Raw genomic sequence first — 72,089 nt, 5'->3', positions numbered from 1 at the left:
AGCAGCAGGCCAGTCAGTAATGACTTTTTTGTTAGGGGAGTGCTAAGAACACTTCCAACAGAGCTCCATTACCTGGATTACAATCACAGTTTTAAATTAGGTACCAATGCAAGTAATTTATTTTTGTTTTTGTACTTAATTGGTCATTAACTTGTTCATGCCAATGATTTCTTTTCTATGCCAGTCACTCATTAAATATTTGCTGAAACACCCAGCCAGAAAAGTTCCCTATTGAAGAAGGAACATTTAAAAGCATTCCTTATAAAGCAGTTCTAGGGCTATGTGGCTCCTCCATTTCCCCACAAACAGTTTATCTCATTACCTAGCACATAGTTTCACCGTTTTACCTATCATAATTAATAAAAGACCACAGGAGCATAGGAATAGTGATATTGGATTGAACTAATGGTCTATTCAGTATGTTGGTTCTATCAGTGGCCAGCAGCAGATGCTTCAGAGGAAGATGAAATGAACAATTATGCAATAACCTTCTCACAGAGGAAGTTTCCTCTTAACCCCGGCAGTTAACAAGAGGGTTTATAGCTCTTTTCTTTTATCTCCTCTAATGTATATGTGGATGTTCTCATTAGCCATATAAATGTTTAATCCCTTTAAAAATTCTACTAATCTTTAAGGATTCTGTGATATTTTGTGGCAATGAGTTCTCCAGGTTAATTATGCATGCGTAAGAAACTATTTCCTTTTTATCAGTTTTAAATTTAAATCCAGCCCATTTATTTCTTTATAAAGTAATATGATGAATCTATATCGTGCAATTTTCTGCTTCAGCCATTTCACTTGAGAGACTGTATGCATGAATATAATGACAGGAGGATGACCTAATAGACTTTCCCATCTCTGGCTCTTTGGGTCTGTGTGTATTGTTACAGGTGGAGCTGGAAGCCCTCTGCTGGCAGCTCTCCATGCTGCAGGGAGGGGAATCCTGCTTCCAGATCCTCAGCTGTTTTAAGCTTCCCTGTTTCAGCAGGTTGCAGCACAGGTTCCTTTCTTAGTCTCGCTGACATATTTCTTAGGCACCAACAGTCTGTCTGCTACCCCTTCATGGAAATAGAGCCTCTAAGCCCACCTGCCTGAGGTCCCCAGGACCAGTGCTGACCCCAAGGTACCTCAATAACTTACCTACCTTCTCCTAGAACTCCACTCCAAGGTGTGAGCCTCCTGGGCTACCATTCAACTTTTTCAGGAGGCCAGAAGATGTGTGGCATGTAACACACAGAGACAGACTTTGCACAGGACTCTAACACCAGGGTCTCTTTTACTTAACAGATAAATCCAAGAGAATGCAGATCATATAGAACAACACAAACCAGAGGCACAGAACAGAGGTGGCAAGGTGACATGACCCCATCACTTTTTATCTGCTTTAAGGGCAAGCAATGGTGGAAGGGCAGAGAGGAATAAGAGGGCGGGACCTTGGGGGAAGAGGCAGGGTGGGGCCTCGGGGGAAGGAGAGGAGTGGGACAGGGCCATGGTTTGGGCACTGGTGTCCCTCCCCCCCACCTTTCTATGGAGCTTCCGGCGCTCCTGCCACAAACATTCTCAACTCAATGCCTCGCACTAGCTCATCCTTCCCTGAGCAGTCCTTGGGGGCCCATCTGTTTCTGCATGCTGCTCCTCTTAGCTTGAGCTTGTTTAAAACATTCAAAGAGAACACATAAAGAGCAGCATCTGCCCCTTTTAACCTCTGAAGCCTTTTATCAGGTGGTAGCCTATTCAGCCTCCTCAGGTGACCTGAGATGTGTACCGGCTGATATTTTTGCTAGGGAATCTCTCCTCTGATAAACCAGTTCCCCTGGTTGGGACCCAAGCTATCATTTGGATACATTTCATTTCAGTGGTAGAGCTTTTTAAGTCAATGACCTTCTTTTGTTAACCCTTTATCACACCAGACTTTGGAATTTCAGTCCAACATGGAGGCAAGAAGAGAATAGAGAAGGCTAAAGGGATTGTATATTCAAAATGTAGTTGCAGTTTGGTAACATTCATATAGAGAGGTCATAATCCTACACAGAATTCATCTACCGACAGATTCCCCAAATCCCATGTGTGTGTGTATGTCCATCTACCTATAGATCTGCTATAGAAGTGTGACTGAACTGGAACCCTGAGTACAGATACAACCAAATCTTGAAATTTTGAAATCCAAAATCATGCTTGATTCCAAATTTCACAGATTCTTGGCTCCACAGCTGAGATCTATTGGAAGAACTGGGTGAATACTGGAGAAAAAAATCTGCAAATTTTTGTAAAACCCATGCTTTGTCCCCCTCAAGTGACTGGATCACAAAGAAATTTATGAGTCTGATGTGGCCTTTGAGCTGAGAGAGATGTCTTTGTGCTCAGGCACTACAGTGCTGTGACTATTACATCCAGAGGTTCTAGATTCAGTCCCTGCTCCTGTCCACCTAGAGGCATCATGTTACATTTGTTTGAATTTAAATATAATTTCCCTTCAGTCATGTTTGAAGATGTGTCATGTCTGCACCACATGACAATTTGCGCAATCAAGTTTTAGTTGAGAGATGTGATTTTGAAGAATTATTAAGTACCTGGGGAAAAAAAACAATGTTAGCTCCTCCTGCTGGCTTTTCCACACTAGCTATATATCTCTTGATCTGATTCCTGTGGAATTCTCACCAACTTAAGTCTTTTCTGCATGGAGACCTTCCTAAATCATGCACACTTTCTCCACTAATGCTGGTACATAATGAAGGAAGCAAACAAAAAGGGTCATTATAAATCCAGCTCGGTCAGAAATGTAGGAGAAAATCAATATTGGCCAAATGGAATTGAGCAACATTGGTAGGAAAATATCATTGGTCATCTAAAAGACCATTCAAAGCAATGGAGAGTAAAGCTAAAAGATAAAGAAATAATTGTGCTTTTAAGCAGTCAATGTGCAAAATGGTTTAAAAAAGTAATTTAGATGATAATTTTATGAATGCAATTGACTCCAGTCAGTTATCAAAATCCACCAATCACACTCAGGGCTTATTTAATATCCAGTGGCTCTTCATAGAAGAGTCACTCACGATGAAGGAAAGGGGTGATATAAATGTAGGTGAGGATGAAGGAAATGTTAGAAACTAGGGGGAAGAGAAAAGATTTTAATCACTGGATAGAAGCATTATCAAATAATTCAACAATGCCTGAATCGAAAGAGGGCTTTAATTTCAACTGAGGCTTCAGATGAGTGCAGAGAATAATTCAAGATTCAGTATAATCACTTATGATGTCATAAGATCTTCTCAATGGAGTTTACAGCTGCCTATAACTTTTAATTCATGGTGCATAACATCCAAATATGGTGTACGGCTTTTTAAGCCTAGATGTTAATGTTGTGAGAACACTTTTCCTCCACTCTGAGATAGCCGAAAGCTCTGCGGCTGTATTCCTTTTCTACAGTCACTGCATATGTGTCTGACTCCATGTACTCTCACACCTACAGATATCTCTTGGACCAGATCCTTAAATTATTATATGAGGGGGATAGAGAAGGAGTCATCATTTTGAAAGAGTCACTATATTGTAACACATTCAGAAAGATCCAAATACCTGTCTGGTAAGTTTTCAACTTTCAGCTTTTGTTTGAAGCCAGAGAAGACACCTGTGTTGACTGGAATTTACATAGAGTAAGTATGCACTCCTGCAAACTATTCTCCACTTCCTGCATTAACTTGTCAAAAATATCCAGTCCTAATGCTGGGCAAAAAAATTTAACCAAAGCTCTTTTTCTTCGCTGAAACATTTCATGCCAAATTCACCAAATTGTTCACCAAATTGTTTCATTTGGAATAAACAAAATAACAACAACAAAAGAGTATGGGAAAAGAGCAGTTTTGTTTTGACATTTTCAAAATGAAACACTGCAATTTTTCAAAATCAAAGTGACTTTTTTTTTTCAGATTTTTCCTCAATTGTATTTTTAAAGGGTTAAAACCTTGAAAATGAAACAAAACATTTTGTTTCTGGTTAAAATCTTTCGTTCAACCTGAAACTAATTTTTTCAACACTTTCAGTTCAGCTACTGAGCCAAAAACAAATCAGTAATTTACATAAGTCCAACACCCTGTAACTGCTGCTACCCACAGTGTCTCCTGTCTGTATAAGACTCTAGTGACTACCTGAAAAAAATCACTGGACTAGAATAGCTATCCTCTAGCCAAAGCTATTTTTATCCCTCATAGCTTTTCAGATTCATTTACTCATTACAGACGTAAGTATACAATTCCTCTTTACTCCCTGGTTCCTTTGGCCTGAAATAGTAGCTGCTGTCCATTGACACCAGTTGTGGGGTATATTGGAGGACACAGGATCTGCCCAATGACAAAAAGCCTATTGAATTTAATACAATTGGATGGTCTCTATAGAAAAACTTGCAATGTTTCTTTCTAACCATACTATATACTATATAAAAGAGAATTCTATAGAATAGTCCAAACCAAAGTTCTATCATGTTTTTCCATAAGGGCACTATGAGCAAGTGACATTCACCCTGCTCCAAATAAAGTATAACAGGATTTATAATGTTGATTTACCCCTTTCCTGGGGTATGGCTCTAATAGAAACCTAAATAGCAACAATGGAATGTAAACTTCAATCTAACATTTCTCTACAAGCCTGACTGTTCTTTTGGTTTTCTGATGGTCTTCCCTATTTATTATGATCATTATCTATGATGAATTTGTATTGCTCTATCATGTGGGGGCAGTTATGCACAAGGGTATATACCAGGGATCGGCAACCTTTGGCCAGTTTGTTTACCTGCCGCATCTGCAGGTTCGGCCGATGGCGGATCCCACTGGCTGCGGTTCACCTCTCCAGGCCAATTGGGGAGGCGGGAAGCGGCGGTCAGCACATCCCTCAGCACTTCCTGCAGCCCCATTGGCCTGGGATGGCGAACCTCGGCCAGTGGGAGCCACGATTGGCCGAACCCGTGGACGTGGCAGGTAAACAAACCGGCCTGGCCCGCCAGGGGACTTACCCAAGGGTTGCCGATCCCTGGTATATACAAACACAGAACAAAAAGATGGTCCCTTTTCTGAAGAGCTTACTTCTAAATATAAGACAGCAGATTAAAACAACAGAGAGACAAAGGGAACAGAAAGAAACAATGAGACAATACCAGTTAGGAAAAAGTGGTCATATCGTCCCAAGTTTCCTCTGGAAGAAAGAGTCACTCCCCTTGGTCCTATGAGTCAGCAGACCTTATTCATCAGCTTTCTGCAAGGTTCTAAAATTCCTGTTATCATGTGGGTTAACAGAAAAGCCCTTCCACATTGTTACCAGAACATGAACATGGATCCCATGTGCCCCCACTCCTAGTCCTGCAGTCCCAATTGTAGTCAACCTCCACAGGGTAGCATGGACATTATCATATCCCTAAGGATTGCACTAGCATCATTGTGTGGCTGTTCTACCTACAATCATCGCATGCAGCCCCTCTGTGGAGCTCAGTTGATGAGGTGGGCCTAGTGCAGGGCATACAAGTCTGATTACCTTTGCTTTGAAGTGACCAAACACTAACCAATGGGTGCTCTTTGAGAAGCAGGATATGGGCATTTTTTGTTGTTGTAGTGGGAAATTGGGACTGAGGTACTGTTGGCCAAATAGGGCCCGTTTCCCCCCGGAGCTTACCTAATTACACCAAGGAGGCACGGAGAGACAAGAAGACGGGTACCAGGTCCTTTATTTGTCAGTCAGCTGAGAGGGTGCTCCTCGACTCATGCCAGAAGAGACACACCTTACATGGCCGAACAGGCCCTTTTTATAACCAGTAACAAACAACTCAGTTCTCATCCTTTTTACGTCATTATGCTGACCTATAGATAACAGGTTACACAGAATACATATATTATTTTGGGGAAGGGGATACAAGAGACATCTGTTGCGGATACATTTGTCATTTTGAAGGGAGAACAAGGTACATCCCTTGACCCTTTGCACTAAATACCTTGGGGATATATGGGAAAACGGCTACAAACTAACTATTTCTCTCTGTTCCCTCCTTATCTCTATTATTTCTACTAATATGAGTGAAACTACAGCCATCTGCCAGAAACGCTGACCAATACATTTCTGCTTCAGCCTACTTCAGAGCATGTAAGCAGTTAGCATAGAAGTAGGTGAGAGTTCCCAAGATGGAGTCACTGTGGTTCACAGATAGGCCCAGAGCAAAAGAGCTTCATCGGCACTTTTGGCCTTCCACTCTCCCGAGTTACCTGGTAGCTATGCCTAGTGGATCCCAACAGTACCACCACAGTAGGGAAAGACATTTTATATCTAAGAAGATGTTGGCAATAATGCAGAGTAAAGCAAATATAAATGGAAAAAGAATAGACAAAAATGATGCTGAGGTGGCAGTTGCAGGGAATCTGTTGATGTATCAAGAGGATACTGGCATGGTATGTGGAAGAAGGGAAAGCACATAGTCCTAGGCTGCTATAGCAATTGTCTGGAGAGACAAACCATCAGTGATACAATTCTGCTTAATCAATGATGTTTTAAAAAGAGGGAGTTGCTCCATGAGGTAGTCTTAGCTTTTCAATCAACCTCTTTTCATACCCCTCTTCCTTGCCCTCATCTGAAACTATCCAAATCCATTGATTTTCAGCACATGATGCTCATCTCTTTACTGGGACCAGAAAGAGAGCTGGTGTAAATCATTGTAGTTTTGTTACCCAGGTTTTCTGAACCCAAAGCTCTTGGTAACTTTTACTCTTGGTGAGGCAGTGGAAGGAAATAAATCAATGGAGACACAGCCTCCGACTGATAGGTGGCTGGCACAAACAGCAGAATACAAGAGTGCTTTCACTTAAAGCTTTACTTTAGTTAAAACAACAAGGAGTGCGGTGGCACCTTAAAAACTAACAGATTTATTTGGGCATAAGCTTTCATGGGTAAAAAACGCACTTTTTCAGATGCATAGAGTGAAAATTACAGATATGGTGATAAATATATATTGGCACATGGAGAGAAGGGAGTTACCTTACAAGTGGAGAACCAATGTTGAAGGCCAGTTTAGTTAGTGATTAAATTTACAAAATCTGACTAAATTGGCCTTCAACATTGGATCTCCACTTGTAAGGTAACTCTCTTCTCTTCATGTGCCAATATATATTTATGCCTGTATCTGCAATTTTCACTTCATGCATCTGAAGAAGTGGTTTTTTTATCCACAAAAGCTTATGCCAAAATAATCTGTTAGTCTTTAAATTGCCACTGGACTCCTCAATGTTTTTGTGGATACAGATTAACACGGCTACCCCTCTGTTACTTTAGTTAGTCTCCAGCATTTACAGACGTCCACAACAGGTTAGTAAAAAAACTCAGAAGTCCCAGGGTCTTGAGGAGGTCTCAAGTGGATAACTACAAACATCCAGTGGTCAGCTTTCCATCTGCAGGAGAACTTGAAAGGTGCCCAAGTGTCCAATGAGGTCAGATTTCTTCCTCTTTTTATACACAATTTGTTAGTAATACATAGCTTGTTCATTAAAAAAAAAATCTGCTGAGCAAGGTAAGTGTGGAGATTTCCAATCTGTAGTTCTCCATCAGTTCTCCATCAGTTAACCAGCTGTATTTCATATAGCAATAGTTAACTATTGCCAGATTTTCCATCTTGCAAAACCATATGCTTTGGAAAAACAACTCAAGTCAGGAGGGCAGAGGGTCATGTTTACTCGTCCTGGTGACTCACTTCGCCCTCCTGGTCTGCTAGTTGTGCTAAGGATTCCGAAAGGCCTCCATTTAGCTGCTTTCAGCAATAAGCATAACAATTGGTATTCCAGCTGCTGGCAGTGGTTTTAAGCATGTTACTGGGCTCTGGGGCTATCAAAACTCTGCTCCTAGTTTGATAGAATAATAATAAATCCCAAATGTTGATATCTGCATTATCTCTATGTACTTGCCAAATGTGGGTCAGTATCATTCTCCTCATTTTACAAATGGGGAAAATGAGGCACATGGGGGGAAGTGGCTTGCCCAAGTTTGCCCTACATGTCAGTGACAGATCTAATCAACAAGACACAGCCATAAGCAGTGAGTTATATGGGCCTATGGTGCCCGTGTTCCACCGATATTCAGGAACGTGGGCCTGGCTCCACCAATGTTTGTGCTTAAATTTTCAGAGCCATCCTGTCCATAGGATGGACTGGGGCAACCGCCCTGGGCCCCTTGCTTTGTGGGGCCCCATACTTTTATGGGGACACAGGGTCCAGGATGGACTGGGAGTTAGCGAGGGGCTGGAGCTGGCCGCAGCGAGTGACCCAGCCCCAGACCTCCCCATTCAGCCTCTTCCTGCCCCTGCTCCGCCCCCACCCCTCCCCCACTCCACCTCTTCCCCAAGTCCCCGCCCACCTCTTCCCGCCCCTGTTCCACCCCCTCCCTGCCCCCATTCCACCCTTTCCCCCAAGTCGCCTGCCCCTTCCATGCCTTTTTCTGGCTTCTGCCCCCTCCCCCGAGTGATGCCGGGAGCCAGTGGAGTGGAGCAGGCTGGGGCCGGGTCGCTTGCTGTTGCCGGTGCCAGGCCCCCTGCTAACCACCCAGGCTGCCCTGTACCCTGCATCCCCTTGAAGCATGGGGCCCCCCAAAGCACTGGGCCCAGGGTGGTTGACCTGGTCCCTGCTACAGATGGGACGGTTCTGCTTTGACCCATTTGGGGCACCACAAAAAATTATACAATCCTGGCACCCATGGCCACACCTCCTGATTCCTAGCCCAGTGCCCGATCTCCTGCATCCCCTGAGCATGATATCTGGAAAGTGGGTAATCCTGAATTATTTATTTTATTGCATGGGCATGGCTTGTGATTTCTCCCTTATGGTGGGATTTGTTGCTGAGTTTATTTACAAAGGAAAATGAGTTCTCTGGGTTCTGGGAGCCGTGCAAGGGGAATAAGGGGAGAGTAAATCTACCCTACCCCATGAGAGGCCAAGTGGGCTGTAGTCCGATTTCTCCTTAGGAGTTGGGAGAACAGGGGCTACACACCCAATATTCCTGTCAGAGAGCAAGTGGACAACAGCAAATTAGACCTGTGGCTCCATCCCCCCTACTCAACACTAGCTGGCTAAGAGCAAGAGTAGAACTAAGCTGCAGAGGGATATCACATCTTATTCCTCAACTGGAGCAAGAAGGGAGCAGGGAAGACCTGTAACTGCTTGAGTTACAGTTCCTTCTATGGGCACTTTCCTCTGAGGCATTGCAGTGTAGAGCCTCAATCTATCTCTAAACAATTAATGTTTTTACAGGACTGTCAAAAGTGTAGGACCTGGTATTGGCACTTTGCTATATTCTTATAAATTGAAAGAAATAAATTTTAAAAAAATGCCTTCATGTATTTGCATCATTTATGTCTTCAACAAAGAAAAATAGCTGGGGAACTCCTATTACAAATTAGAATACATGAATTTATTTTTTAATTGAAAAACTGAATGATAGAAACTTTTTGTGGGTCAATGTCTCATTTATAGAAGTGAACTGATAAAAAGGACACATTTCAAACAATCCTCAGAACAATGTTGAACCCCAGGGACATACTTGATATTCTAGCAGAGAAGAAGCTCCTCAGATGGTTTTGGAAACATTCTTAAGTTTTATGTGTTTCTGTAAAGAATAAACAAACAGACATTTTTGGCCTGAAGCAGCCAAAGAAACATCTAATAAAAGGAGATTTGAGATTAAAAATTCAAGACAAAGAACAGTGTATGACAGCTCAACAGATATACCTTACTATGCCCTTCAAGAACTATGTCTGAATCCTAGGCTAGGTTTTGCCTCTGATGTTCGGAGTCCTAATTCTGCTACAATGTAAAATTTCTCCATAATGATAGAAGAATTTGGACATAAAAGGAGAAACAATTGCAAGACCCACCTAGTTTATATGTATATACATGTCATCTAGAGCCTGGATATGTTATTTAATCTAGTCTATTCTCTTCATAACTTCTGCATAATTATTGTATTTATGTCAAGTATTAGGATAATTTTGAATTGGCCAATTTTGCTTTTGTCATCAGGTATCAAAGTATTATTTGTGTGGGAATATACAGAGTAACTGTAATAATGGGGGTAAACACCAATGGATGTGCACCAATAATGGGTGTAAACTAGCACAGTTCCATAAAAGTGAATGGAGCTATGGCAATGTACAATAGCTGAGGAGCTGACCCACAATATATAGCTTATTTTCACAGCAACTGGCACTGAGCTAAAAATCATACAGCCAAACAACAACAACAACAACAGGTTTGGATTTGGAGCTCACCAGCTACAGGAAGAGCAGGAAGGAAACACCAGGCCCCAGTATGCACAACAATTACACTTCTTTCAATATTACGAATAAAAAAGTAGAAAAGGAGCCCAAGGAAGATGGTAGGCCCAACTATTGACAATAAGCCAATCAGTTAAAGGGAGTCATCAAATAGGTAGAAGCAAGAGATCCTGATCCGTGAGTCCATAATGAGGCATCTGTGTTTAAGGCATCTAGCTGCTGTAAGGAAACATGGGGAAGTGTCCTTGGTGCCACAATCTTTCCATCTACCTTCAGCTTCCACAAATATCCTGTCTCTTGCTATGAATGTTTGTATCTCTCTTTTGGTGCATTCCAGTTGGGATAAATTTCTGTGAACAATATCCCATCCTCAATATTAAGTAAAGCATATACAAATTCTTTATCTGGAAATAGCTATCCTTAGGTTCTCTTGCTGCCAAAGTTGTACTTTAGAATTTTGGTATGTTTCATATCCATAATTAAAGTTTTGAAAAAACTAACCTATAATAACAAATACAGTATGTCAATGAAATGACATATGGTATAACTTAAAGATAATGAATAATTATGAATGATATTAATGGTCCCTTAATGTTAATGTCATTCTGCTAATTTAAGATAGCAATTAATTTTGTACATGAAACACATCCAGGTGCTTTGATTCATGTTTTAAAAATTCTTCAGCTGCCTAATTCTCATGATAGTTTTGCATATTACAATTAATATTGTATAACTTCCATATTTTACTTTTTATTTTTAATGTGTTCTTGCCAGGACAGCCAATTAACACTTGGAGAACATACTTCACATTAATACTATTTATGGTTATATGCAGTAATTATATTTAAGATGATTTCTGTGTGTTAGTTTATTCCACCGACAGCATTAAATTAATAAAAGCGTATCTCAGCTAATTCTCATACATAAATTATGTGCCATGGTCTCTAAAGTTTTTGGAAATATTGACTTTGAAGCCCTTTCATATGTCTCGAGGACCCATTATTAGAGATTTTTTTTTTTTCAAACTGAGGGGTAATTGGTAGATGCAAGTGTTTTAAGAGGAAATTTATCCCATGGTGCCATTTGATAAATCATGTTATGTACATATTTAAAATAAGTGCAAATAGAGGGATTCACAGTTGTTGCTTGTTCTCAAGAAGAGAGAGAATTAAAACCATCTAAAGAAAAATAGACATAAAATTTCATGACTAGAATATTGATATAGAAGGGTATAGCTTGTTCAGGAAAGATAGGCATGGGAAAATGGAAGAGGTACTTCATTATACATCAAAAATATATACTATACTTCGGATATCTCCGATGGTTGGTGTTTGTTGGAAGCATCACCTCGTAGTAAGGGGGTCAGGCTTTCTTAATGTTTGTGTGTGAGAGATTGGTAGGCAAGCCCAGGCCCACCTACTCCCCTGGACTCCAACCCAGGGCCCTGTAAGGGTCACCAGTGGTTGAGCACCCAGGAGCACCTTAAGGCTACCCTCCCTTGGCCACTTCCTACCACCTAGTCTATTGTCTAAGTTTTGCAGTCTGTTGTGAAAAGGTACTAATTGAAACTTCAGTCTGTCTGGGCCCAGTAGGTAGGCTCCCCTTCTCCAAGAGAAGGCTTCTGCAACACTTCTCCTCAGGAGTTCCCAGGGCAGATCCTTCTTCCTGCCTTGTTAGCCCTCTTCTGAACAGCCTGGCTTCCCTTTAGGTTCTGCCTCCAACTGGGCCATGCACTGCAGCTGCAGCTGGGTAAGGTCATCTGGATCCAGAGTTGCTCTTTAACCCTTTCAGCTCTCGTGTGGGGTTTATACACTGGGTCACAAGATCCAGAAAGGGGTGAGCAGTTAAAAGTCTCTGAGTGAAGATAAAAGAGGAAAAAGATGGGCAATATCATGCTAATGGTCTATTATAGACCCCCCCAAATTAGAATGATAGGATGGATGAAGCATTTTTAGAACAAATAACAGAAATATATAAAACACAAGACCTGGTACTAATGGGGGACTTACACTACCCAAACATCTATTAGAAAAGTAATATGGCAAAACACAAAGTGTCCAGCTAGTTTTTGGAATGTACTGGGACATTTTTTTTTTCTGTTTCCGAAGATGGAGGAAGTCATCCGGCACAGCTATTTTAGACTTAATTCTGACTAACAGGGAAGAACTGGTTACAGATCTGAAGGTAGATGGCAATATGAGTGAAAGTGATCATGAAATGATAGATTTAATGAGTCTTAGGAAAGGAAGGAGTTAGGGAAGCAGAATAATGACAATGGACTTAAAAAAAATCAGACTTTAACCAACACAGAGAACTGGTAGATATGGCCCCATGAGAAAAAAGAAAAAAAAAAACGAACTGAAAAAGCAGTTCAGAAAAGCTGGCAGTTTCTCAGAGAAGCATTATTAAAGACACGAGCAAACTATCCTGATGTGAAGGTAAGACAGAAAGAATAGTAAGAGGCCAATGAAACTCCATCAGGAGCACTTTAGTGACCTGAAAGTCAAAAAAAAAAAAAATAGTAATCCTACAGAAAGTGGAAATATGGACAAATTGCTAAGGAAGCGTACAGAAGAATAGCTTGTAGGGACAAAATCAAACAGACTAAGGCACAAAATGAATTACACCTAGTAAGGGACAATAAGAGAAGGTCCTATAAATATATTAGGTGCAAGAGATAGATGAAAGAAAAGGGTAGGGGTTCTACTTAGTGGGGGAAAAGAGCTAATAACAGACAACATCAAGAAGGCTGAGATATAGGTGTTTAAAGCCTACTTTGCTTCAGTCTTCACCAAAAAGGTTTAATCTGACCAAATATTTAACACAATACATTTTAATAACAAGAGGGAAGGAACATAAGCCAAAATAGAAAGAAAAGGTTAAAATATTTAAATACATTAGATGTATTCAAGTTGGCAGGGCCTAATGACATTCACCCTAGAATACTTAAGGAACTAGCTGAAGCAATCTCAGAACTCTTAGTGATTATCTTTGAGAACTCATGTAGAACTGGGGAAGGGCAAACATAGTGCCTATCTTTAAGAGGAGGAAAAAAGGAGATTGGGGGACTGGTCAGCCTGACCTTGATACTGGAACAAATTATTAAACAATCAGTTTGTAGGCACTTACAGAATTACCAGTTATTAGTAATATGCAAAATTTCTCAAGAAGAAATCATGCCAAACCAATCGGATTTCCTTCTTTGACAAGGTTACTGGCCTATTAGATACGGGGAATCTGTAAGACATGATATATCTTGATTATACTTTTAGAGTGGTAGCCATGTTAGTCTGTATCAGCAAAAACAACGAGGAGTCCTTGTGGCACCTTAGAGACTAACAAATTTATACAGAAAATACAGGAGCAGGTATAAATACATGAAAGGATGGGAGGTCAGTCTAACGAGACAATTCAATTGTCTCGTTAGACTGACCTCACACTTGGTAAGGCAACTCCCATCCTTTCATGTATTTATACCTGCCCCTGTATTTTCCACTTCATGCATCTGATGAAGTGGGTTATAGCCCACGAAAGCTTATGCCCAAATACATTTGTTAGTCTCTAAGGTGCCACAAGGACTCCTCATTGTTTTTTCTTGATTATAAGGCTTTTGAGTCTACTTCTATAACTTTTCTCTCTGTATAGCTAGGATAAAATCTCTCTTCCCTTGTAGCTGCTGTAAAATGTTTTTATCTGTTAAGCCAATAACCATCCTGTCTCTGATATTTTCATGGTTTGCATTCTCCAAATAAATTTTCAGCCAATGTTTAAACAGCTGTTATACAACATTCAACATTTCCCCTGGCCTTGAATTCGCTGGTGAAAGCATGCTCTTTCATAAACCACATTTCTCTGTGATATAAGATGTGCATCAAACATAGACAGAACCCTTTCATAGTGTGACTATCTTCAGTAAAGTAAAAACATGTAAAGATATGCTCTGCCTGCTTTCCCATAGCATAAATTAAAGAAGATACCTGTATATCACCAGTTACTTTGTGGAGTTTGTTTACAATTTGAAATCTTGCTAAATATTGCTTCCAGTCTGTCCATTGTGAAGGATTGTCACAGCTAAAGTTCTCTGGGGCATTGAAAAGTGGTGTGGTTGCTGTTTATTCTGTCTGCAAAGTTTACTGTTTTTCTTCTGTTTCTGTTCTTAATTTACTTCTGACACAATGTCATGTTCTTCTTTACCGATATGAAGTGCTACAGAGCTTGCATATACACTCCAGATATATTCATCATAAGATCCTTAAATGTTCTGCCAGATATGAGTTCAGTTCATTTAAATAAGGTATTTTATGCACAGTGCCTCCTAGTAGTTCAACAATATAATATAGTTTATGATTCCATTACATAGGAATACTTGGTCCTGCCTTTGTCTGGGGCCTTGTTTACACTACTGCAGTAAGTCGATCTAAGTTACGCTACTTCAGTTACATAACTGAAGTCAACGTAGGTTAGGTTGATTTACCACAGTGTCTACACCATGCTGCGTTGACAGGAGATGCTCTCTCTCTGACTTACCTTACTCTTCTCGGGGAGCTGGACTCCCAGAGTCAACGAGAGAATGTTCTGCAATTGACTTAGTGGGTCTACAGCAGACATGCTAAATCAACACTGCTGCATCGATCGCAGCAGCGCCAATCTACCCGTAAGTGTAGATATTGCCTGTGGCACTCCTGGTCCCTTCCAGCCCTACATTTCTGTAATTCTTTAAATCCAATTTTAATTGCAATGAGAAATAAATATTGCTTCATACCATAGCTGGATAGTATCTTCTGGGATTTTTTAAATCAACACTGTGATGATGCAACTCCTCCATCCATTTCCTCCCATGTACCTTCAATGAAATGAATAAATTTAAACTCCATTGACTAAAATATAATGCCCAATCCCAGATAGGGTGACCAGATGTCCCGATTTTATCAGGACTGTCCCAATATTTGCTTGTTTGTCCCGCGTCCCAACCGATGTGTGGTCGGAACATTGGACAAACAAGCAATTTTGCACTCCCGGAAGGGCTCTCGCCCCACTCCCATCGCGAGTCCGCTCTCTCCTTCCCCCATTGGCTCCCTCCCCAAATCTCTGCCCTGGCCCCGCCTCTGCCCCAAGCACGTGGCATTCCTCTTCCCTCCCAGGCTTGCCACTGTAATGGCGCCAAGCCTGGGAGGGAGGGAGTGATGGCCAGCTTCCAGTTCCTGGTGAGTACGGGCACTGGGCGGGCAAGGGGGCTGCTCCCCCAGAAGGGAGATGGGGGGGCTCCGGACCCCAGCAGCAACGGGGGAGAGCGGCTCGGGGCTGCACAAGTGGCCATGTAAAGTTTATTGGCTCAGGGTGGACCCCGGCCGGTCCTCGCCCCTGTAGGGGGGTGGTAAGGAGCCGAGTCCCCCCTCCCCTCATCCTGGCTCTTCAGCTGAGCCCCCCACATCTCCCTCCTGGGGGAACAGCCCCCTTGCCTGCCCGCTTGGTGCTTCCAGCTCCAGGAACTGGAAGCCGGCCACCACCCTCTCCCTCCAGTCTTGCGCTGGCATTACAACTGCAAGCCTGGGAGGGAGGAGGAATGCTGCTCATCTGAGGAGCCAGGATGAGGGGGGAGGGGGGACTTGGCTCCTTACCTGGCCTGCGGCAGCCGGCAAAACATGCTGGCGCGGGGTGGGGACACTACCCCCCTACAGGGCAGGGCAAGGAGCCGGCCGGGGTCCCTCCCCCAGCCAATAAACTTTACGTGGCCACTTGCACAGCTCTGAGCCGCTCTCCCCTGTCACTGCCAGGGTCCGTGGCCCCGTGCCTCTCCTGCTCGGCTGCGCTCCAGCGGCTCCTTCCCCGCGGGGCGGCGGGATGCGGGCGCTACCAGGGCCTGCTAAGTCCCCCGGCACCTGCTTTTTTTTTTTTTTGGTGTTTTTTTTTTTTGCTCCGCCCCTCTCCCCCTCCCGCATCCCGATATTTCATGTCAGTGATCTGGTCACCCTAATCCCAGAGTCCAGGTGAATTACACCCATTGTTGCATTACTAAATGGGTTGCATATACACCCCAGCTTCACACCTCCTTGATCTTTTAAGATGGCTAGGGAGGCAGTAACAGGGAACAGTCCAGTTCTAAAAAGAACACAGGGCCCATAATTATGGCTAGCTCTTGTGCAAAGGGGGCTGGACTAGACTAGATGACTTCTTGATGTACCTTCTAGCCCTACATTTCTATAATTCTATGACTGATTTCTCAGCCAAACAGAAACCACCCCAGAATTTTGAATTTTGGCTTTTGCAGACACAGCACTCTTTAGCAGCTTGGTAGTGGGATGTCTCAGGCAGGAACAGGTGAGGCTGCAACCTCTGTATTATCCTTTTCCCCTCTCTCCTTGTAGATTGTTGGAAGCTACTGTTTTCCCTTCCCCACTCTCCCCCCTTGTCCCCAACACTTCTCCTGTATGCCATGTGCAAGGGCATAGATATCAGATCAATGACTCATGGAACATCCTAGAGTTGGCCCTGAGCTTGGATTTCCCATTTTTGCTGCCATTGAGTGGTGCAGGGTCACCTGACTTACTCCCATTCAGTATGGGGGAATATTGTAGTGATGAGGATTGGACAGTGTCACTTAAATATCTTGTGAGCCCTTTTATCAGTCTTCCTTTACTTCTATGTTTCAGAAGCCACAAGAGCCCTGCAATTGTACATGCAGTATGTAACTAGGCATTGTATGTTGTATAAAGAACTCCTTTGTGCCCACGTGGTTCCTTCATGTTATATTAATTGTGTAAAGAGAAAAAAAGACACAAGTATATAGGCTGCTTTCTAGGATTGGGAAAACTGTTGCTCGCCATCCCTCTTTGGCACCACTTTTTGAACCCTGTATGATGGATTTGCTGTGATGATGGATTTGCTGTGATGCCACAGATTAACTAATTGCTAATTTGGGGGGTTGGAAGGCATTTTTTCTGCATGGCAAAACTATCAGACTGCTGGGAGGATTTTTTCACCTTCATCTTGGCATTCAGAAGGTTTGTTTTTGGTAGTTAAAATGAAACTGATGTGAGTTTGTCAGGTAGCAGTGTAGGTTTGTCTGTTAGGAAGAGTCCATTTGGGGGCTTTTAATCCCACTGAACTACTTGGACATTGAACCCAGCCACTCACATCGCATGGTGATAGAGTATGGCTCTATATCTGGACAGGTTTTGGTTCCCCTCATCTCATCTTTCCTTCTTCTGGCATGAAGATAGAGAGAATGTTAAGGATTTGGTATCCCGGGAGGGTCAATCCGGAAGCCTAAGAGCATGGTTTTCTCTGTCACCCTCAGGTTCACAGATCATAGGTAACTAATACCAGCTGAAATCAAGTAGCTCAGCGTGGATTATTCCAGGTAATTCTTGTTTGTTAAATAAAATTGCAGTCTCCACATTTAAGCAAAGTATGCTGTGTGTATCTCATTGTTTCCATTTCTGTCAAGTTATAATGTTGTCATGATGATACAAGTTCTGTGACACATAAAGGTACAAAAACACAACAATGATTCAATTAATAATAATAAGAATTAATAATTAAAGACAAATCGCTTACTATGTCCCCAAACCTGCAAAGACTTCTGTCTGAGCTTTAGCATGTAAGTAGTCTGTTGACTTCAATGGGACCACTCACATGATGAAAGCTCAGAGCATGTTTAAATCTTCTCAAGATTGAAGCCTATGCCATTATACAATTCTGCTCACATTTAAACACTTCACATTTATACCCCGAAGAGGTCTAAGTGTAGTTAGAGTCAGAAGTGTAACTTTAAAAATGACTTCATGGTGCACCTTATTTATTCTTTCACAGTGACTTCCATGCCAAATTTCAAAGTCAAACAACAACTTGGGATATGAAAATCAGACTTTCTGGGTCTTTCTGCCTCTTATACCTGTAATTTGAATTTAGCTGACAAATTTGTTGATGATGAATGAGACAGAATAAAATCCAGTTCTCCTGTTTTGTATGTCAATTAATCAGTTTCTATTTAAAGACACCCAAGGAACAATGCTGAGTAAGAATGTGGCACTTTTGAATCACTCTTCATATTTATTAGTTTTAGAAAACCTCAAAGTTAACTATGTGCTTTACAGTGAAGATAGAATGTCGTGTCTACACTTACAGCAGAACGTAGAGTACAGACACTGTATGCCCAGCTAGCACAGGTATAAATAGTGAAGGACTGCTTAGGCAAATAGAGTACAGACACACCAGAATCTTAGGATATGTTCCCTACCTGTATCTCTACACACCCAAGCCATGCCTCCCAAGTCTACTCCGTTCTTTTTAGAAGTGTAGTGTCCTGTTGCTTCCCCACTGCCAGAGCCATTCCCCATCACAAATACAGATTCTGGTATCAGGGAAAGTCTCTGGCAAGGGACCAGAAAGTGGGGAAAGGGTCTGGAACAGTGGTGGGCAACCTGTGGCCCGCGGTCCTCATGCAGCTCATCAGGGTAAGCTGATTGCAGGCCGCGAGACATTTTGCTGACATTGAACATTCCCAGGCACCACCCCCAGCAACTCCCAGTGGCTGCGGTTCGCCGTTCCTGGCCAATGATTACCCTGATGAGCCGCATGTGGCTCACGGGCCACAGGTTGCCCACCACTGGTCTGGAGTCTCCCTGCAGCTGGAGTCTTTCGCTGACACAGACAACAGCCAGATCCTTTCCTTACTGCCTCCCCCACCAGAGCCTTTCATGGATGCATGTAGCTACACACGGCAGTGTGGGGAAAGACCAACTTTCACTTTGTTGTGTAGCTGTGTATACAGTCCACTCAGCCACAAGTGTGAACAAATGCACAGTCTATGTCCTGGTTGTGAAAAGAAAAAAAATATATTAAATCTGTCAGTGTTGACATTCTCAGCCATAGTGTCTCATAAGAAGGAATGTAGTGTGGCTAGAATAGTGGTTTGGTTGACTAGAGTTGGATGAATGTAGTGTGGTGGTAGCCATGTTAGTGCCAGGATACTAGAGCGACAAGGTAGGTGAACGGTTTCAGAGTAGCAGCCGTGTTAGTCTGTATCTATTTATTTGAGCATAAGCTTTTGTGGGCTACATCCCACTTCTTTGGACACAAATCTGACATCAGGAATCATAATACTCAAAAACCAGTGGGAGAACACTTTAACCTGTCTGGTCATTCAATGACAGACCTGCGGGTGGCTATTTTACAACAGAAAAGCTTCAAAAACAGACTCCAACGAGAAACTGCTGAACTCAAATTGATATGCAAGTTAGACACAATCAATTTAGGTTTGAATAAAGACTAGGAATGGCTGAGCCATTACAAACATTGATCTATCTCCCCTTGTAAGTATTCTCACACTTCTTATCAACTTGTCTGTACTGGGCTATCTTAAATATCACTTCAAAAGTTTTTTTTTCCCTTACTTAATTGGTCTCTCAGAGTTGGTAAGACAACTCCCACCTGTTCATGCTCTCGGTATGTGTGTGTATATATATATCCTCAATATATGTTCCATTCTATGCATCCGAAGAAGTGTGATGTAGCCCACAAAAGCTTATGCACAAATAAATTTGTTAGTCTCTAAGGTGCCACAAGTACTCCTGTTCTTTTTAAGGTAGGTGAAGTAATATCTTTTATTGGACCAACTTCTGCTCTTTGAGTTTGATGGTCATTTTACTGTGTAAGAGAAGCATGCAAAAAGGCAGACTGCATTTTCTGACCCTAGCCACAAGTAAACTGAGCAGCTGCTCCTCAGTCAGTTTGAAAACTAGAAAATATATTTTGAAACTTGATTTAACATTTTTGTATAAAAAATAACCTGGATTTTGTAAAAAAAAATATTTCAAACTCATTCTCTCAAGGTTATCTTATGACTTCCATTGCGTTTGTGTCTAATCTCCTCTCATCAGAAAATATGAATGGCCTTATTCAGTCAGACCAATGTTTCATCCAACCCAATATCCTGTCTTAAAACAGTGGCCTATGCCAAATGAAGCACCTGAAGCAGAGGGAATGAACAGAATAGGGCAATTATTGAGTGATCCAACCCCTGCTTTGTGATTTCTGTAGGATTTGTGTGGGAAATTACAGAGGGTTTAACTGGGTGAAGTAAACTCAAAATTCATTCATATGCAGGAACAGACAAGGGGTTCTTTCATCACTTTTTATGATAACATGTAAAACATGTTAACTAATGTACAGATTAATGGGGCTATTTTCACCAATAAACTCTGGCTGCTTCACGCACATCTGTGATGATAAAGAAAACATAAAACTGGCTTACCCAGCCAGTTGTGTTTATGGTCACCCTAAATCATCTGAGTGGCAAAAAGCAGCCAGACCATAATGATGAATCTGGCCCGTAGTTTCAAATGTAAGCAATCCATATCATATGTCCTGTTCTGCCAGACTCTCTTTCTTTCCTTTGTCTGTATATTTAGCCTGTAAAATGTTCACAGCAGAGACCTTGGGCCAGCTTCTCCTCTACCTTTCACTTTTTTGGTCATTTATAGCTATGCAAACTGAATACAAAGTAGATTTAAAATGCAACCATATCAGAATTCTCCACTCCACTTATGATTGCACAAGATGCACAGCCATAAAGCATCAGGCCTCTTGTTTGTTTGTTTGATTGATTGATTGATTGATGTATGACTATGGCTTATTATATGGCCAATTGGACTGTATAAATGATAATAATAGTTAATGATGTTATGGGTCTGTTAACTTAGCAATGTAGTACTGTTAGAGTCATAGAATTTAAGGCCAGAGGAACTGTTGTGATAATTTAGTCTGACCTCCTGTATAACACAGGCCATAGAACTTCACTAAATTAATTACTGTTTGAATTAGAGAATATCTTTTATTAAAAACATACAATCTTGATATAAAAAATTTCCAACAAAGCAGAATCCACCACAACCCTTGTTAAAAAAGTTTCAGTGGCTCACTGTTAAAAAATTGCATCTTATGTCTAGTCTAAATTGTCTAGTTTCAACTTCAAGCCATTGGATCATGTTCCATCTTCATTATATTGAAGAGCTCTGTATTATCAAATTTATGTTCCCCATGTAAGTACTTATAGACTATCACCCCTTAATCTACTTTTTGATAAGCTAAATAGACACAAGAGGCTCAATCTATCACTAAAAGGCATATTTTCTAATCCTTTAATTATCTTGTAGCTCTTCTCTGAACCCTCTCCACTTTATTAACATCTTTCTTGTATTGTGGACACCAGAACTGGATGCAGTATTCCAGAAGTGATCCGTCCAGTGCCTAAAACAGAGGTAAAATAACTTCTCTGTTTACGAATCCAAAAATCACATTAGCCTTTTTGGCCATAGTATCAAACTAGGAGCTCATGTTCAGCTGATTATTTATCAGTTCTTTTCAAAGTCACTGTAACCAAGAATAAAGCCCTCCATCCTGTAAATTCGGCCTGTATTCTTTGTTCCTAGATATAGGAGTTTACATTTGTCAGTATTAAAACATATTTGTTTGTGCTTAGTTTAACAAACCAATTAACCAGATTGTTTTGTGTCAGTGACATGTCCTCTTCATAAGTTACTGTTCCCCAAATCTTTGTGTCATCTGCAAACCATATCAGTAATTATTTATTTTCAGGTCATTGACAAATATCATAGGGCCAAGAATTGAACCCTAGAAACACATCTGAACCCTAGAAACACATTTCCACTAGAAACACATCTGCTCAATAATGATTCCCCATTTAGAATTACATTTTAGACCCATCAGTTAGCCAGTTTTTAATCCATTTACTGTATGCCATGTTGATTTTGTATTGTTGTAGTTTCTTAATCAAAATAGTGTGCAGCACCAAATGCCTTACAGAAGTGTAAATATATTACATCAGCACTATTATCTTTATCAACTAAACTTGTAATCTCATCAAAACAGATATTAAGTTAGTCTGACAAAATCTAATTCTCCATAGATCCAGATTGATTGGTGTTAATTATATTACCCTCTTTTAATTCTTTATTAATCAAGTCCTACATCAGCCTTTCCATTATTTTGCCTTCGATTGATGTCAGAGAGACAGGCCTATAATTTTCCAGGTCATCCCATTTATTCTTTTTAAATATTGGTGCAACATTAGCTTTCTTTTAGTCCTTACTGAAAGTCAACAAAACCTATTGAAAAATCAACATTATTGGTCAAGAGAGCTCATCAGCTAGGTCTCTTAAAACTCTTGGATGCAAATTACCCAAACATGCTAATATAAAAATGTCTAGCTTTAGTAGCAGCAGTTTAACATCCTCCTTATTGCTCTTGCAATGGGAAATATTTCACCAGCATAAGAGGATGAGACTACATTGTCTGTTTTTTTCCCCAGATACAGAGCAAAAATATTTATTGAACCTGTCTGTCATTTCGGAATTTTTCTTGAATATTCTACCATTCTCATTTAGTAATGGCCCAATACCATTGTTAGGATTCCTTTTGTTCCTAATATACTTTAAAAACTCCTTATTGTCATAAATTCTTCTGGCCATAGATGTCTCCTTGTGTCTTTTATCTTCCCTTAGCAATTTTCTACAATTCTTAACTACTGTTTTATATTTATTATCTCAGCTTTCCGTTTCTTCCATTTATTATATATAAACTTTTATCATCTTAAAGCTGTTTTCACTACCCTCTAGAAATTATATTTCTCAAATAATTATTGTAGTTGAGATAATCAAATTAATAAATGGTTAAGTCATTAATATCACAACAGCAAAGGCCATGGAATTGTTCTCCCACCTGCCCCAATATCTGCTCCTTTAATGATATTTGACAATTTTGAACCTTTTCCTGAATAGTATTTTTATTCTCTAAATTGATGTTTTATTTTAAGTTATTTAGATAAACAGTTTTATTGATTCCAACTTGAACAAATCAACATGTATCATAAAAAATGTGCATGTATACCCATTACTGGCTCACAGAGCACAATGTTTGGGATGACAATGATTTAATTTTATTCTTAAACTATAAAGTTGAAGATTTTCAAACCTGAGTACCTAATGATAGGTTCCTAAGTCCATATTTTAGTACTAAGACCCAGATCCTCAAACACAGTTAGGCACCAAACTCTCAAGGGAGTTATTTAGGCATCTAAATACCTGGATCAGACTCAGATGTAGTGGCCTGATTTTCAAGAGTGCTGAGCTCCCACCAGCTCCTGTTGAAGTCAATGAGAGTTATGTGATATTCAGCACTTTCAAATCAGACCACTGGTAAAGTTGGAGCCTAAATTTAGGCATTCAGGTTTATAAAACTTGGCCTATAGCTTTTCCATTTCAAAATTATATTGTTCATATAAATTGAATTTAAAATAATCTTCACAGAAGTTAGAGGGTGTCCTGGTACAATCTTTGGAGCAGCAAAAGGACTACTTTTGTCCAAATTCCATTGCATAACACCTGACAGGGAGGACAAATAGGTGTTGATGAGGACTTAAGTGACAAACCCCTAATGAGAAACACCATTTGGTCTTCTCAACATCAGCATTGGTATCTTCCGGGAATTGAAAACATTTTGATATTCCCATTGTCAATTACCTAAAAATATTCTTGGGGAGGAGGAAGAAAAGGAGAGGATTCACTGATACTCTTGATGTGGAGACTGATGTCTTTGCTTTTGAACGAGCGGGGGTGGGAGGAGTTGATCAGCCACAAGTGTGATCCCCTAGCAAGCCAAAACAACTTGGCAAAGTTTCTATATTCAGGGAATGATTGTGGAAACCATAAACAATGTCACTTCCTTCACACTAGGTAAGATCAATGACCATGCAAAATCTCAACCAAGCAATTTGTTTGAGTGACAGGTGACAATACTTGAACAACAACGAATATCCTGGCAAGCACACACTAGTGTAATATGTGACAAAAACACAAATTACTACTTTTGTATGCAACATGATTAATTAGGTATGTGTTATGAATATTTTGTGTCAGAGTGGTTTGTGTAAATGGTAATTAAAAGATTAGGTTGTGGTTCAAATGACTTCACTGAGTGACAAGTGATTAAGCTGGTTATCAACAAATATCCTAGCTTTACTTTGGCATATGAACTGGTAAGGGCTATAGATAATTTTGGTGAGCATAAAAAGCATTATGTATAATTTTGGTGCGCATAAAATGTGTGCCTAAAATCATTACAAAATATTTTTCATCTCCTTAATAATTCAACCAGATATATTAATTTGCATTCACAATTAGTCCTTATATTTCTTTCAATTTAGGATAAATATATCACAAGGGCTGTATATATAATATTTTGTGTGTATGATTGATTTGTTTATATATATACAAAGTAATAATACACACAAAAATGCAAGAACAGGAGTTGAGTGTGGCTAGCACTTTGCTGATTGAAAAATCCTCATTCACCAAGAGAGAATGTTCAGTGCATTTCCAGAAATGGAATCAGTAAATCTGGAGATGTGAAGGTATGATCTGTGGAAGTATTGAAACACCTTCCCTTTATAACTCACTTATCCTCCGCCATTCCCAAGTCAACGGTCGTATATACTGACCCAATAGCATATCTTGAAAACTAGAACCAATCAACAATTTTAAGAATCATTTTCGTTCTCAGTGACCCAGAATTAGTAAAGTTTGACTACATTTATTTCAGAAGCTTTTTGGCTGTAGAGCAGTATATTTAATCCATTGGGCTTGAAAAGAATAGTTCCCTTATTGAAGCCAGTCCAGTATTTATTAGTACATTGATAAAGCCATTTCTAATTCTACAATCATATGGGAACGTATCATGGAGGAAGTTAATAATACAGTAGTGTATGTCAGCTGGTTGCCAAGCCAGAAAAGTAAACAGAAGGGATCATGCAGAGAAACCAATCTTCAGAAATATGTGTATGTTGTTATGTGTGTACCTGTCTATCCAATTTGTTTGAAACACAGTACTGTTAGGACTTTAAGAGAATTTCCCATTTTTTCAGGGTTCTACTCTCTACAGGTGCTGGCTGAGCTTTGACTTGAGATTTTATGAGTTTTTGTCTCCACAGTGCCTGTTTGAAACAGGTAAAAGACTCCCGTCAGTTTCACCATGCAATTAAAGAGATTTTTTTCCCCAGCCTTATGCATATATGTACCTTGCTTCCAGTGTGAGTTTAAGGCCCTCCTCAGCAAAGGAATACTCACATATCTGAGGGAAGTTCATATATATTAACCTGACTTGTCAATAATTGTTATTTTTTGTTTTTGTAATGGATTCTGCCATAGGGAGAAATTATGACTAAAATCTCTTGAGTCTTTGAAAATCATAAACATACAGGGTAAAACCTGACCTCAGTGAAATCAGTGGCAAAGCACCATGACTTCAGTGCAGCCTGGATTTCACTCGCTGCCTTTTTTCAAAAGTTTAATCTTTCAGATTTCTTACATTGTTGCACTCACTTGTGATTTATACAGCAAATTGAAAAGACTGGAACTTTAGGGCTGATTCATCAGTATTCTCTGGACGCTTTTTCAAAACAAAAATAAATTTAGCTGAATTAGCCAGGTAACCAGGGTCTTTGGTTGCTTTGCGGTGCTGGATGGTGCAAAGCTGCAAAGACTGCTGGTGAAGCTGGTCCTTTATTTTTACCCAGAAGACTGAAACCAAATTTGTTAGTCTCTAAGGTGCCACAAGTACTCCTGTTCTTTTTAAAATCAAATTATTCATCTCAAATATGTGAATGCTGCCAAATAGCCCCATTAAACAAAGCTGAACACAGTTCAGGTGCTAACTCATGCACCAAAGGAATTCTGGCACCTCAAAGAAATAAAGGATTGTTGTTGTGTTCCACTAAATTAAAGCATAGCAATGAAAGGGTCCCTTCCCACCAAAATTTTCCTTGATCCACTGAGTTTTTCTTTCTTTTGTTTTTTTTTAATTTGAGTACTCTATGAGACTGACAAACATGATCACATTTATATAATATTCTATGACTGAAGCAACTAGATGTAATATATTGCAAATGAGAAACCCACTAAAGTAAGAAAAATAGCCTCTCAAAAAAGATAACTCAAAAAAATTGAAATAACAAATTAAAAAAGTAGATTGTGTTATAAAATCGCAATAAAGCACCTCAAATGGGAAAAACAACTGTGGGTGATTTGCAGATGTTCAAATGAAACAATTTTCTACAAGTAATTTTGAGTAAAATGACATACTTTTAAGTTAAGTCTGAAAATGGCTTAGTGGGGGAAAAAAACTCCTTAACCTTATGTTGAAAAGAGTTTGCTATATATGTAAAAGGGATATTTACTATAATATAGGCTTGAAACTAGAGAGAACAATAATATATATATATATATATATATATATAAACAACCTCAGGCAGAGAACTGAAATCTGAGGAGCAAGAGTAATGCACTCCAAATATCAACCTCATTAATCTGCCACTTCTCCACCAAGACTACCTCTAACCCGTTGATAGCCATTCATTCAAAAAATGCTGGTGGAGAGGGACTTTTGCAGGTTCATCAGGATATGGCGCAATAGCCCGTGCTGTTTGTGTCTGTTAGCTTAACATACTCTATGGTGATCATACCTGGATATGAAAATGCATGGTCTACAATGTCAATAGAACGTTATTAAAAAGAAATGGCCTGAAAAATGAAATGATGCCAGGATTTTTTGATTATATAAATTTCCCTGTGTCAGATATTTACTTTTCCCTTTTTGTGTTTGTATAATATTTTGTATATTATTGTATAGTCAGAGTTAGATGATAAATTATATCTAGGACAAGTGCACAGAAGGAAATCTTTGGATCTAGAAGTTAGAGGCTAATCCTCATGGTAAAATGGGGTAAAAAGTGACAAAGAATGATGCTCCATGGAATAACAGTTCCTAGTCATTTCAGGTTCAATAGTAATCTGTAGAGAGACACTGGAGATTTGGTTAGCAATGTCTTGTTTTTGCCCCTGCTTGACAAATGCAGATTAGAAATATTCCAGCCAAATTTTCACTGGTATGTCAGAAGCAGAACAATTTTTGTGTGCATTAGGTTGGATGAAAATGGCTGATAGCAAAGAGACACCTGGTTCTAATAAAAGAGAGGCCAGATGGTTCACTCCTATAATTTGTCTGAGAGTGACCTGCAAAATCTTTATGTTTTGGGTCTGTAGAACCTCTGTCTAAGAAAACAAGGTCACAGCAAAGTCACTGCAAGCAACACATCCTTGTTTGCGACTCCTTAAAACTGATGAATAGCTTCAATTTTCTCAGCTCCAAGATGAAGAGAATTGGAGTAGTTCTTTGGAGATCCATAAGAGGTGGCATTGGCTGGATGAAAATGACATTTGTAGCATTGTTGTTGGCAAAGAGAGAGCATTTTTAAAAGGTCAAAGCATTTCTTCTTTAGAATTCAGTTTGATCCTTTAGATAGATATGGCTGAGTGAAAGGAAAAGCAGGAGAAAAAAATCTTTTTTAAACATGATATGGTATGGCTGGAATTTTTAAAGCTGCCGGAGAGCCTATTTGCACTAAATTTCTGTGAGAATCTGTGATGATAGATTTTCAAAATTCCATAAATGCCCTCCGATTTCAAAATCAGGCTTGTTTGTTGTGAGGGCAAAGGCTCAGTAACCAAGCATTTTGCTTACATGCATGGAGCTGGGATTTTGAAATGTGCTTTTGTATGATAACCATCTAGTGAGGCCAATCCTGAGACAAAGTTGGGGAGGAAGCACAGGCTCAGCCCTTATACATGTTCTCTCATTATCAGAATGATCAGCTGCCACCCACGACTATGACAATGGTGAGCTATTAGACATTAAAGTATGTTCTATTATTTTTATCACCTGAAGCTTCTGTAAACCATATGAGTGATAGAAAAATAGTACCTAGTAAAGTTCTCAAACATGTTCTAAAATCCCGTTTTAAAATGTGGCATTGAAAATTCCTGTGATGCTGTGTGCTTTAAGAATGGTTTAACTGCCACTTATTTGGAATAACCTGCATAAAGTGCTCAAGAAAGAAACTTGATAAAACCATCATCCATTTAATCAAATCTATCCTCAGCAAGACAACAGCATGAAGGAGCTTCAATCATTCAGCCTTAGTATCTAGCACATTCACAAATAAGGTTAAGTTAAAATACTGGGTCCAATAGTGTTTCAAGAAAGTAAGAGAAATGAAGAAGTCTGTAAACCAGCAGTTACAAATAAGGCAAAATCCATCTCAATGTGGGAGGAGGGGGACGACAGTGTTGAAGCCATGCTCCAATGACTTGACATGAATTAGCAGTTATGTATTCATTGCATTTTTAGTATTAGCTATACTACTGAGATGACATACCATAGTATCTTGTAGCGTATATAGGTTTTACCTGTATACTAAACAGCTGTATTTTTAAAAGAATTATTTTAATAGATATATTTACAATTCAGATTTCTCTTTTCTTCGCATTTTTCACTTTCGGGTGTATTCTATCAACTTTCAAATAAATAATTCAAAACTTGCATGGTATTGAAATAAAAATTTTATAAGCAGGCAACAGCTAAGATACCTCCTGGGTGCATGTACTTTTCCTCAGCAATGGAGCCAGAAGCTATAGGGTTAGCTTATTATACTAACTTGAAATAGTAATTTTTAAGATTTACTATGTTTATATATCTTTTGCTTTTCTGCCTTGTCCTCATTTTTTTCTATGACTCTAAACTTATTTTTGAAATACTTTCTTACTGATTGGGATAAGGATATATATTAGCCAAGATTTTCAAAAATACAAGCTAGGAGTTAGGAGACAGATTGTTAAAGATGTTTAGGGTGTTGAAGATACAGACAGATGTCTAATGGGCTTTTCAAAATTGCTTAGGTACCTATGGGAGCTAGGCACCTATGTGGTTTGGAAAATCCCACGAGGTGCTGATCTACATCTTTAGTTGCCTAATTGCTTTTTATATATGGTTCTAGATTGATGAATTTCTGATCAGATAGCTAAATAACTGGCCAGATTTTCAATAGTGTTGAATATCCAGAAACGTTAGCTACAATGGGAACTGGTGAATATTTTGCACTTTTGGAAATAAATTGATGATTTTGGTGCTTAAATATGGACTGTGAATCCTAATTTAGGCTCTATTTAAAAAAATCTTGGCCCTTATTTATATCTGCAAAGCACCTGGCTGCTTTTTATCACTGTAATAATAAAATAATAACATAATAATTAATAATACTTAATAATAAATAATATAATTTCACAAGGACAATCCAAGAAAGCTTTTCTTAATTCTTTTAATTATTTATTCATTTAAACTTTATTTTCTTTTTATTTCTCCCCCCATTTTATTCCTTTCTCATCCTCAGTGTTTATTTTTGTTTTACTCCTTATATGTGATTATAGCATTGAAGTGGGACTGACTCAGAGGAAATCTGGGTTCATTTTGGTAGGTCATCTGCTTAGACTGTAAACTCTTTAGGACAGAACACTTGTGTAAGATTCTGACCCCATTGAAATCAACAGGAGTTTTGCCATTGCCTTCAATGGATCCAGGATTTCATAATTGTTTCCATATTGGACTATAAAACATCTAACATAAGGTGATATTATATAAATAAGAATCAAGAAGGGGAATTTATCTAGTGTTTTTTCCAGGCATAAGAATAAACCATTTGTCCTAGTTTTACTTCTGTACCTACTGAAGATTATTACTTCCAAGCAAGATATTACTCATATCAAAGTAAGTGGGAATTTTTTGCCATTAATTTAAATGTGGGCAGCATCAGGCCATAAAATGGTACATCATTATCATGATGATCATGATCATCACCACCACTAGCCCTTTCTATTTCCATTAATCCAGATTGGTTTAGTTTTTACTGTCCTGTTTATAACTGTTGTAAACAATCCAGATTTAATCGTTATTCTGCACTTGATGGTATTTTCAACAGTGGAGGGACATTTCCATTATATAATCTCAATAGGTGGGAAGTTTATAGTTTGACCTTTAAAGGTAGCTTAAAATTTGCATACAAGTTCTATGTCATCAAGACATTTTTATTTTTTTTTTATGAAACTCTTGTTAAAAAAGAAAAAGCTACATGAATTTAAAAAAAAATAAATTACATATTAGAAAAAAAGAAAATGTTTAAGGATGAATCTGCATAACAGGAAATCTATTTGTGTGCCATTAATTTATGTTCTTCTTACTATGTTAAATATAAACCAAAAGTCTGAGAGGATTATTGAAAAGTTGTAGACATTTTCTTCATGGATTCTGCACAGTATATCAGACTTATCTATAAAACCTAAAGCTGGTCAACACAGAAAAACTTAGGTTTGTGGGGAAAAAATTGAAATTTTGAAATTGTTTTTCATTTCAAAGGCATCAAAATGTAACCCCTTTGCATTTTTTTTGTATTTTTTTCAGGATTCTGAAATTTGTTTCAAAAACAATGTCCAAATAATGATTGAATTTTTTCATTTATCAAAAAAACCCTCTTTTTATGAAAAATGCACACTGTGCCAACTATTTTTAATGAAAACTTGAAAGTTATTTTAAAAGATATTTTTTTAACCAGTTCCAATCAAATCTATGCCAAATGCCTCTTAAGGGGATGGTCTAAAAATAATAACCAACTGGAACATTAAGCCAAAAAAATAAACCATCAATCCTCAGACTACAACATCTTTCACCCTCTTCCTTCTTTAACAGCCCAAGAACATAGATGGGCTTTCAAGTGTGCCAGGTAAATCAACAGATTCTAGCTATTTGGGACCAAGTGAATTCTAAATTCAAGAGCCTTTTATAGAAAATACCCTGCTACCAGCAGTCTCCTTTGAAACTAAGAGAACTCTAATTCAAGCTGTTGGTTGCAACTGCAGTTGCCTCAGATGATGACTAAGGAGGTCTTTCAAAATGCAGTGTGAATTTGGAGAGTAACCTAATGAATTTGCATCCCTGGTTATTTGTCCAAATCTACACAACAGCTTTTTCCGTTTGCAGTTTTGAATTAGACTACTGGAACAGATCTATAGCATGATGTCAAAAGCTGCTTTGTAGGCAATTGTGGATGCATACCTTTTACTATGAATATACCCCCTCCCCAGTGACCATGTTGGTTTAGTCCAACAATAGTCTCTTGATATTTGTATTCATTCTGTTTTGGTCCAAATTAGCTCACTTTCACCCAAGCCTAACCTCTTCCAACTCTACATATACTTCGGTCATAATCCCTTGGAAATATGTTCCCAGCCCCACAATGTTCTAAATTAAATCCCACTTCTTTTTCAATTTGGTCAGTGAAATCAGCTGTACAACAGAACACTGTACTGTAATGATACCAAACTGTTAATCAAAACTTCATATTCCCTAGCAGAAGAAGCACAAAACCTACTTCATCCCCCTTGCTCCCCCCTACCCCTCTCCAAAATGTTAGAGACTGCAGTGATGAAGTTAGCTCTGCTTGTTTTAATGCAATCTTTAAAAGACAGTGAGGCTTTTGTTGCTCTACTTCCATGATCATTCAACAAAGAAATCACATTCAAAATTCCTATCTCCTGAACAATCACTCAACAGAATAATATGCAGTGCTGGTTATAGGTAAATGAGAGTTTCTTCTGCACACAACTATGCAGGTTAGCAAGAAGTTTTGTCTCTATTAATGTTGTGCAGCTGGGTGTGCAGACCTCAGGGTGTTTTCTCTCAGGCACCAGCTGAATAGCTGAGAGATACCATTACATCCAAATGAAAAGGGAAAAAAGTGGAAAAAAACTATTAAAAATTATTCTCTGTTCTTCCATGAACTCTCTCTGACTCGACGAAAGACAAAGTGTGAAGAGTACAGGAACCAAAGGAGGAGCAGCACCAAAGGAAGAATTGTGAAATGATCTTTGAGTCATCTTGTCATTTCCAGATATCTTTCTTCTTTCCCATGTTTGTCCATGCAGCTGCATTGTGAATAAGTGGCAATATTCAGCGATGTCAAAGAAAAACTTTCAGAAAACCATCTGTATAAACAATTGATGTAATCCAAAACTTTGGTTAGTATTAGGGGAAAATGCATTATGCAGCATACATCAAGTAAGCCCACAGTTCTAAGAAAGACAATCTCAGCGTTCAAGTGTTCTTTCATGTTTCACAAGGATTTTCAGAGAACACCTATCAGATGTAGTACTCTCCCTGAAGCAGATGCATCCTACTGTAATCCTTTCTGATCTTCTCATTGCAAAGAGAAGTTCCACAGATGTAATAGATTGGGCTTTACACATGAAAAGAGGAGGGATTGCAATCACATCATTATTGAAATATTCATTTACAGTAAAACAATAGGTTACAATAGTGCTGAAATGTCAGAGAACTTGGGATTTCCCATTGAGAATTGAGAAGTTTTAGTCATATTAAAAAAATCCTACTCTGTAAATTTAATTAATTTAATTACTATGGATTAGCAGCTATTCTAAGCTCAAGATGCCTTACTTAACTAACAAAACAAACAAAACATCATAAGTTAGTATCCAAAAGTTTCTCCGACCCTGGGGAAAATATTCACCCCCTTAAACCACTCAGCATATCCACGCAAACAGGCATCTTTACGTTAATGTTCAGGGCTCTGTACAAACAGTTTACTTTAAGTATGCAGCAGAACTGTAATCATTATCATAGCCCCGATCCTGAACCACTGAGGTGAAGGGGAACTGTGGGTGCTCAGTGCTTCTCAGAATCAGGCCCAAGATGTCTTAAATTGTGCTTGCTCCTTAAACAAAATGGAGGCATCTAAAACAAGATGGTACTTTTGGAAATGTTGGTCTTAGTATGCAGGAATAGAGTAAGCTGTGTGATGGTGACACCCATGCTATATGTATTTTAATATTAACACTAATATATTATGTATATCAATGAGATTATAGGCCTTGACATACGAATCCAAAGCTACAAGCCACAAATTCCTGGTGTATTTGTGAAAGGGAACTGCCCCACTTTTGGTTTTGGAATCTAGTTTACATTGAAATACAGAAAACATTTTTGCAGTTCTTATTTCTTGTGTCAAGAGATGGAGGAAATTAATACAAATTTCATAGACTTTTTTGGGAGAGGGCTGAGGGTATGCATCCCACAATAATGTTGTTCAATGAGCTATGGAAGGTGTGTGGAGTGAAATAGCTTAAGACAGCCCTCTACCACCCCCACGCCAATGGGCTGGTGGAAAGGTTCAATGGGAAATCCATGCTGGGGATGTAGACCAAGAAAAGGGGCCAGAGTTGGGATGAACTATTGCCATTCCTGGTGTATGCCTACAGGGAGCTACCCCAAGAGTCCACAGGAATCTCTCTGTTTGACCTTGTATGGAAGGAAAGTGAGGGGACCTCTCGATCTCATCAGGGATACCTGGGAAGGATGCAACATGGTAGGGAAGGAACCAGTAACTGAGTATGTCCAGAGGTTCAGGAGGGAGTTGAAAGACATGATGGAAATTGTCCAAAACAACCTCCAGAGCAGTCAGGCCAAGCAAAAGGCATGGTATGATAAAAATACTTGTAAACGCACTTCTGATGTATGGAATTTGGTCATGGTACTCAGCCCTACCAAAAAGTTCAAGATGCAAAAATTGTGGGAGGGGCTCTTTGAAGTGGTGGAAGTGGTGAGTGAGGACACTTATAAGGTTAAAAAGCCCTTGGATAATGCTGTGCCCCAACTGGTACAAGTAAACTCAAGGCTTATCACAGTAGAGTGGCCGGGGTAAACATGATCTGTTGTGTCAAAGCGGAAACTGAGGCACACCCACTCACTGATCTGATGGCTGAATGCCAAGATGGGTCAACCCTGGAAAGTATGGAAATCTGTAGTGATCTGACATCATTCAAAAGGGAGGAAGCATTGTTAATACTGCAGAAGTACAGTGAGGTATTCTCCAACAAACGAGGGAGGACACACTTGCTGTCCCATAGAATCCTCACGAAAGAGGCTCAGCCCCCTCCTTCCAGGCATTACATAGCCACCGGCAAGGTTAAGGAGCAAATTCTGGCTGAGATACAAAGCATGTTGGATCTGGGGGTGATTAAGGATTCTGACAGTGTGTGGGCTTCCCCTGTGGTCTTCATCTCCAAAAGGGATGGCACCGTTAGATTTTGTGTATCCTATAGAAAATTCAATGCTGTCACTGTAACAGATGCATACCCCATGCCAAGAATCGATGACATGCTGGATGTACTAAGCCAAGCCAAGTACCTTAGTACCTTTGATCTAACCAAAGGTTACTGGCAGATCCCTCTGGAGGGAGAGGCACAACAAAAATCAGCTTTTATCACTGATGTAGGCTTTATGAATTTACAGTATTACCTTTTGATCTAGTAAATGCTGGTGCAACCTTCAAGAGACTGGTCAACAGAGTGTTAAATAGTTTGCAGAATTATGCTAGGGTATACATAGATGACATTGCTGTATTCAGCAACATCTGGAATGACCACAAGGAGCACCTGGAAGTCGTGCTATCAAAGTTCAAAGAAGCTGGGCTAACTGTGAAACCCCCTAAGTGCAAGATAGGGGCAGCCAAAGTCCCTTATCTGGGCCACTGGGGGGGGGGGATATCCCCCAACCCTCTTAAGGTGGAAGCCATCATGAAATGGCCTGTACCCCAGATTAAAAGGCAAGTCCAATCCTTCATAGGCTTGGCAAACTATGACAGGAGGTTTGTGGAGGGGTTCAGTGACATTGTATCCTCTTTTCTGGACAGGGCATACTTGAAGTTATGAATATTGGCTGTATACTTGTTTGATTTCTAAGTAAGCTTTGTAAGGCATTTGGTCAGCTTCTTTAGAAAGGAATTTGCAAAGTTAAGTGCCCAGTCATAGAATATCAGGGTTGGAAGGGACCTCAGGAGTCCAACCCCCTGATCAAAGCAGGACCAATCCCCAACTAAATCATCCCAGCTAGGGCTTTGTCAAGCCTGAGCTTAAAAACCTCTAAGGAAGGAGATTCCACCACCTCCCTAGGTAATCCATTCCAGTGTGTCACCACCCTCCTAGTGAAAAAGTTTTTTTTCTAATATCTAACCTAAATCTCCCCCACTGCAACTTGAGATCATTACTCCTTGTTCTGTCAGAAGCACTTAAGGAACAATGACTCTTGGAATGCTCCAATCCACATAAGAAGTCCACGTGAGGATATTCAAGGAAGCATGTCAACCATGGCTGCTACCCTGTAAGTTCTGAGTCATGCATGGGGGGGTCAGTGCTAACGGGGCCAATTCAATCAAGGTGGAAGTGGTCTATTCCCAACAGTTGACAAGAAGGTGTGACTATCAATGGAGGGAAAATTACTCTTTGTAGTGACTTAGTCACTCCCAGTCTTTATCATTCCGGGTACTGAAGTTAAGCTGATTGATCTGTAATTCCCCATGTTGTTTTTATTCCTCTTTTTGTAGATTGGCGCTATATTTGCCCTTTTTCAGTCCTCTGGAATTTTACTTGTCTTCCATGACTTTTCGGAGGTAATTGCTAGCGATGCTGACCAGTTTTTTTTTCCATACTTTGTCATGAAATTTAATCTTCATAGAACCAGGGACGGTCTTGGTAATATTTTAAATGTACTTTTATTTTGACACATATTTGTTAAATCTTCTGTAAACTGAAGAAATAGAAAGAGACATGTTACAGTTGTTTAATATTAGGATTGGGCACCATTTATGCCTGAGTTATAGTGCTACCTCTGAGTCTTTCTGTGGCCTTTTGCAGTCACTTATGTAACTCACTGTATTAAGCATTATTATTATTTTTGAAATTTAGTATTTGTATTACAGTAGCAGCATAAAAGCCCCACAGAGGGATTGGGTCATACTATACATACAGGCACTGTACATACAGATGCTGAAAATTCCCTGCCTGAATGAGTATACCATTTTAAACAGTAAGGTCTAAAGGTCTAATCTTGCTAAAGAGTCCTCATGACTGGTCATTTATGCCAATGCAGAGTCTAATTAAACTAGCATGAATGTTTTGTTACATATATCTACATCTACAATAATTATAGCTTCCCTCAATCTGTGTGCGTGTGTGCAGGTAGGTATCTCAATGGTATTAATTTTTTAAAATCTAGCTTTTTTCAATGAATATTTTGTGGAGATTTTGTTATGTGAACCAAGTCAGAGTCTTCAGAAGAGAGAACAATATGCTAAAAGAAATTTGTTCTGAAAAAGGAATTCTCTAATACTTGAGACAAGCAGCCCAGCAGGAGCCTAAACAAACAAAAACAAGCTTGGTGTTTGCTATTCTTCTTTGGTGACAGCGGTGTAGAGGGCATCTTGCTGTTAGAGAACAATTTAAAAGAAAGATCTGGCAGCATGTAGCGTCATTGCATCACAACAAAGGAAGAAAATGAGATCTTGTTCTTTTCCCATGAAATCCAGACCAATAGTGTCTGTTTAGTTTTGTGCATTGGTTTTATTTATTTTTGTCTGTGTGTTTGTTTTCATGGTAGTATATGCAAAAGTTTGACTCCTAGGGAATATTTTTCTCTTTGGGAATTCTTTGTATTAGTTTGGTTTTCCTGAATCACTCAATAAAGCGTTGGAGATTGGAAAGATCAAAATGGAGAGAGACATTCCCCAGTGAGGTGAAGTGGATTTGGAGTCAGAGACACAATGTTCCTTCCTTTTTCCCCTCAAGCAGGACCGACTGGATGACTCAAGGGAAATGGAGAAAAATATGGACATATTTCTTCATATTGGAACACTAGTAACATTCTCCCCTAGTATATAACTTGTTTGCTTGAGAGGACAATTGCCATTTCCCCTCATGTCTTGCCAAACCTCTCTCTATATGCAGGACAGAACATAATTCCCCTCAGATGGTAGTTCTGTTTATGAAATACTACATAGAAAATTTCTTCCCATCACACAGTTTTGTGCATAGTATCTATTGCCAGACCTTTGCAACTGGGAAACACTAACACAATTCAGCAGTAGCTTTCGTCCCTCTGTTGCTGTCTCGTCTTCTATAATTTTTTACTCTAAAGCAGGGGTAGGCAACCTATGGCATGGGTGCTGAAGGCAGCATGTGAGCTGATTTTCAGTGGCACTCACACTGCCCGGGTCCTGGCCACCGGTCAGGGGCTCTGCATTTTAATTTAATTTTAAATGAAGTTTCTTAAACATTTTAAAACCTTATTTACTTTACATACAACAATAGTTTAGTTATATATTATAGACTTATAGAAAGAGACCTTCTAAAAACATTAAAATGTTTTTCTGGCACACGGAACCTTAACAAATGAAGACTCGGCACACCACTTCTGAAAGGTTGCCGACCCCTGCTCTAGAGACACAGCTTTGCTTCCTGGCTTTCATCCTTTTCTTTCTACATTCTATTCTTCCTTGCTTGCTTGTTTCTTTCCTAGTCTTATTAGCAGCTAGGGTAACACGGAATGGTCAGAAGAATAGTCAGTCTTGGGTGCATATATCTTTCACTCAATAATTGGTACCCCTTTCCTGCTGGCATCTAGAGGTTTTGCTTCAATAAAGGCCATTTGCAACAAGCCAGACATTAGCCTGATAAAAAGGCTTGAAGTTTCTACTTATTAAGATTTCAAATGAAACAAACAAATAAACAATCTAAATTTTCTTAGACACTCATTAATGTAGACACCAGTTTGAAGCAGCCTTTTTTCACTCCATTTTAGAAGCTCCTTAAAGTTTTGACCTTTTTTAAAATAAGAATTTTTATACATTGTTCTTTCTAGATTTTAAATTTCTTAACCCCAGAATGATTATGGACAGCATAATTTGGAATAAACACATGGACCAGATCAAATTCTCATGGATGTCAAGGAAAACCTTTCCATTCCAGGCAGATATGTGCAAAAGTAAGGATATTTCTGATGGTGATAATCAAATGTCGGTTCTTGTTGTTAGTAGTATTAACAGCAATGCTATTTCTCAGTTAACATTTCCAGTTCATTAATCTTGCTGTTTAGTTTTCTGAAAAGCTTTTCACAATTTGAAATGAAAAGGATGGGAGGACTACACTTGCTGGCCCTCTATCAGACTGCCCTAAAAGGCTTTTTACATAATTTACAAATTCAGTTCCAAGATTTTACAGTTTGGAAATCTTACTTTTCTTCTTTCGTATTTTAAAAAAATATCTAAAGGCTTAAAATACACAGCCACAAATTTTCATTCTTTTTAAAGTACCATTTGATGGTGATGTACCTTTGTCATAAGAGCATAAGAACATACTGGGTCAGACAAATGGTCCCCCAGCCCAATGTCCTGTCTTCTGACAATGGCCAGTGCCAGATGCTTTAGAGGGAATGAACAGAACAGGGCAATTATCGAGTGATTCATTCCCCATCATCCAGTTCCAGCTTCTGGCAGTCAGAGGGTTAGAGGCACCCAGAGCATGGGGTTGTGTCCCTGACCAACTTGGCTAATAGACTTAATTACTGAATTGCTGAACATTATAGTCAAGCGCACCCTGATGAGAGAAGAAATGGCCGTGAGAATCACAAGCAGCTCATAAAATGTTAGTTGGCTTGTTCAGTCTTATAGCTGACTGAGTGATAAGTAAGAAAGAAAGTACCTCTTGTTAGATTTTAAATAGTAGTTGTTCCCCATAACAGTTTTATACTGTTATGACTCCATAAACTTCAATGAAATTACTCATGACATACACTAGATTCGCTGACATACTTTCTCTTACAATAATATCTGCACCTTATATAAGACATGACCTGAAATCATTTTATATGGAGTAATTATTATTGATTAATATATGCTCCTTTTGTTTCCAGCATGCATGCACAAGTTTATTTTTCAGTTGCATCATGATTATTCTAAGACTTGTATATGAGGTTGATGGAATCACAAGTAGAAACGCACTAATATTTGTATATACTTTTTAAAATGGTTTATAGGATAGACACAACCCAAAATGGATTTAGAGTATATTGCATTTTCACATAAGAACGTTGATGCTAAAAGTTACACCTGATGGATAAAGACATATATATACACACTATCAAAATGCATATAGCCATTCACTTGTTAGCTTTGTGATCCTATGATTCAAACCCTTATCATAGTTCTTCCTTTCCCAGGCTTTGATTTGTTCATTTGATTTGTCTTGTTGAAATTTAGGCTCTGATCCTGCAAAGACTTATTCTCGTGCTTACCTTTAGGCACTGTGAGTAGTTTGATCCAAGACAACTGAAGACTTCTCACAATATGTAAAGTTTAGCAAGAGTATAAGTTTAGGACAGGGGCCCTTTATTTTAAGATCCCGTGGGCATGTTTTTTACCTGTTTTGTAGAGTTTCTAGCACACAGCTGGATGCACAAAAATAATATCAGTAAATCAATGTTAACAGTTACATTGCTCAGTAGCCTTAGATAGAGTGTATGCTGCTTACCAAAGGGGTAAAGGTCTGAGAAAGCTGAGAAAGTCAGAGACAGGAAACCTCTCTGGACCTGCTCCTGCTCCCAATTCAAGTAAGTGCATTTTTTCCACTCATTTAAACAGGGTTTCTAGGCAGAGCCATTTCTGTGCTAGGAGCAACGAAGAAGCCAGTCTACAGGTGTGTTCATTGTTATACTTTCTGCTTCAAGTGAATCCAGAAAACACAGTATCAGGTCTGTGACATAAAACCACTAACAAAAGGCAATTCCAGGCCTAGGTAATGAAATAGTCATGGTGCTTTAAATCCCTTCATTTTCAGTGGCATCTGAATTAACCTTAGTAGATGGAACAGCCAAGAAGTTATTTTGGGTCATATTTTTTATATTTTCTAAGTAATGTTCCAATGCCAAATGAAATATTTGGAAGTACAGTACTAGTGGCATATTGTCATTAGAAACTGAATAACATGAGGTCTCTCTGCTCTGCTTCTGTGGAATAGTGTGTCTCTTGGAAACCTATTCTTTTATCTATCTGTCCCTGCCCTGCTGCTATTTCTGCTAGTCAGGAAAGGTTTCCAGCCCATATAGTCTTCCATTTAGAAGGCTTTTTGTTGTGGATTATAGTCAATGATTTAGCTAGTTTCTTGTAATGCTCGGCAGAGCATCCTCAGGCTTATTTTCACAGCTAAGCAAGATTTTGTTAGATGGTCTCTGAATTCAAAGTCTTTTTTTCAGACCACTCAAGAAGGAAAGTTGCTGATTCTTTAGAAACTGCTACATTGTATTTATTGAATAAAAGAAAAGCAATCTTCACTTAGGATGATGTGGATAATTTACATAATACTCTTTTGCCATCATTTTAAAAGAAAATTGTACCTATTTTTCTCTACCACAACAGTGTGGGAACCCAGTGTAATATACTACAAACAAGTTTCTGTCCTTTAATATGAGTTTAGCAGTTATGAACATTCATATGTAAAATTAATCTATTTGATGTAATTTTTAAAAGAGCCAAAAATGATTGTGGAGCACAAGTCCCATTGAATTGGCTCCTACAGACTGTCTAAACACAAACTGGCACTGAAATATCTAAATTGGTTTCAATTCATGACTCTTCTGAGTCTGTGGGCAGGTCTGCACTACAGGGCTAAGTCGACCTAAGTTACACAGCTCCAGATATGTGAATAACATAGCTGGAGTTGACGTACTTTAGGTCGACCTATTGTGGTGTTTACACTGCACTGGGTTGACAGGATAAACTCTCCCATCGATTTGCCTTATGCTTCTCATTCTGGAGGAGTGCTGGAGTCAATGGGATAGAGATCGGTGGTCAATTTAGTGGGTCTTAGACCGGCTAAATCGACCCCTGGTGGATCGATTGCCACGCATTGATCCCCCGGTAAGTGGGGTGAACATTCTTATTCCAGATTAAGAGCATTTTATTTTAATTTTGTTTGGATCACGAGGAATTGAGTTAAGCTAAATAAAAAGCTAGCTCTGACCAGCCTCATTAACATGAAGTATGATATGAGAGATCCAGAGTACCACATACTGTGTTTTGTTGTGCTAGGCGAAATTTGTCTGTTTCTGATTGTTAATTGATAATAGATTGCTATTCATGAAGGGAGATAGAAACTATGCAACATATGCTCTGGAGCACATGGGTCACACTGACTACCGTCGGTTTGGTAATGGGATTCAAGGAAGATAGAGAGTGGAAGCTCTATCCTGGTGAGCAGGGACTTGCTTCATGGGTCCTGCTTTGCTCTGGATTCCCCATCGGGAGATTTTGAAACCTGTGCTGTGTAATACTTGAGGGCTGGACTAAGCTGGACCAGGCTGAAATGGAGGTAGTGGCACAGAAATAATTTTGCAGCACAACTCGACTATAGTGTCAGTGGCACAGAGCTGAATTTGTAGTGAGGCCTGATTGGACTAGCAGTGGTGGCAGATTGGACTAGAGTAATGAACATAAGTGATCTCTCTCCGGCCATCCATCTCCATCCTCTGACAAACAGAGGCTAGGGACACCATTCTTTACTCATCCTGGCTAATAGCCATTAATGGACTTAACCACCATGAATTTATCCAGTTCTCTTTTAAACACTGTTATAGTCCTAGCCATTACAACCTCCTCAGCTAAGGGGTTCCACAAGTTAACTGTGCGCTGCGTGAAGAAGAACTTCCTTTTATTTGTTTTAAACCTGCTGCTATTAATTTCATTTGGTGACCCCTAGTTTTTGTATTACGGGAATAAGTAAATAACTTTTCCTTATCCACTTTCTCCACATCACTCATGATTTTATATACCTTTATCATATCCCCCCTTAGTCTCCTCTTTTCCAAGCTGAAGAGTCCTAGCCTCTTTAATCTCTCCTCATATGGGACCCGTTCCAAAGCCCTAATCATTTTAGTTGCCCTTTTCTGAACCTTTTCTAGTGCCAGTATATCTTTTTTGAGATGAGGAGACCACATCTGTATGCAGTATTCTAGATGTGGAAATACCATTGATTTATATAAGGGCAATAATATATTTTCAGTCTTATTCTCTATCCCCTTTTCAATGATTCCTAACATCCTATTTGCTTTTTTGACCGCCTCTGCACACTGCGTGGACATCTTCAGAGAACTATCCATGATGACTCCAAGATCTTTTTCCTGACTCATTGTAGCTAAATTAGCCCCCATCATATTTTATATATAGTTGGGGTTATTTTTTCCAATGTGCATTACTTTACATTTATCCACATTAAATTTCATTTGCCATTTTGTTGCCCAATCACTTAGTTTTGTGAGATCTTTTTGAAGTTCTTCCCAGTCTGCTTTGGTCTCAACTATCTTGAACAGTTTAGTATCATCTGCAAACTTTGCCACCTCACTGTTTACCCCTTTCTCCATTCTGAGAATTTACCATTAATTCCTACCCTTTGTTCCCTGTCTTTTAACCAGTTCTCAATCCATGAAAGGACCTTCCCTTTTATCCCATGGCAGCTTAATTTACATAAGAGCCTTTGGTGAGAGACCTTGTCAAAGGCTTTCTGAAAATCTAAGTACACTATGTCCACTGGATCCCCCTTGTCCACGTTTGTTGACCCCTTCAAAGAACTCTAATAGATTAGTAAAGACACAATTTCTCTTTACAGAAACCATGTTGACTATTGCTCAACAGTTTATGTTTTCCTATGTGTCTGACAATTTTATTCTTAACTATAGTTTCGACTAATTTGCCCGGTACTGATGTTAGACTTACCGGTCTGTAATTGCCGGGATCACCTCTAGAGCCCTTTTTAAATATTGGTGTTACATTAGCTAACTTCCAGGCATTGGGTAAAAAAGCCGATTTAAAGGACGGGTTACAAACCTTAGTTAATAGTTCCGCAACTTCACATTTGAGTTCTTTCAGAACTCTTGGGTGAAAGCCATCAGGTCCCGGTGACTTGTTAACGTTAAGTTTATCAATTAATTCCAAAACCTCCTCTAGTGACACTTCAATCTGTGACAGTTCCTCAGACTTGTCACCTACAAAAGCCGGCTAAGGTTTGGGAATCTCCCTAACATCCTCAGCCGTGAAGACTGAAGCAAAGAATCCATTTAGTTTCTCTGCAATTACTTTATCGTCTTTAAGTGCTCCTTTTGTATCTCGATCATCAAGGGACCCCACTGGTTGTTTAGCAGGCTTCCTGCTTCTGATGTACTTAAAAAACATTTTATTTCCTTTGGAGTTTTTGGCTAGCCGTTCTTCAAACTCCTCTTTGGCTTTTCTTATTACATTCTTGCACTTAATTTGGCAGTGTTTATGCTCCTTTCTATTTGCCTTACTAGGATTTGACTTCCACTTTCTCAAGGAAGTCTTTTTATCTCTCACTGCTTCTTTTACATGGTTGTTAAGCCACGGTGGCTCTTCTTTAGCTTTTTTTACTGTGTTTCTTAATTTCGGGTATATATAGAAGTTGGGCCTCTATTATGGCATCTTTAAAAAGTGCCCATGCAGCTTGCAGGGATTTCACTTTAGTCACTGTACTTTTTAACTTCTGTTTAACTAACCCCCTCATTTCTGCATAATTCCCCCTTTTGAAATTAAATGCCACAGTGCTGGGCTGTTGAGATGTTCTTCCCACCACAGGGATGTTGAATACTATTGTATTATGGTCACTATTTCCAAGCAGTCCTGTTATAGTTACCTCTTGGACCAGCTCCTGTGTTCCACTCAGGACTAAATCTAGAGTTGCCTCTTCCCTTGTGGGTTCCCATACCAGCTGCTCCATGAAGCAGTCATTTAAAGTATCGAGAAATTTTATCTCTACATTTCGTCCTGAAGTGAAATGTTCCCAGTCAATATGGGGATAATTGAAATCCCACACTATTATTGAGTTCTTAATTTTGATAGCCTTTCTAATTTACCTTAGCATTTCATCATCACTATCACTGTCCTAGTCAGGTGGTCTATAATAGATCCCAAATGTTATATTCTTATTAGAGCATGAAATTTCTATCCATAGAGATTCTATGGAACATGTGGATTCACTTAAGATTTTTAATTTTCATTTGATTCTACATTTTCTTTCACATATAGTGCCACACCCCCTCGCCCCCGCATGACTGTTCTGTCCTTCTGATATATTTTGTACCCCGGAATGATTGTGTCCCATTGATTGCTCTCAGTCCACCAGGTTTCTGTGATGCCTATTATATCAATATCCTCCTTTATCACAAGGCACTCTAGTTCACCCCTCTTATTATTTAGACTTCTAGCATTTGTGTACAAGCACTTTAAAAACATGTCACTGTTTATTTGTTTGCCCTTTTCTGATGTTTCAGATTCTTTTTTATGTGAATGTTTGTCATCTGATCTGGCCCTTACATTATCCTCTTCCATCCTCTGCTCCTGACTATAACCTGGAGATTCTCTATCATTAGACTCTCCCCTAAGAGAAGTGTCTGTCCGATCCACATGCTCCTCTGCAGCAGTCGGCTTTCCCCCATCTCCTAGTTTAAAAACTGCTCTACAACCTTTTTAATGTTTAGTGCCAGCAGTCTGGTTCCACTTTGGTTTAGGTGGAGCCCATCTCCCCTGTATAGGATTCCCCCCATCCCAAAAGTTTCCCCAGTTCCTAATGAATGTAAACCCCTCCTCTCTACACCATCGTCTCATCCACGCATTGAGACTCTGAAGCTCTGCCTGCCTACCTGGTCCTGCGTGTGGAACCGGGAGCATTTCTGAGAATGCCACCATAGAGGTCCTGGATTTCAGTCTCCTCCCTAGCAGCCTAAATTTGGCCTCCAGGACATCTCTCCTACCCTTCCCTATGTCATTGGTACTTACATGTACCACAACCACTGGCTCCTCCCCAGCACTACACATAAGTCTGTCTAGATGCCTCGAGAGATCCGCAACCTTTGCACTAGGCAGGCAAGTCACCATATGGTTTTCCTGGTCATCACAAACCCAGCTATCTACGTTTCTAATGATCAAATCTCCCATTACTAACACCTGCCTTTTCCTAGCAACTGGAGTTCCCTCCCCCGGAGAGGTAACCTCAGTGCAAGAGGCAACCCCAGCACCATCTGGAAGGAGGGTCCCAACTATGGGAAGGTTTCCCTCTGCTCCTGTTGACTGCTCTGCTTCCCTGGGCCTTTCATCCTCCTCAACAGCACAGGGGCTGTCTGACCAGAGGTGGGACAATTCTACAATGTCCCAGAAAGCCTCATCAACATACCTCTCTGCCTCTCTTAGTGGACGTGGATCTGCAAAACGTGGATCAGAGCAAGTTCTGGTGGTCTAGACTTGCTAGATGTTGGAAAACAGACAGAGGAGAATCACCCCTGACCACCACTGAATTAATTAGTCTTGTGATTGGGTTTTAGGTGATTTGGGATTGTTGTTTGACTAGGAGCTGTGGACCTCACCAAGCGAGACAATTAATGCGTGGAACCGTGGGGGCTGATACTAATACACACATTGATTTGCTGATTTTGTTGTATGTAAATATGTATGTGGCTAGTGTGTTTCTTTTGCTTGTTTTTTTCCCCAAGTAAAAGTTATTTGTAGTTCCATGTTCCCAAGGACATGCAAAGATGAATAGGGAGGTTATTGCTTAATTTCCCAGAGGCAGAATTAGGAGTGGGGCTCTGGGTGGGGGCATAAGCCATAGTTTTATTTATTTTAGAAAAGGGACCCTAGATGGACTGAACCCATACCTTGTTGCTGCCATTGTCACCTGGCAGAAGAGTTGCATCTATGATATTTATAACTTTCAGACACCAATTTTAAAAATCTAAGTTTTTCTTCTTTCATTAAACCACTGTTAAATGTGCACAGAAACTGGTTTACTAGCTGTCACTATCTGTTCTGACACCGTCAAAAATTGAAGTCGCTGTTTTAGCAAGATAATGACCACCGGTAATAGACTTTGGAACTCTCACTGGAATGAAATCTTGACTTTTCATTTTGTTCTGTTCATCTTTACGTTTCATTCAATCTTTACTGTTTATTCATAATGGGAACTACAAGATTTTGTGAAGTGCTAAACTGGTGTGATGTATTGGTTAACTTGAGTATGTCCTGGCACAGTGTAAAAGTAGTTACTTGGTCCCCTATTGTGTGCCTTTTACCTCAAGGAAATATGATAGAACAAAATACGTTAAAACAGAAGCTATCCCAGCAGAGAAAACTAAGGTGTGCTAAGGCCACTCAAAGTCCTGATCAGCCACCTGCTGTCAGTGGGCCATATTGTAAAGTCATCATTGTTATTATCATAACTGCCTGTTATTTCTGGCCCTCACACATATTTTTCCTCACAGGTAATCCCATTGACATTACTGGGACTACTCATGGTATAAAGTACTTTTCAGCTAAGGGTAACATAATGTGAGAAGTGCTTCCTCACATGAAGGTCCTTCCATTAAAAAAAAATGTGTCTGTTGCGGGGGAGTTCAATTGCCTGTTGGGCATAATTTACTATCCCTTCCTGGGATACAAGATCTGGGCATGGTAAGAATGTGGGATACAATGTCAAGGAGAAAGAGGCAAGCAAATGGCTGGGGGGGATGGGCGATGGGTAAGGGAGGAATGGAAGGAGGCGGAGCTAAGCAAATTAATCTAGCTCCTTCACCCTCACTGGCCTACCCTACATAGCTGTGAATTCTGCTAAATAAGCATGACTGACTGACTTAATCTTACTCCCCTTCCAGAGAATAATTTGGGGAAAACTGTTAAGGGAGTCTCATGTAGTTTTCTTCCCTCATATCCTCTTCCTTAGCTATCTCTATGACAAGGATCGGCAACCTTTGGCCTGTGGCCCGCCGAGTAAGCCCCCTGGTGGGCCGGCTGGTTTGTTTACCTGCCATGTCCGCAGGTTCGGCCGATCACGGCTCCCACTGGCCACGGTTCACTCTATGAGAAGGGGCAGCCTGACCCCAATGATTTCACAGAATAATAGCAAAGAGGAGAGTTCAGGTTGACTTTTGTGGGATAGCAAACTCCTGGAATGTTTATCTATAATAAATTAAATAAATAGTCTCAAAGATTTTTTTTTTTAAAGTGCTGGCTCAGGCTCATTTTAAGTTCTTTGAAAAGGTTTTGCTTGGTTCTTATTTCCTCTGCAACCAGTTCATTTAATTCTGTGTATGACTCACAGTTTTGTAGTGGTTGGAGAAAATCCAAAATAACCTCTTTCCTTGGAAATAGTTCTTGTATACAAGTCATTCTTCAACTCTTTCAAACACCAGATGTGTAATCTAGGTTTTTGATTATAAATAATATAGGCTGATTTAATTATATTGATTAAGTATCAGTTTAGTGATTATTACAGCCACCATGGATCATTAATGCTAGTAAAGATGATTGTGTTGAGTGGGAAGGATCTTTTAGTATTGAGCAACCTTCTATTCTTTACTGCTCTGCCTAATAGGATTGCTGGACAGTGTTGCTGGTACAGTATGGCTGCTGTGAGCCATCCATTAGATGATCTCATTTCAGTGGCCAGTGATTATTCTGTAAAGCACACAGAACTCTTTCATGATGAAATGCTTTGAATAGTAATTAAAATTATTTCTTAAGCTTCAACAATGTGCTTGATGCTGCACAAGTCACAAAATACAGGGAGTGTCTGCCCTGAATTTCTTAACATCTACTATATATAAATATGCACTATAATCATCACAACTTCATTATACCAGCAGTCACATTATATAGAGAGAAAGTAGGAAAAGAATGTTTAGTTGGACATTAGGGATAAAATTATCAATTGGAACTTATGTTGAAAGTCTGTGGGATTTATGTTCCTAAGTGACTTGGGCACTTTTATTAATGTTACCATCAGAGACTGATCTTAAGATAAAGATTCTGTATATATTCCTCACCAGTGGTGAACCTTCACTGGAGAGATGATTTTACTCCTCTGATTTACTTAGACAACTTGTTATTTAGCTATAATAGTTTAACACTTTCTTCAGGCCTTCAACGTCAATTACTTTGTGTCAGTTCCAATACTTGACCAGTTGTTCAGATATCCAAGGTATGTATTTTATTCACAGTCAATGTGTCTGGAGATTCTGACAAATTCTCTTCAGCTCCACTGTTCTTGGCAGGAGATCAAGATAAGTTTTGGTGCATCACTTAGTAGTATATTTTCCTCACATTTCTGTTGCTTCCTCTTTTATTTGTTGTTGTTGTTGTTGTTTTGCTATATAGAGTGAATTTTGTAAGGAAAGTTAAAAGGTGTTTTGTGGGAGATTTTTATCTAGCATGTTTAGCATTACAAAGCATGGTTAAAACACATTGTAGTAAGAATATTGCCATCCCTGTTCCCCATATCTGTGATAATTTTAAAGATGGTATTCAATGTCAAGTGAAAGTAATATTTGCCAATTTTCCTCCCTTTCTCTCTTTCTTTTGAGCAACTTAGAAATGAAATATACCTTTGAAATTCAATGTGTCTGGCCTCTCTTGCTCCTCTTTTGGATTCTGGCTCTCTAAAGCCTTAGAAGTTATTCCAAAATCTTTGATTCAGGAAATTTATTTTAAATTCTCTTTAAAATCTTGCTTTTATTTTTTATTTAATTTATAGTTTCTCAATAGTGGCTTTTAATGCATTACAAGAAGCAATTTTTTTTCTAACTCCTCACTATCATCTAATCACAATTTTGTTTTTATCCTGAAATTGAAGTCCCTCAACACAGATAATCATAACTACTAGAAAAGGGAACATTTTATTGAGCTATAATAATAATGTTCAGTTATTAACATTATGCTACATGGCATACATCACAACAATATACAGGTACTAAGAGTCAGTTAATTTTTATGTAATACATAGTTGATTATATTAGGATGGGCATATCTGAAAATAACAGAATATAGCAGTGCAATCCAGACAGCCTCTACTAATTCTGTGAGGTGAAAGGTTGTGTGTGTGTGTGTGTGGAGATTAAAAGGAAATATTTCTTTTGTCATTTTTTAAAATAGTAGTAATATTTTCTTATTTTTAGACTATAACATCACAGTGATATGTTTACTGCAATAAGAAATTTCATTTTTAACATCTACCTCCTAACTCTGTATATTTGACTATGTTGATAGAATTAGTATGATAAGGTAAAAAAGCTAATAATGGTTAGTCTGTGAATCTACAAATGGAGGCCAGAATGATGTTGGACATGAAAGTAGAAAAAGATGGTGACAATCTCAGAAAGTTACAGGTATTGGGGTTATCCCAAATGAATCTCTGTATCCTCTGAAATTCATCCAGCTCTTCTGTGGATATGAGTTGACTTCTTCTATTAATCTCATTTGAATCAGACTATTACACGTGAACTCTTCAAAATATACTATACATTTAATTGTCTTTCCAGTGATGCAAAACACTCTAAACTTTGTGTGCCAGTTTTCTTTATGAGTCACAGGACCAGCAAGCTTGTAAAAATAGATGATGGGAGAATTGGGTGCCAGGTTAATTTTCATATGTTGCTATCTGGTTTCCTTTTTAGATTAAAGGGGAAAACTGATGAACACCTGCTGACTGGTAAAACTGTCATATACTTCAGTGGAATCTCATAGTTTCCATATGGATTTTTCCCATGTTCCTTTCTCATGAATTGTATTATATGTACCATATAACCATATGTACGTGAAAAGGATGTAAGTGTATTAATTCATGTGGATGATTTAGTAGGGAAAGAAGCCAACTCTGATCTGGAATTCCTTGACTTAGTCTAGGTAATAAGGGCTAAGGTGGACAAAGAAGAGAGTGGGGATTCATTCTAGATTATTATCATGGCTCTTCTGAAAGAAGGTCCAGCTCTGAGAGTGTCTCAGAATCTACTAGTAAATGAGATGAGGGTTGACAGCTGTAGACTCAGGCTGACCTGGTGGAGTGATGATAGCAAATTGGGGAATCTCAGTGGAGATTTTATGGGATAATGAACATTCTCCGCTGACCCACTTCCTACTCCCCACTCATAAGTGTCATGACTTGAATAGTGACTATTTTCGAGGACAAGGAATGATTGCTGCTATCAAAAGGATCAATTTCTTTTCCATGAGGCACACGTTATCAATGGGTTAAGAAACATGTAACTGACATATCTCAAACTGTAGTTGGGAATGAAGAATCATCTTTGAATTGGAGAGCTGCTCAATAATTTTGTCAACGATCTGAAAGAAAACGCAAAATCACTGCTGAAAATATTGTTCATGACATGAATATTGGCAGAGTGGCAAATAATGATAAGTACGGGGCAATCATTCAGAGTGATCTGGACCACTTGGTAAGCTGAGCCCATTCAAAGAAAATGCATTCTAGTACAGCCAAATGCAAGGTCATCCATCTAGGAACACAGAATGTAGGCCACACTTACAGAATGACTGCACCACAACTAAAGTGGGGCAGAATGTATCTGGGGCTTACCCAAGAAAGGACAGCTCTGCTTTGTGGGGGGTGGGGAAGAGGAAGGAGGTCAGAAACTGCTATAAAAAAAGGTGCTCGGTGGTCAGTTTTGCAGCAGTGACTCACCCTCCCGACCAGGAATGTGTATAAAGGTATGAAACCTGGGTGGGGCAAGTCTCTTTGCTCCACGCGGCAAGGAAGCCAGCTTGTCTCCAGGGAAGCAGCAATCAGGTTTTAGTTGTTGTTGTTTTTTTTTAAAGCAGCATGGCTCCAGGGCATGGAGAAGTGGGGCAGGGGGAAAGGTAGCCAAGCAAATTGTTGGCGCCTCCTTGTGGCAGATGTTCAGTGCAGGTACTCCATAGGATGGCAACCAGTGACCAGATAAATGGCCTGGTAGAGGACTTAAAAGGAGGTACTGGATAATGGAACATAATGGGGAAGGGGGTTGGGGACTCCTATGATTGGTACAACTTGGAGCCAACCCCCCCCCCATTCTCATAGCCCTCCTTAACCCTCTTACGAGGGTGGTAGATGGTAAGAGCCAAGCCATGGGTCAGCTGGGGTACCTGGATGGAAACAAAGAGGGGGTAGTGGAAACCCCGGGTAATGATTTGAATAAGCATGGATTTGCCTGCACTGTACACTTTATCTTCTGGGTATTCCCAGACATCTATATAATAAGGTTGCGGCCTGATTAAAATCCATAACAAGTCTCCTGTCTTTCTTGCAGTGTACCCAGACAATAGGCGCTGTATCCTGGAAAGCAATGGCTAAAAGGTTTCAGGGGTCATAGTGGTGAAGCAACTAAAAATTATCATGCAGTGCAATGCTGTGGTGAGAAGAGCCAGTATGATCCCGGGATGTATATAAAGGGGACTAGTGAAGGGAGGTGATTTTACTTCTGCATATGGCATTAGTGAGACAAGTACTAAAATACTGTGTACATTTCTGGCACACACATTTTTAAAGTATGTTGAAAAACTGAAGAGGGTGCAGAAAAGAGCCACAAAAATAATTCAGAGGCTGGAGAAATGCCTCTCAGTGAGACACTTGAAGAGTTCAATCTATTTAGTTTATCAGAAGAAGATTGAGAGGTGACTTGATTCCTGTGTATAAATACCATTCCTGAAAGAAAATGCCAGGTATTAAAGGACCCTTGAATCTAGGGGAGAAAATCACAAGAAGCATAAGCTGTGAATTAAAGCCAGACAAATTCAAGCTAAAAAAAAGGCATAAATTTTTAACAGTGAGGGTGATTTACACACGGAACAAACTACCAAGGGAACCGGTGAATTCTCCATATCTTGATATCTTCAAGTAAAGAATGCATCCCCTACTGAATGATATGCTTTAGTCAAACACAAGTTGTTAGGGTCAATGCTCATGTAACTTGGTGAAAATTTATGGCCTCTGATATATGGGAAGTCAAAGTTATGATCTAATGGTCCCTTCTAGCCTTAAAATCTATCATTTTGTTAATTCAAAATCAATTTTTTCTAAATTCAGGACCATGTTATATTCTTTTTTAAGCACTTATCTAATGTGCCGAGTTTGGAGTTAAATAGTTCCACCATGTTTGTGGTTATTTAAGTTTTAACAACAACAATAACATACAAATAAACAACTGTGTATGTATATACGCAGGTGTTTGTGTGTGTTTATAAATAATTCACCAGATGATATTTTCTCCATAACTCAAAAAAGGCACATATTTCCTAACTACTACCTTTTCAAGGTGAGACAAAATTAAATGAAAAATGAAAGAAAGTAGACATATTTTTGCAAAATGATGATTGTATATGAGTAAGCAGTTGAAATGGAAACTATTTTACAGCCTTACCATTTGCTGCTTGTGCACTTCAAAGGTGTGACCAATCAGACCAGAATTCCTAGGCTTGTAGGATTTGAAGATCATGCTATGTCACATTGGAACATTAATTTCCCTAGGGTTTGCCATAAATTCTTCAGTCTACTTTATCCTATCTAGTTTATATGCCACAGCTTTATGGTTTTAATAGAATTTAAGGTCAGAAGGGACCCTTAGATTTTCTAATCTGGCTTCCTATATTACATTTTACTCAGCTACCCCCATTTGGAGCCCAGTAACTTTAGTTAGAGTAAAACATTTCAGTACTGAGGACCTGATTAGTTGTGTGTCAAAAGCAGATTAAAGGAGAGACAAGGGTTCCATCAGTGACCAACACCCCTGCAATGGCAGGGAATTGATTTGGTGAGATATCTCCAGATGATCCCAGCAGGCAATCCATGCCCCATGCTACAAAGGAGGGCAAAAAAAACCCACCACCACCACCACCACCACCAAAGGTCACTACCAGTCTGACTTTAAGGAAAGTTCCTTCCTGACTTCAAATCTGGCAATTATTTAGACCCTGAGGAAGTGAGCGATACACATCAACCCCAGGCATCTAAGAAAGAGGATTCTCTGTACCATCTCAGAGCACAAGTTCATCCTGTCTGGTGCCTCATCTCCAGCTATGGCAATCTCTGATGTTTCTGAGGAAGGTAAACGCTCCACCTCCCCCAGTCCCCTGAGAATACATCTAGTTGTTTGTACATCTGAGGAAAACAATTCTTTCCTGACCCCTACAGACAACAGGTTGAAGCCCTGAAGTTTGCATGTAGTCTTGCTCCTTAGGCCTTAAAGATCTCCATAGAATACCCATTCACTATTTTGTAGGGTGACCAGACAGCAAGTGTGAAAAATCGGGACAGAGGTGTGTGTGTGTGTGTGGGGGGGTAATATTGGGACTGTCCCTATAAAATTAGGACATCTGGTCACCCTACTATGTTGATACATTTTTTTTATAAGTTTATGAAGAAAACCTCAATTATTATAATTCATACATTTCTAAATTTAACATATTGAGACTTACTTTATTTACTACTAACCATTCCTCAGTTAGTAACAATTGCTCCACTGGCATTTATATACCATATAAATAGTAGCTAGTGTGGGGAGGGGAGAAGGAGATTTACAGCCATATATGCCTTTCTGTGTCTTGCTACAAGAAGTTCCTACCACAGCATGCCCCCCTATTACTATATATCAGTGTGACAGTGGTGAAGGATGACACTGCCTGTCTGCTTTGAAGAGCGCTGAGTCTTTTGCTTTAATGAAGTAGAGAAGTGCAGAATGTCCACAGGAAACCAGACAATTACATAAGGTGCCAGCTAGCAATGTCTCATTTCAAACACTGAAATAACTTTCAAATATTAAGCAGTAAGGTTGCATCTCCTCCAGAGATCATAAAAACAAAGTTTGTGATTCTAAGAAATTCTCAAAGGAACTTGAACCGCTTTGCAACGATGTCTCCGCTCACCCCCAACCCTGATGCATTATCTACTCCTCTTCTGTCTCATTCCCTCTCTTTTTTTCTTTTGCCTTTATTTCATTTCCCCATGAAATAACTGATATATTTTAGTTGTTGTGCATATAAATATATGTATACGTATTTTAAAAAAAAATGTGGTGCTCAACTATATTCATTTATTTGATGCTGGGTGGTCTACCTGAATGTACCCCAACTGGAAAAGATATTTCCACACAAATTGGATTCAAACTGATCCCCCCTAGGAATTAGTTGTTCTTTTCTCTTGTTAATCATAGAAGAATGACTTCCAGCCATGAAAAGCTTTAAGCATAGATAGCCCTTTATGACTCAGCCAGCTGTTCACCAGACAGAGCCATTGTTGGCTAGAACTAGTTCATTTTTTTCAATTAAAATTATTTTCGTCAAAAAAGACTCTCTGAATAGCATATCAGTTTAAATATATTTGTGTGAAAATTTTCATAATTTTTCACTATATCTTTTTTCAATATTTTATCTATCTTTTTCATTTTATAGTTCTCTTCTTTTCGTGGGGAAATGTAAACAGGAAAGAGGGAAAGAAAAGAAAAAAAAATAACAAAAGATATCAATTTTTTTTTTAAATCACCAAAAAGATACTGAAAGAAAAAGGTAAATGGGTCTGTTTTGAAACCCGCATTATGCAGACAACTTAACAATTGCAATACCCTCAGTCAGGGCCGGCTCTAGCTTTTTTGCTACCCCAAGCAACAAAAAAAAGTGCCGCCCCCCGAGCCCCCCCACCGAGCGCCCCCCCCAGCCGAGAGCCGCGCCACCCCACCACCGAGCGCCGCCAGAACCCCCCCCGCGCCGCCCCCTGCCGAGCACCGCATGCCGGAGCCAGACCCCCCCGACCGCCGAGCCCCACGCTGCCGGAGCCCGCCCCCGCCCCCTGCTGAGCGCCGCTGGAACCCCCCTCCAGCGCCGCCCCCCCGCCGAGTGCCACGCCGGAGCCCGCCCCCAGTGCCAAATGTCGCCGGAACCCCCTCCCCGAGCGCCAAGCCCCGCCCCGCCCCCCGCCGAGCGCCACCGGAACCCCCCCCCCCCCGACCGCCCCCCCCCCCGCCGAGCGCCGCCGGAGCGCCCCCCGCCCACGGAATGCCGCTGTTTTTTATCCACATACTGTCTAAAAAGGATAGAACTCCTCCGGGTTCTGTAATGTCACCCCCAAAAAGGTTTTAATTTAAACAATCGGAATCATGTTTAAAATTGTAGAGGATCCCCAAACAAGGCATGATAAAAACAACAAAAAAGACAGCTGTGGCTGAGACAAACACACCTTACTACAGTGCAGCAAACAATTAAACAAGTATATCATAGCATCTTGTCACCGTCATTCACATGAACAACACACACAAGATTAGCACCTAAGTCGTAATCAGAACTGGTCAGAACAGCCATGTCCATACTGAGAGCGAGGATCAAAGTTGCATAACTTCAGGGATTCATCAGGTCATTTAAATAGCCAGAGCAGGCAGTTTAAGAATATGAAGCAAAAAATCCAGGAGGAAAGAATAACTAAATTCAGAAATAAGGCACAAGATAACATCAATTTAATTTACATTATATAGATTATTACAGCTATTTTTATGTGTGTGGTATAGAACATGCACCTAAATTGTTAGTGTCTGTTTAATATATTCCCTATGTCTTTTTTACCTTTGCTGTGTGTCTTTTCTGAGTCAGTATATTAAAGGGCTGTATCTACTGTTCTGGTCTGACTGATGATGAACCCACGCTCACCTTCCAGGGAGGTGATTGACATTTCTCTTTTGCTCTTTCTACAACAGAGGCACATGCTTCCTACAAAGATGGCCTTTTCCTGACTATGGTCCTTTTATTTTTATTTTTATTTACTTTTGGGTGTTGTTTATTTTGTATTTCAAAGAGACCCTTTATGTTTTTTTGAAAGCTGTTTTATAGGATATATAGCTGTATGTGAACTTTACATATGGTTTCATAGAATTGTTATCCAGTATGTTGCCCCAGCACTTGGATTGTATAAACCTTCACTATCCATCTCACTAGATAAAAACAAACAAACCAGAAAAAGCCTATAGTGTATGCAGGGAACAGTTTTGCTTTGGCTGCAGGATGGACCAGATGTCTTAATAGATCTTTTCTGTCTTTGATTCTGGAATATCGTCTAGTTAAAGTGTAGTTTACTGGTTCAGGACTTCTCATATTCCATGCCCCTTGCTAAGTGAGTGGTTTCAGCATAAACTAGTCCCAGGGTCAGGTGCTAAGCAGGTTTACATTGTCATAGCTCTACTGACTTCACTGGAGTCATGACAATTTACACCATCTAAGGATCGGCCTCCATGATTGTAACTTTGATTTAATTCTAGTAACTATAATTTTAAATGCTGTGCAGATTTCCATAAGTGCTGGAACTAAGAGGGCTGGCTTGAAGGGGTTACCCTCAGATACAGTGTTCACAGTTTGGTTCAATGGCTCTCAGCATCCTCACTATACAAATTGTTCCAGCACTTCTGCCGATTTCTTTGGATTTGCTTACAGTCTCACTGACCTTCTTGCATACTCTGGTTAAAAAGGTTTTCCATACACTGAAGAAACATATCCTTGGTTTTCTGGGCAAGTTGCACTTATACAGGTTTCACCCAACAGTATTGATTGCAATGTCTCATTTTCCCTATTTAGAACCATAGAGTGGTGTTGAACTGATTCTCTGGATCAGGGCCAGAGTGCTCAGCACCTTGCAGTACTGAGTCCTTATTGCAAGTTTATTCTTTAGAGGGTATAGAAGTAGAAATCACATATTATATTGCTCAGCAAAATACCTATTCTTTTCTCAAGCTGGCTACCAACATAATTACCCAGTTTTTGTTTTTCACTCCCCCACTTTAAGGTGACTGCACCAATTAACCTGACAGCGTATTTCTTTTTCTTCTGCAGCATCTGTTCCAATGAACCTCACCTCAGATGCTTATATTTGCTATATTATGGTGCCTCATGATTGTCTCAGGGAGTGTAGCTGTGCTTTAATTACACTTAATACAGAAGGCCAGTTATTTTGTTCTTGGCTCTTCAATGGGTACTCTTGGCTTTTCAACAAATCACTTGAAGGAGAAGGCAGAGGTAGATCGTCTTTGGTGCTGTTCAGTGTTGCGTATGATTTTTTTCTCAGGTTGGCAGCAACACTAGAGGATGTCCTTTTGATAGACAGTAATCCTTGAGATGTCAGCCACAGCAGTGACAACAGCATGATTCACAAGGTCATAATTGCTACAAGAGCCCATGAGGCTGGGAGGTGTTGGAGTGGTTATGGCCAACTTCATCATTAATGATGTTCATGTTTTGTTTCAAGATTGAAACTGTGATATTAAGGATGGGTTTGTAACAGACTAGCAGTTTAGCATAATAATTTCTGGATATGAGGCTGCACTGAGATACAGTATGAAACACCATTGCACAGACAAACGTGTCAAAAACTGAAATAGCAAGGTTGTGTTGCTAGTTTGTAGGCAATGGATATTGCCAGGTTGTTAAAGTAATTGAGATACTGTGCTTGTATTCTGTGATACAGTAATTTTCTGGAATCTACTATAGAAACTAACTTGAATACTCAGTGTTTCATATTATTTTGTTTTATTTTTTAACTGGGCAAATGTGTGCTTCCACCTATGTAGTTTGCCATTGTGAAATGAATGATACCAAATTTATATAAAAAGACTATAGAACACTTGAAAAACAGGGAAAAAAATCATCTCATTCTTATTTACTTTGAGTGTGGTGTTTTAAATTAAGGATATATTGTTATATTGCTTGTCTATCAGCAGAGTACAATGAAAATGAGATCAGTACCCAATGTGTCTAGACATTACAAACCTTCCAACGTTGGCAGCAAAAATATATTTTCTTTTCTTTCTTATTAACTTTCCTTTAACTTAAGGATAAGTGACTTGGCTAAAAATTCCATACAATGAAAATCAAAGCAAAAACAACAATCACATTTTTATTTGTTTCCTCCTTTATTAAGTGTGTTAACTTATGAGTATTTGGGGTTTGCTACCGTGTAGTGAATTTAATAACAACGCCATGTACTAGAAATAAATTTTGAACAATGACAACAATAAACTGTGTCTCCAGACTTCCTTCAACTTGAAGAGCCATATTTCATTTTAACTTTTATACAGTGAAAAACAAGAGTTATACAGCAGAAAGAAGCAAAATGTAAAAGATGAAGCAGGGAAAGTTGTACTAAATACTCCTTGTACCCAAGCAATTCTCTCAAAACATTAGATCACACCAATGTTAATGTTTAACATTCAGTTTAAGTAACATAAGAGAAGAATATTACTGAAACTTCAACTCCTTTATGGCAAAGGTCAGTCCAGAAAGTGATATCTGAAAACGTTTGAGAGAACCAGAGAGGTGTCCACTAAGTGAAAGAAGTTTATTTATGGCTTTCAGTACCAAAAGTCAAATGAACATTAAAAAGAAGGACCAAGTGCTTTGTCTTGTATAAATCAACTCCATTGACATCAGTGGAGCCAAGATAATTTACACCAATTGAGGATCTGGCCCAGAATTATTACCATGCAACAGTGAGAAATTATCTTTTGTATCTGAGTACTACTCAATGTGGGGGTGGGGGGTGGGAGGGTTGAGAAGAGTGAAGGGCTATGGGGTACTCTAATATATTCCAGCAGCATGTGGTCCCTAAGGGATCATATCCCAGCAGAAGATTAGCAGTACACACCAGAGCTGTACCTCTTCACAATCTCTCTATCCCCACTCCGCACACTTCTTCCATGCTCTTTATGCAATGGTGCGAAGGGTGGTAGACGGAGCAGCTGATTCCACCAAGCCAATACCAACCCATCAAGGGTTGCCTGTATTGACAGTGAAGGAGCCATTTTAACCTATGAAATGGCTATTTGGTCTTCAAGGCAATAGTGAAATAATGTAATAGCTGTCTAAGCTTAAACAATTTATCACTTGAACATTAAACCAGCAAGTCAAAATACTGTGGAGTTTGGGCAATAATTTATTCCAAGTGAGTCCATTCTTCCTCTGCCTGGTTTGATAGACTTACACTCAGTTTCCATTCACTCTGCAAAGGTCTGAATGATTGCACAAGATGTAAGTTAATGAAAAATCATAGCCTACATTTTCAAGACTTGAACAATGTCCAGAGTATTACACACACACACACACACACACCAATGGTCCAAATTGTGCTCTTGATGATCTCTGTATATTATTGATTTCAATGACCTTGCACAAATGGAACTGAAAGCCAAATTTGACTAACTGGCCATTTTATACTGATGCCCTTTTGTTTGATCATTTTTGTTCTGTTTTCTTTCTAGTTCATTGTCACTCTGAAAAGCAAAGTAGAGTACTGTCTCCTCAATCCTCCACCAATCTACCCAGTGGATTGCTAGAGGAAATGCTTTAAGAAATTAAAGCTGTCCTATAAATTACTGCTTTGAATTGGAGAAAGAACCTTGTCTTATTGCAGCATGTTTTAAAGTCTGACAAGACATTGTTAAAACTGTCTTGCTTATAATAAGATTATAAAAAAATGCATAGAAAGAAAGCTTTAGAATAACTTTTCTTTTGTTAATTGCCTTTCCTTTATTGTGCAATTGGAGTTATTCTGAGTGTGTCTCCAGTTGTGATTTTATTGGTATCTATATAATGCTTTTAAAATGAATGTATCACAAAACATTTTGGTTTAGCAGTGAGTTATATAGATGCTGCATGCCAAATGCAGATTTTATCAGAGAGTCAGCAACAGCTTGTGTAATTCTACAAATATTTACTTCAGTGGTTGTTTTCTATTAATACATGGCTTGATCCTCTGGAGAGACTAGAACAACTTCCACTGAATAGGCTTTGGATCGGGCCCTGAGAAAAAATGTTGGCTAATGACAAGATGATAAATGTAAACTTAAAAATGATTTGTAGGATCTGGTTGCATCCTTCATATAGAGGTCATTTATGACAATTACCAATCATTGCTTTGAATGATGACACCAGAATAAAGTTTTAATGGCATTTTATTTCATCTCAAAGATGAATATAATTGTTTGCATTAGAGATCAGTTTTGAAATTCTTGGTAGGTGTTCTCACAAAATCATATGTTCCTATAGCATTTGCTCAGTGCTAAAGCAGGCAATGTATCCAGTGGACATGGAATCAGACCAGGAGTACAGAAACCTAGATTCACTTTCCAGCTCTGTTGTCATCTTGGTATATAACTTTGGGCAAGTCTGTGGATTGATTTCCCAATCTATAGAATAAGGAATATATACACACTTTTGTATAGTGCTTTGGGGTCTACTGTATTAAGTGTTGTTAATAATAAATACTTAATAGAAGTAGTGGTTGTAATAGTAGTAGTAAGCTACTGTAATTTAGACAATTTACTAATTGGTACAGATTGAGCCATGGATATTCCAGTATTTTTAAATTAACCTTCAGGAGCACCCATGAAATGGGAATGACATAAGAAAGGTTACATGTGTGTATCAGTCTTTCACAGGTGTGGAAGATGCATTATTCCCAAATGCCATAAGCACAAGTACTCAGGATTGTTGGAACTCAGGAGGTTTTTCCCCCTCCCTAATGTGAGTTGATATCCATTTTATTTCCCACTTCAGTTTAGTAGTTTTGGTAGCTCAGTTATGGAGGGATAAGAAGGAAAAGATAGTTTCAGCTGCTAGAAGATAGTTAGCAGTTTTTTACTTGTTCATTATACAGCATGATTAACATTATTAGCATGAAACTTTACCAACAAATCTAAAATAATATTCATGCCCTAAAGACTCTATATGCTATGATAAGACAAAACATAATGATAGATGGTTAACAAATCTCACATGAGGGAAGGGGACAAAATTCAGCAACAAGACCAAGCTATAGTCCATACTGCTCAGTACTGCATGCTTCTTAAGGTTTCCACAGGAATGTTTCAAAGATACATCTACACAGTAAGGGGCATTAAGGTTTACCAGCAGAAGAAATGTGTTTTAAGGAGATATTTGGACAAGGATTGTTTGGTAGCCTTGGCAGAAAGGATGAAGCGTTCCAGGAACAGATACCTTCATGCAAATAGACTTAGGTGAGAGGTAAAAGGAGTTGAAGGGGGCAGTTAGTCAAATCAATTTAATACATATTTAAAACCTATTGTTCACATTTTACAAATAGGGAAGTGAGGGACCCAGAATGAAATTCTGGTCCCACTAAAGTCGGTGGGAGTTTTGCCACTGACTTCAATGGGGGCCAAGATTTCACCCAGAGAGATTAACTGACTTGCCCAAGTTCAAGAAGGACGTCTGTAGCAGAGCCAGGAATAGACTGCAGTTCTTTTAAGTCTCACATCAGTGCCTTAACCTTGATATATTCTTTCTCTGTTAGCATTCTTTACAATGTAAAAGGGTGTACATCACAGGATTCTGGAAAGCTGTATTGGACCTTCCTTCCCCAAAGGTTTGCATTCTTATTCTAACTTTGTAGAACTCCTTTGTAGACCCCAAAATCCTCCGTCATGAAAACTTCATCAACACTGGTATGCCTCTGTGAAACATTTTGGCTTTGACAAAAAAGAGTGGGGTGAGGGTTACTAAATTAAGTTGTCACATGTTCCAACCAGCTCTAATCAGCAATTGTTATGGTTGCCAGACAGGTGCAGTGATTGCGATTGGGAGAGATTCTCACAAGGCAATTAAAATGTGACCCTCACTATGAAAAAAAAAAAAAGAAAATCCCTATGCTATAAGACTAATGGTTCACATTGCAATTTTGTGCTGCAAAGAATGTAGCTGATGTAAGAAGATGGATGGGTCACTGAGTAGCTAGGAGGACACAATGAATCACCAAAATACCAGGGATAAACAATATCAACCAATTAGGAATTCTGTAGGAACATGATGCCCCCTTTCAAGGTTTTGTTAAACAGTGTTGCTATAATTTTTTCTCTCTACTTGTACAGATGTTGCTATGGGATGTTTACTCCCATTGCTCTGTGCTATATATCCTCCAAAGATGGCACATCCAGTATCACAGTGTTCCTAACACTATGCTCAGGTATTGACTCGGATGATCCTATTTATGGAGTCTCCAACTCCACTTCCTGCAGAAACTGGGTTTCCCTTGGAGGTCTCTTATCTAAGTGCTGACCAGAACCAAGCCTACTTTGCTAATGACATCTGACAGGACCACAGCCCAAGGTGGTGCAGCTGCAGTCGACTGTCCCTTTGCACAGTAAAGACCACACGTAGATAAACCCCAAGCAAAGCTGACAGTTGAGCTGCAGAGTGTAAATTTTATCTCACATGGGGCAATACATTCCATGCACGGCTTTTTGTAAATAAAAAAGTTACCGAAGACTATATCTGAGAGGCATTAATATAAAAAAGACACAACACTGTTTTGAACTGCTTCAAAGGCAAATTTTTTATGCCGCTTGTTTTAATTATATGATTGCAATTTAATTATATTATAATTATGGTTGCAATTACTGTTTTGTATGTTTCATTAAGGCTGCATACATTAATTGCCCTAAACTCCTGTTGATGAGCTTAACTAACGTAAGCAGACATTTACAACAGAGGTTCCTAGTTAGCTTTCCATTTTAATGTCTTTTCATGCCAGGTGACTATCTCCCCAAAACAGGTAGCAACTGAGTACAATAATGTGGTGATTTTCTGTTTCTCATGCACTCACTTTGTAATTGTACACCATATATAAATATTTGTTTATATTTCCAATTTGTTGTGTCCATTTGAAAATATAGATATAACTATTGGGATGATTTTCTCCCTAGTGTAATTCCATTGACTGGGGATTACGTTTATAATTTGTAACTATATATATATAATTTTTAATATATCTATCTCTCTATCTATATCTACAAATTGGAACACTTGCTTGAACTAGCCAGTGGAAACAAAGGAAGATTTAATATCAACTAAATTATTGAAAGTGGAATTTTTTTAAGGGATTAATATTGCTAGAATTTTGTAATACTTGCATTCATGTGAACTAATACAAACTATAAATACATTTCCTAACTTGTGTTTTGCTATTCATTTTATATGGCATTTACATCTAAAGTAAAAATAATAGACACATTTATAAAACAAAGAAATTATAATCCTCCAGATATGGAGAAATTAGTAGTAAGGATTTCAATGTATGCATACATACAAAGAGTCAAGCACTTGAAGCCAGTGGAGGTATTGCATTGTAACAGAGGGCAGAATTTGATCAATTTTGTTTTTTAATCAAAGGTACACAAATATTAAAAATCTCAGTAAAACAATTTTTATAATCAGATATATATTTTTGTTTTGTTTTTGTCTGGCAATATATTTTATCAGATTTATTTTCATTAGCCCTTAAAATTCTTCCTGAGTAAATATGACATATATCACTATGTATTTAAGGCCCAGTTGTGTAACCTTTACTCATACTGGCAAACACGTACTCCCAATATTGACTATTGCCTGAGAGTATTTGCATGAGGAAGAGCTGCACACGCAGGCTTTATTTATTTTAAACTCTATTTTTGTCATGACCTCTGCGTATTGAAAGAATTGTATACAATTGTAGGACTGCTGATAAATATGTAATTGCTTATTTACTCCCTTTGCTCTACAGAAACTAATATGTCTAACTGTTATCTAGGGTGACTATATGCTCCCGGATATTGGAACATTCTAGGTTTTCACAGGTTTGGCATTTGCAAAAACAGGATAATTTTTTCTGTTTGGAGAAGCTGAAGGTGTGGTTCTGGAAAGTTCTAGTGAGAGCTCAGCAGGAAAGCAATGCTCCCAACATTCCCTACCAACTAGGTGTTGCCTCCCCATTGAGCAATGTCTCTCAGCAGTTTTCCATCAATAAGATGACATTTTCCTTTTCAAACCTCATCTCCAGGTTCTCCAAACTGAGGAACAGACCATTTTTGCTGATTCCCTCTTTCTACAGCTCCAGATCCCAGAGAGCCACTTAGGGCAGCAGGGGAAGTAGAAGAGCAGCCCCTAACTCCCTCAGTCTCTGTCCCAGTTCTCACTTTTTCCTTGAGGCTGCTGCTAAAACTCCCACCTACCTCCCTGAGATAGCACAGTCTGGGGGAAGTGGAGTGAGGGAGGAAGGAAGCCAATTTTGCTTTCCAGAGACAATGGAGTTCAGAGGCAGCTGCTGCCTCTTCCACTTCTCAGGCTCTTCCACACTCAATCCACTGCATTCAACAGTGTAGAGGAGGATGAAAGTTACTAAAAGGAAGTGGGAGAGGTATAATCAGAGACCTAGGGTGACTCAGAAAATTGTGGGTGGAGAAAGGGGTTTCTAAAATGCAGAGGTACAGGAAGCTGAGAGATCATTGGGAATTTGGCAGGGTGAGGGGGCTCAGAGATTTTGTGTGTGTGTGTGAGACAGAGAGAGAGAGAGAGAGAGAGAGGCTGTTTAGGCTTCTCTAATTCATACTGAGGCTGGCTGGCCCAGAATCAGGGAGTTATAACCAACTTCATTCTCAGAAGAAAAGAAAGCCCATTGTATAGAACCACCTAGTTATGGGAGGAAAAGATAATTGCCCCCAAAACGAGGCTTAATATTTTGAAAACCCCCATTTGTTTGAATGTGTTTGTAAATGTATTGTATAATTATATATGTTACACAAAAACAAAACAACAAGGAAATTCAGAGTTCACTTTACCAAAATTGACTCAAGTACTATAAATAGAAAATAATCCTGCAGTAACAGGGGGATAAACTGGCAGATCTAATAGATTGTGTCCATATACTTACTTCTATACACTGTGCTTCTATGAAAAACTTTGACAAACATTTGGCCAGTTATCAGATGGCCTCATTATACTAGGTGATGTCACCTCAAATTCAGCATTGTAGGTCATTCCTTACACAAAGTTGTTCTACTACAGCACATCTGAAATAATTTATATCCTGCTAAATGTTTCATTCATATCAGTGAAATATTTTCTCGGTAGTATCTGTCACTGGCTAGTACGTGTTGGAGTCTTTGGTAGAAGACCATATTTGCTGCAATCCTGTACTCTCTTTTCTCTGACTCAGAGAATATTTCCTCCAGGTTATTGGGGAGATAACATTGTTTCCTTAAATTTAAAACTGGTCATCTGTCTGGGTAAAATAAAATTTTCAAATCCCTTGTATTGTGCATTCTTCAAATACTGGTAAGGAGAAATTCTAAGAATGAAAAGGACTAAGGGCTTGTTCCAACTCCCACTGAAAGCAATTGAAAACCTGTCATTAATTTCAAGGGGAACAGGATCAGATGTTTAGGCATTAAAAGCATAGAATTTACCAGAAGTCCTAGTTAATTCCTTTTTCAAGAGACTTTGGATCCGATTTTGATCTCATTTTGCACTTATGTATTAATCCAAAGTAACTCCACTGTAAGCAATGGAGTCACACCTTGTTTATACCAATGTAGCTGAGATCAGAATATAAAGTTTTGCTGGTGTAATGATGATGCTAATACATGGTTTAGGGGGGGGGAGGCAGTGCTTAATTTGTGCCAGGGCTTAGCCTCTAGGCACCTCTAGGCTTGGCAGTTCATAGCCCCGACACCTCTGGGCTTGCTACACCAGTTATGAAAGTAAAAAAAAAAAATTGCTTGAGCCCCAGCACCTCTTCCATTACAAATTAAGCACTGGGAGGAGGTGGTTTCAGGGAACACAGATGAACTAGTTCAGATAAAAAGGGAAGTAACCAGATGCTTTAGCCAAAATTCTAATCAAATGTTATCCAAAACGTTTTGGAGATTTAAAAAGGTTTAGTTAATTTATATGAACACACAACAGTCAGAAAAGATTGATAATCTAGCCCTAAGCACCTAATATGTTTTCAGTTTTGCCGTGCCTCTGCTTGATTTCATCTGGTCTCAGAGTTTATCTGGCAAACCTGAAACCAAGAAACACTGGAAATATTATGTGAAGTACTCTGTTCTCATGAGATTTCTAACCACTGTGGGCAGGAACATCCAGGCTTTTGGATCCTTCTTTGAAAAGAACCTCCAAATCTTTTGAGGTTGTAGCATCACTAAAGAATTACACTTCCTTCATTAATAAAGATCACAACTAAATGTCATTGATAACCAGTTGTCTTTCCCTTGGCCATAGTTGTATACCTATATGTGTTAATTTGCTTGATTCTAGAGAGACAGCCTTGGAAACCATGCTAGTACTGGGCATAGGTGAAATACCTCTGCAGTTAGTGCTAAGGATGGAGCTTTTCAGCCTAGGCAGATTTGTTATCCTGAACAAAAGAACAGAATATTTATAGTCATCATTTTATATGTTTGCTTTCTTCACTATCCCATGTAATTATTGTCATGGTGTGCTCACTTATTTCAATATTGTCCTTGAAGCCTGCCTTGCAGCAGGCTAAGTGAAAATGTGGCCAAATTTAGCTTTTTGACCACTCTCTAAAAGCCTATGGATTTTACTCAGCAGGTAATTTAAGATATACTATCTCCATAATGTTATTTGCAGACAGTGATACCAAGACAATAAATTTCCTTGTACAGGTAATAATCTTCATGAAACAGAAATTAATTAATAGCAAATGTATGTGACAGAATCTGGTGCCCTCACTTATATTGAGTACTACCGTACCTTACTTTGTGAGTAACCCCACTGAAATCAGTACTAAATCCTGTCTTATATTTCCTCATACTTATCTGAATGCAACCTTGTTTAAAGGTAAGCATTTTGTAGCACAAAGTGCCATGAAAGTTCATTCAGGGATAACCTCTTTCCATTTGGAAACCATGAACTCCATTTGAAAAGAAAAGGGCCAGACCCATTGAAGCCAATGCGGGCTGTAAGTATGTCCAAGAGCACAGTTTAAAAATATTTTAATTACAGTTGGCATTCTAAGCCTTCCATGGGCAGCAGCTTGCCTGAGGTAAAGAGATATCATTTGTGTTACCAGCAATATGAGAGCCTGGTGACAAGAAAACTGGTTTTAAATCTGCTTGCACACTACTTGAACAATCAAAAGTTTCTTTTCTTTAAATTTCTCACTCATTTAGCAGTTAATTATACATGGTCTCAAGGAGACACTTTCAGTTTATATTTATTACTCCTTGGAAGAATGCTATGCTATAGTTCTCCCAATGAAAAGTCTCTCTACTTTCAAATTAACTGGTACACTCTCTAACCTGTTTATTTTGAGTTCTAATTTCACTGCTCTCTCCACAATGGCTATTTAGAATTGTTATTGTGATTCATATTACATTATGAACATCATATCTGATTAATTCTCAGTGGCAATCTTCCCTCTTTACAAATGGATTTGAATTAAGCCATATGGTTATCTGATAATGAGTACATTTTCTAGGTCAAGTATGTGTTGTATTTTTGGGCGGATGTTTTTGAATTGTAATATGAAGACCTTCAGCTGCTATTTCATTATGATGAAGATACAGATTATTTCCCCCCTCATAGTCTGTATTGTGGTAGACACAGATACAATATCAATTGCAGCTTCAGCTGGAGTGCAGCTATCTGAACTCAACTATATACATACTATATAGTTTTCAGAAATCTCTAGCAAATTACAATAACTTTGAATTCATTTGGCTTCCCTTGGAATCTGGTTCTGTCTAAATGTTGGATGAGGGTGGGATTGAATTTCTAATGGGTTCTGACTAGAGCTAAGTGAAATTCAGAATTTCCAACTCTTGGGCAAACCTATTTGTTTTCATCCAAAATTGGGAACAAAGTTGAAATACTGAATTTTGTTGTTCTTGAGAAATGTTAAAACACTATTTTGTTTGGTCATTGTTTAGTGGAACAAAACATTTCAGCTTTCCCAAAATGGAAATGTTTTATTTGGTTCATTGAAGTGACCCAAAACATTATATTTTGAGTCAGTTGAACATTTAAACTGCATTTCCTTCGAGTGGTTCATTGCCTCAGTGGAGCTGTGGTTCAGGAGACTGATGTCCCCATTCTCTCCTATGGGCCAGTCTCCCTGGTCACACTACATGTCCCATGATGCACCTACAGTCATATGAGTCTATTCCAAAAAAAAAAAAAAAAAAAATAAGGGCAACGTAAACGTGGAAATGAGATGGCATGGTGCATTGGTCATGACAATTATTTCAATAAAATGTCTATGGAATATAAATGAATAAGAAAATAACATCTTTTCAATCACATATTAACAGTAATACTTATACCCTCTAATATGTTCCATAGTGAAGCATCTTTAGGAATTTAGAGCCTGATCCATATAGGATTGCCAGGAATCCCGTTTTCAGCCGATATGTCTGTAAGGCCCCTAGGTGTAGGGGCAGCCAGGGAGGCTCCACAGCTGCCCCCGCCCTGAGTGCCAATAGGAGCTGCGGGAGCGGCGCCTTCAGGCGAGGGCAGCATATGGAGCCACCTGGCCGCCCCTGCACCTAGGGGACATATTGGCCACTTCTAGGAGCCGCCTGAGGTAAGCACCTCCCGGAGCCTGCACCCCCAATATCCTGCCCCAGGCCTAAGCCCCCTCCCATGCCCAAACTCCCTTCCAGAGCCAACCCCCAACCCCCTGCCTCAGCCCCGAATCCCTTCCCGCACCCAAACTCCCTCCCAGAACCCGCACCCCATCTGTTACCCAACCCCCTGCCCCAGACCTGAGCCACCTCGAGCCAGAGCCCTGCACTCCAACCCACTGCTCTAGCCTGGAGCCCCTCCCATAACCTGAACCCCTCATTTCTGTCCCCACCCCAGAATCTGCACCCCAAGCTGGAGCTCTCACTCCCCCCCCACCCCAACCCCCTGCACAGCCCTGAGCTCCCTCCCATACCCCAACCCCCTGCTCCAGTCCAGAGCCCATCCCGTACCCTGAGTCCCTCATTTCTGGCCCCACTCCAAAGCCCCCACCCCCAGTCTGAGCCCTCACCTCAACCCCCTGCCCCAGCCAGGTGAAAATGAGCAAGGATGGGGGAGAGTGAGTGACTGAGGGAGGGGAGATGGAGTCAGTGGGGAAGGGCCAGCGGGAAGGGGCAGGGCAAGGGTGTTCAGTTTTCTTCAATCAGAAAGTTGGCAACCCTAGACCCCTAGCTCACTAAAATCAATGAAAACATTCCTACTTACTTCAATAATATTTAGATCTGGCCCCTATATACTTGGCCCAACCAGGTACATGGAAAATTGTAAGCATCTCAGTAGTTTGATTATCAATCCATAATCAGTACAAACAAATTGAGGGGCTAAAATCTAACTGTCAGTGGGACTTCCAACATGTTTCAAGTTAAGTATATGCCTAAGGGCTTTGGGGGATTGGATCCCACTACTGCCCACAGATAGACAACATTTTCTAGTGGACAAGAAATCACAACTGGAAGCCAGGAACTTCAGTTATCAGTCTGGCTTTTCAAATGATTCATTCTGTTACATGATAGTCTTTCCATAGATTTCAATAGCAGTTGGATCTCAATGACTAGCTCTATATTTCAATTTCCACCTGAAAAATGGAGCCAATACAAAGTTTTCTACCATACAGGGGTCATGTGAGGATTAATTCTTTAATATACTTTGAGATCATCCACTAAATAGAATTATTAACAATGCACATAGAGATCACAACAAATAAATAGAATAGTTCTGGGCATTTACGGCTTTAGCAGTAGTCTCCCTGTAAATCTATATTTCTGCCTGACTAATGATGATGGCCAAGTAGTAAGTTAGGCCAGATACTCAGTTATACCATGTCTATTTCTAGATTTAATTTAGGGCAGATGTTCTCAAACTGTTGTCTGTGGACCACCAGTGGTCTGCAAGCTCCATTCAGGTGGTCCGTGGATAGTTCCGCGCTAAGGTCTGCAGCTGGGTGACCGCATATGAGAGAATGAAGGGCAGGCATGGCTCCACTAATTTGGTGCCTGAACTCTGGAGAAGATGCACATGTAATGTGAGGTGGTGGCCTTGGGGGTAGGTGGGAGGGGTAGTGGGTTGAGAAAAGGGGGTGGGGGGAATTTGGGATGTGGAGTGCTGCAGCGGCGAGAGAAAGAGGTGACTTTCCCCAGCTCCAGGGCTGTGGCTGCTGGGGAGAGATGGCCCTCCTTCCCAGCCCCAGCTCAGGGGCTGATGTGGCAGGAGAGAGAGGGCACATCCATTGCATTAAAATATGAGTTGTGTGCTTTTATTTGTAGAACAAAAAAAATGTTAATTAAGGTTTTATATAGTGCTTTTATCCAAAGTGCTTTACAATCAGAATATCAGGGTTGAAAGGGACCTCAGGAGGTCATCTAGGACCAAACCCCAACTAAATCATCCCAGCCAGGGCTTTGTCAAGCCTGACCTTAAAAAGCTCTAAGGAAGGAGATTCAACCACTGGAATGGTAACCCATCCTCTTAGTGAAAAAGTTTTTCCTAATAACCAACCTAAACCTCCCCCACTGCAACTTGAGGCCATTACTCCTTGTTCTGTCATCTGGTACTACTGAGAACAGTCTAGATCCATCCTCTTTGGAACCCCATTTCAGGTAGTTGAAAGCAGCTATCAAATCCCCCCTCATTCTTCTCTTCTGCAGACTAAACAATCCCAGTTCCCTCAGCCTCTCTTCATAAGTCATTTTTGTTGCCCTCCGCTGGACTCTTTCCAATTTTTCCACATCCTTCTTGTAGTGTGGGGCCCAAAACTGTACACAGTACTCCAGATGAAGCCTCACCAATGTCAACTAGAGGGGATTGATCATGTCCCTCAATCTGCTGGCAATGCCCCTACTTATACAGCCCATAATGGCATTACACTTCTTGGCAACAAGGGCTCACTGTCGACTCATATCCAGCTTCTCATCCACTGTAACTCCTCGGTCCTTTTCCGTAGAACTGCTGCCCAGCCATTCAGTCCCTAGTCTGTAGCAATGCATGAGATCCTCTTTCTTCCCTTTTTAAAAAAAAAAAAGATGGGCACTACATTTTAGCTTTTTTCCAGTCATCCGGGACCTCCCCAGATCGGCATGAGTTTTCAAAGATAATGGCCAATGGCTCTGCAGTCACATCCGCTAACTCCTTTAGCACCCTCAGATGCAGTGCATCTGGCCGCATGGACTTGTGCTTGTCCAGCTTTTCTAAGTAGTTCTGAACCACTTCTTTCTCCACATAGGGCTGGTCACCTCCTCCCCATGCTGTGCTGCCCAGTGCATCAGTCTGGGAGCTGGAAAAAAAAAAAAAAAGGGCAAAAACATACATTGAGTGCATTAGCTTTTTCCACATCCTCTGTCACTAGGTTGCCTCCCTCATTCAGTAAGGGGACCACACTTTCCTTGACTTTCTTCTTATTGCTAACATACCTGAAGAAACCCTTTTGTTACTCTATTAACATCTCTTGCTAGCTTCAACTCCAAGTGTAATTTGACCTTCCTGATTTCACTCCTGCATGCCTGAGCAATATTTTTATACTCCTCCCTGGTAATTTTTCCAAGCTTCCACTTCTTGTAAACATCTTTTGTGTTTAAGATCAGCAAGGATTTCACTGTTAAGCCAAGCTGGTCGCCTGCCATGTTTACTACTCTTTCTACACATCGGGATGGTTTGTTCCTGCAACCTCAATAAAGATTCTTTAAAATAAAGCCAGCTCTCCTGGACTCCTTTCCCCACATGTTATTCTCCCAGGGGATCCTGCCCATCAGTTCCCCGAGGGTGTCAAAGTCTGCTTTTCTGAAGTCCAGGGTCTGTATTTTGCTGGTTTCTTCCTTGTGTCAGGATCCTGACCTCAACCATCTCATGGTCACTGCCTCCCAGGTTCCCATCCACTTTTGCTTCCCCTACTAATTCTTCCCTGTTTGTGAGCAGCAGGTCAAGAAAAGCTTTGCCCCTAGTTGGTTCCTCCAGCACTTGCACCAGGAAATTGTCCCCTACACTTTCCAAAAATCTCCTGGATTGTCTGTGCACTGCTGTATTGCTCTCCCAGCAGATGTCAGGGTGATTGAAGTCTCCCATGAGAACCAGGGCCTGTGATCTAGTAACTTCTGTTAGTTGCCAGAAGAAAACCTCATCCCCTCATAGTTAGCTAATGGTACAAACAATGTTTGGAAAGATCATTAAGTAATCCATTGAGACCCTCAGCAATTTTCAAGTGGTCTGAGGAAAAATAAGTTTGAGAACCCTGGATTTAGGGTGTAATCCTACCTGGTGCCATTCAGCATATCATGTGAGACACTGAGCCTCAGTAAAATCAGTGGGAGTAGAAAGAGCTATGCACTCACCCGAAGA

This window comes from Trachemys scripta, chromosome 1 (genome assembly GCF_013100865.1).
Source record: "Trachemys scripta elegans isolate TJP31775 chromosome 1, CAS_Tse_1.0, whole genome shotgun sequence".
Taxonomy (NCBI): Eukaryota; Metazoa; Chordata; order Testudines; family Emydidae; genus Trachemys; species Trachemys scripta.
This window is presented reverse-complemented; position numbering follows the sequence as displayed.